The sequence below is a fragment of the Pinus tabuliformis genome, chromosome 7 (genome assembly GCF_031772625.1).
Source record: "Pinus tabuliformis cultivar Carrire ecotype Pingquan chromosome 7, CPIR1, whole genome shotgun sequence".
Classification (NCBI taxonomy): domain Eukaryota; kingdom Viridiplantae; phylum Streptophyta; class Pinopsida; order Pinales; family Pinaceae; genus Pinus; species Pinus tabuliformis.
In genome coordinates, this window is record NC_142293.1 from 1,405,538,728 (window position 1) to 1,405,610,816 (window position 72,089).

Below are 72,089 nucleotides of genomic sequence, written 5' to 3' on the forward strand. Positions count from 1 at the left end.
AAGTTAGCATCACCCTAGCTAGTTTATTCCCATTTTATTTATAAGCATATTTCAGTATTTTACAATAATGAAATGAATATTATTTCTGCTACATCTTTGTACGTATGATTATATCCATAATTTATTAACATTTATATATTCAGATAATAACATAAAACTTAAAATCTAGATATCATTTTTATTCCATTTCAATTTAACGTTGATTAAAAATTATAAAATTTCTTAATTAAAATATATTTTAATTAATTTTTAAACATAATATTAAAAAAATATTTAAAAATACCCAATTGCTTTAAAAATTCAACCGAGTTCTTTGAATCCAACCAGTATTCTATTAACACCTGAAATGAACCACATAAATTAACACAATAATAATCTTCTGTTTAGCCTGTGCATTTCATCCCGTAGACAAACAACTCCGTTGAAAATTGCCCGCCTTCAAATTGACAGCTTACCAGCTCATTTAACAACGTAAATTCTATCGTTAAAACTCGTGACCATTAAAATGCGCATAGGATTATTATAATCAATAAATGGCATTGTCGCGAAGAACGTGCACACCAGACAAGTCAAAAGACGTGAGAGGTTCAACCTCCAAGAGTGTAACGAGGCTTCTACTCGAAAATCATGAAATTTGTTAGGCGTAATGAAATTTGTTAGGCGTATTTAATTATTTTAGGTAGATTTATTTTAAATAGAGATTTAATGTGAGTGGAGAGGGATTCAATTTATTCACGCTTGTTTTGTATTGTTATTTATTTATTTTTAGATTTTCTAAAAAATATATTTTAAAGTAAAATTTCAACTTTGATGAGCGACATCCTCTCCACTCAATAAGTGCTTTTGACATAGACTCGTAGTCATTTGAAAGTTAAGAATATATTATACAAATATTATTCAACATTGATTTATTCAGGTTACTTGGATCCAGGGCAATGTTAGCTGAAGCTTAAATCTCCTTGTTTCTTTTGGTAATTAGGTTGAGCTTATATTTTGATTAGTTTGTTTGTTATGGGTTGGAAAAATGATTTATTCAGTACTTAGATGTTATATTCACCAGCATAGATCCATCTTAAATACCGATCTAAAATGAGCTGAGAGGGATCCAATTTCTTCAAGTGTAATTTTTTTTATGAGCCAACATCATTCAATTCAATTTTGATGACGGACACACAACGTTACACATCATACTAGGTTGTAGAATGGGTCTCTCTGCTCAACTAGTTCGATGTTTTATCATCATCATTATGATGCATTCGATTAAGTTTAGATGTATTTTAAATAATTTAATTTTTAAAAACGATTTCCATCCTCTTCCTCTTGTCCATAAAATTTGGAAAAAAATTCCTTACTTATGTATGTTATGCTTTTTCATTTGGCTATGGCTTCTTTTACCAGGATCTTGCTATTAGAACCACCATATTTTTTTGCCTAGTCACCACTCAAGAGCCCAATAGTTAAGGGAAACATTAACGTGTCATGTTGTTGTAATATTCCCCGCTAACCTCGCATGAAAATGTATGGAAAATTTACACAATTTACCCACACGTAGCTATCCAATTTACCATTCGAGCTTCTTCATTAACCATTAGATAGAATTTTCATCATTAAATAGAGTAACTTTAGTAATGGAATAGTAAATTACATAACCATTATTAACATAAAAATTTTATGTAACCTTACATTAATTCCATGATTCTTTTAACTAAGTAAGTTGATCATATTCTTAATAATATAAACATCACATCATGTAAGGAATCAACATCATCAAACCGACACAATAAGCCATCACATCATTGACCACCACTATACTTTGGAAACCCTGTAGGTTGAAAACCAGCAAATGTTTAATTTTATTATTAAACGTTTTATTGTAGCGGCTACAACCACCCTCCAAAATTTTGGCTTGCACCCAAATTCAGAGTCTCCTTTGAAAGTTTCACTTGATGGTTGCATACACTCAGATTCACTCCCTAAGCTCGTTTGAGACTTCGCACCCACCTTGCTTGTTCATTCCACCAAAGATTCTCCATGTGGATGTCAGTTTCTTATTTGTGACCATGTTCTAGTCATGCTCAAGATCTTCGCTTCGTGTGTACATGTTATGTTCACTATGAAAACATATGTCGCACTCACACACGGAGTCACATTCACTATCACGCAAACGTCGTCACGGTCGATCAACGATAAAACACGAGTGTCGCGCTTGTTGCTTGCACCATCAATCACTCATGTTGAACATGTGTGTCTGGTTGGTTTGAGTCATCTCGTAGTCAAGTCATGAGGGTGTTTGTTTGTAAGATCACATTTGCATCTTTCACTCATTCACACACTTAGTCATTTTGTTGAAGTTCTGATGACTAGACTCCCCTCTGACAGTCAGACCATCAACCTGTTATCAACTCGATCGACTGTCACCAGGAACAGTGCAGAAGCACCAAGCAAGTCTTTTCAAGTTGCGTTGCTTGCAAGCAATTCATTCAACCTTCATGTTGGCCACCTAAAGAGTCGGACCCGACAGCCACCCTGGGACTGAATCCCCTCAAAAATTGCGCAGAGGTTACTGACCTTTCCCATTCTGTTGACTGAAGAAATTGCACAGACAGACCGGACAGACACCCAGTGCACGTCCCTGTCTCTCCCAGAAAATTTTGTAGTTTTTCCAATCAGTCCTCTCGGCATTCGACTAGTTACTCATCCAGAAAATTGCACAGTTTTCATGAGCATGACTTCTGCTGCCCAGCAGTCTGCTCAACTCAGAAATTGTGCAGAGATGATCAGCGGCCCGGCCACCCAGCCTCAATACAGTTTCTCTTGCCAGCAACTCCAAACAGCAGACTTTCAGTTCCCTCCAGGAATTGCATAGTTGTTGCTACCAAGCTCCCGACAGACTGATTCCCTATTCCCGTTGGGAATTGCACAGTTTTTGCTGCCAGTGACTAAGCAGCCAGCTGGAAGTTCCCTCCAGGAATTGCGCAGTTTTGGTTGCCAGGCTCTTGGCTAGTTCCTCAAAAAAACTACGCAATTTCTGCCTACTGATCCTCCATGCAACCCGACCTGTTCCTCCAAAAAATTGCGCAAATTTTGTTGTCAAGCCATTGTTGCCCGCTCATTTCGAAAAATGTGCAGATTCTTTCTGCCTTGCCTTCCTGCAGCCCAGACTGTCCCTCCCAAAATTTGCGCAGTTTTTCCTTCTAGCCGAGCCATGCCGCGCGGACAGTCACCGTTGACTCGGATTTCCCATCTTCATCATGCAGTGACTCTTGCGCAATTTTCATCAAAAGTGCTCGGAGCCATCATCCCACCTCCCAACCTTGTTGTCTCTCCTGATCACCTGCATCCAAAACGATCATGTGTCATGGTAGACTATGATGTTTTTGGATTTGATGTCATCTCATCATAAGTGACTGCAGCTACAGGTACACCAATAAACATGACGCGACGTTGAATGGAATGAACGAAGGGAGCACATGCAGAAGGACAAGTTTACTAACGGACGAATGAACGATGCATGTGAAGAGATGTTCTCGTGAACAGATGATCATGCAAAGATGTTTTCACAGACAGACAGACGAGCAAACATGTAATATGTGCTCACTGATGGACGAATGGACAAATTTGCACCTTTCGTGAATAGATGACCATGTCAAGCCTTCCAACATACAAGCAAGGAGCCATGTGCAAAAGAAACATCAAGCAAACCAATGACCATCAAAGAATCTGCACACTTTGCCATGCGGAGGTGAAGTTGTGACACACCATGAAGACATCCATCACCTAGCTGCACTAAAACTCGACATGCACTCCAGCGGCAACATGAATGTACCATCACCGTCATGTCGAGTCATGTCATGAGTCATGTTGTCCACATCTCCATTGTGGGCCATGTTGTCAAATCAATGTAATGTAACGTGGAAGTACAAGAGACCCACTTTTTGAACAGAGTCATGTAAAGTCGAAAAGTCATGGAAGTCAAATAGTCATGAGGGTAGTCGAACAGCCACAAGGTTCAGTTTCACCCTTGGCTATAAATACCCCCTCATTTATACATGCAAGGGACTTTTTCACCTCAGCTCCTCCCACATAGCTAAGAGAGTCTAATATCTTTTCTTTGAGGAGTAAGCAGTGGCTCCAACGCCCCTCACACGGGGTTAGTGATGTATGGTGTAACGATGTGTCTTGGAACTTTTTCTTAATTCAGAAGCCTGCTAATAGGCCGGCATGTTTTCACACATGTATTGTATCCGTTGTAAAACTAATACTTAACACTTATAATGCATGTTTCTTGAACTTGTGTTTAACACTTGAACTAATTCACTTGTTGTAATACACATATGTTAATCAAAATGTGTTGTATATGTTGTTAACGTTGTCTCGCCCATGTAGACTACTCTCCCAGACATCAAACAAACCTTTCACATAAAACTTGCTATAGCAACCGTTGCACTCATGCGAACTAATCTGTTGAGCGTTATACGTGTTATCTTCCCATATGTGTTGTGATTGACGCATCCATCTGGACTGTTTTGTCAGAAGTTGCGCATATCTTGTTTTGTTGTGTGTTCCTAGCAGAGTTGGGACTTCTCCTAACCAACTTGGGGCTCACTCTCACCCTCTCTCCCTCTACAGTGAAAAAACCATTGACAAAAGTAACACTTACACTCACCAGGCACGCGAACCTCACTTCTCGAAGACAAATAAGACCACTCTGTTGTGCTGACAAGCAAAAGTTGAGGCAAATCCTTAAGATAATGGCAACCGGGCCATCATATCGGATGGGACGCCCACACCAAACGGTGTGAGGTCTAGTTGGGACTTCATACCGGGGTGATCCCCAAAATGTTGGCAGGTCCAGCACCGTCAACATTTATGGCACTAGAAGGAGGGAAGCCAGTTGTGTATGGCTGAATGTCCTCTCACACTCAATCAACCATCTGGTCAAGGCAGTAAATTGCACTCCCTCTCACCTAGGTGCGACTCTGCATTCGGTTACTCCTTGCCTCCCAGGATTGAACATGAAATTCCATATCACCACCTTTCCTCCGTCCGTCCCATCACTCGCTAGTTTGCAAAAGTAGTCGGACTGATCCCAAGCATACAGCATCTTCCATACGCATCAAGAAAGACAAAAGCCACTCCTACAGGGGTTGTTGTATCATCAATGGAAGAAGAAGTCCTTGCCACACTTGAAGGTCTGGCAGAAGCTATTGAAGACGGAGAGGAACCTCCGGTCTTCTGGCAATGAGAACAAGACACCCTTGTGATCTTGGGATCAGACTCTGATACAGGAGGCAGAGGGGGAGGCAACGGAGGAGGCAAAGGTGGAGATGAACCAATGGACTCAGAGCCGAAACCGTCAAATTATGAAAGAGAGGAGGAGTACAAAAAAGAAGAAGAGATGGCTGACCCAAATCTGGAATGGATGAATAAGGGACCATTGGCTCTCCCGGCTATTTTGCATAAGATGCCAAAGTGAACAGAGAGAATGAACATCAAGTTCAACCCTAACAGAACGGTGAAGGAAGAAGATCATTTGGACAACTTCTACCTGTAGCTGCAGACCCTTGAGGTACAACATGACGACGTAGCTTGTAGATTGTTCCCATGTACCTTGGACGGTTGCGTAGCTGCATGGTATCACAGCCTTCCACCAAACTCCATACAGAACTAGGGTGCATTCAAACACATGTTCCTTGAAAATTTTGTTGATGACAAGACCCTAGTTATGTTATTGAAAGAATTGGGTAGCTTGAAGATGGATGGGAAAGAAAAGGTAAAAGACTTCAACTAGAGGTTAACACGTATATTGAACAAGTTTGCGGTGGACACCAAACCTCATGACTCCATCATTGTTGATTTCTACATGTCTACATTGCCGACCTGCATTGCACAGTTTGTCAAGCGAGCTGCTAAACCAACACTCTTGGAAAGCTACCAAGAGGCTATTGTTGTCAAAAAAGACCTGCACACAATTAGAGTCATCAAGGATGATGAACCAACAAAGGATTCCAGATATGCAAGCAAGAAGTCCCAAGCGATGGCGAGCAAGGGTAGAAACAAGGAAGAAAATGATATTGAAACCCTCACTCGCCTCGTCAAGAACTTAACAACGGAAGTGTCCGAGCTTAAACAACAGAAAATGGACGCATTTGCAAGCAGCCATCTACCTAGATAAAGACAGGGAAGCAACTCATCAGGAAGCAACTAGTTCGCTCAACAAACTGCGTAGAGCTTTGTGTTCAATGTCGATCAGTGTGCAGATCCTGAGTTCTATTCATTCCATGATGAACAACACCTCGAGAACTTTTGTTCAGACTGGAAGTGACTCACAAACTCGGTATAGTGTCATACACTCGATGCAGAGAACAGTATGCAAGAGCAGCTGGATGACAGAGATAATGACGAAGGTATTTCACCTGATGAAGCATCAAGTTATGGGCATGTGGTGAACACATATCAGTGCTTGCAAGAAATGTTGAAGAAAAACAACGAGAAGCGACCCCTAAGACAAAATGATCGTTACAATATTAGGAGTAAAGGGGCTCCCCTTACGCTTGGGGATGTACAAGAAAATATAAGACTACTAATGAGGAAGGTTGATCCATCGGCTGCCCCAAAGCAAAAAACAAAAAGCAAGTCAGGGAAGACAGCAAGGGGAAAGAGTACCTCCATGAGCAGTAAACCGCAGAACACTCCGTTGGAAAACGCGAACATCTATCTTGCCCCAGACACCTCGGTGAGTATTCCACCTCTGGACTACAGCGTTGTCGATGACATAAATAAAACTCGAGCGAACATCATTTTCTTCAAGTTAGCTAAGATCCAGAGTCAGCAAGACATCCTGCTGCATGCATTGGGACATGTAGCAATGGACAACGCAACCTCTACTAGCAAGGAAGCAAGCACACCTCCCGGATCACTTTTGATTGTGTTCAACACAGTTTAGATGGAAGAAGAAAACTCAGGTTGCCCTCCATTCTTGCTATCATTTGAAATTTTTAACTGCAATATTTATAACTACTTGGTTGATTTTGTTGCGGCATCCAACATCATGCTGCTCTCCATTGCGAAAAAGATCAATGCACAATGGAATGAGACATCTGCATGGATCATCCATCTTGATTGAACATCAGTACCGGCCATTGGTGAATTATGAGACGTGATCATCCGACTATCTCATGACGGTCGAGTCCACCAATGCATCAACATAGTTGTTGTGGACATACCGGAAGCATACGGTCTACTACTCAGCAGAGACTGGTCCAGCAAGCTGGACAGATATTTTGCTACAAACTGGTCGCACATGTGGCTTCCGTACAAGGGAAAATGCAACCAAATCTGGGTAGTGTCCGAGAGGTATATGAAGCACAATGTCACTCCCCTTAATGGCGAGAATGAACCGTTGGCCTTTGCAGAACTCATGTTTAGCAACTGCCTCCTGGAAATAATGTTGGGGTGTTATCCTGCATGGCCAGCTCCAACCCCACTAGACACACAATTGGGACTCCTTCCTTGCCCAACTGATGGTAATGAAACATGTACAGTGCATTGTACCAATAGTAGCAGTAGCAGCAGCAATACTATCATGCCAAACGGGCTGTGTACAAACAAGACGTGGGCCATGGATTTTGACGAATCAAAGACACATGATGGCTCAAGGACCGGGTGTTCAGTCGCCCAAAATAACAGAAAATGCATGATTTTAAGATGCTTGAAGTTCGACTGCACAAACAACGTTGCTTAATATGAAGCACTCGTGTTGAGCTTACAAAGGACCATCAACCTCAATGCGGTCACACTCAAACTGATACTACACCCCGCGAACAGTGTTGAGGAATTCAAGGACATAACAATTGATGAAGGTAAGCATGAGCAACCCCTGAAAATTGCAGCTAAGGGCAAGAAAGGAATACCCACCCCCAAGGGTGTGATTCCCCTCAACAAGCTCAATGATTCGCAGAACTTATGTCGAGGACCAAGAAACAGTAGAACCCACAGGTCCACCACTACAAATGAACAAAGCAACCTAGGAACCAATCACGATCTAAAGATATCCAGTCTTGGTACAAAGGACACACCGCAGCAACGACACGTCTTTGACCGCTTGATCAAAAAGTACCGGGATGTATCTACATGGACAGATGATGACCTAAGTACACACTATACACGAGCAATCCAACATGGGATTCCAGATATAGGAGGAGTCAAACTATTGCAACAAAGGTCAGGTAAAACACATATGTTGTTTGAACTCCTTATACAGAAAAAATTGACTAAGATTTTAGATGATTGGATTACTTGCAAAGTTCGTCATCATACTGGGTTTCTAATTTAAATCCCGTAAGTAATAAATCTGGGGAAATCTACTTATGCATTGATTTTAGGAACTTGAACCACTCCAGGAATTAAAAAAACTACCCCATGCCATCATCTGAGCCTATGTTGGATGCAGTATCTGAAGCAGTGGTGTCATCTTCACTTAAAGGTCTTTTGGAATACCATGAGGTTCTGGTAGCGGAGCCCGACGGACTCACATTGGTCCATGAGAAACTTGGCACACACACATGTCATCTGTAATCACTTGATGGGAGGGTTGAAAACCTTCCTGTCAATGGCCAAGATCTCAAGCATTACTTCCAGTAGGTTGGGCCATGCCCCATGCCATGTACATAGTCTGCTTGTTGCTTGTTGTTTTCATCTTGTTTGCTTTTCTTACTATATTGGTTTTCACTTTGTTTATTCTTCTTGCTATTTTTGTTTACATTCATTTTGTTTGCTTGATATATTACTATTTTTGTTTCCAGAAATAATTGTTTCCAACTACTACGTTCTGGATTTTGAATAGAGTATGTGGCTGAAATATGAAGAGACTTGTGACACTGTAGCACTTGGCCAATCTTGTGTTCGTCTTCTCTGTGCTTGGTTACAACCTTCGACCGATGAAGTCCTGACGGAAAATACGAGCCATCTGCAAGGGAATTTTTGTTCCAACCACGATCATATGTCCACACTGGGAAGCCCCATTCCTACACTCAACCTTCTGCTCTGTGTGTTCAAGCTCATCCAACTAGTAGAAACAGAGAAGGGGAAAATCTAAACGAGAAAACCTATGTCAGAGGTCTTACATGCTTCTCTGAAGGAACAACCTCTTCTGCTCTCAATAAGTCGGGATCCCTCTTCTGCCCCAAAAATAAATAAGTGCCTATGCACAGTCCTCTTGAAAAATACGAAGGCGAAATAAGATAAATGCTTCCTGCGTAGAGAGGTGAAGCATGCAACTCCACCGGGGTACTAACCAGGCTCACTGGCAGTGGAGAAATGTGTGTGTTCCTGTGTGACTCCACCGGGGTACTGTCTAGGCCTACTGGCAGTAGAGCAACACCAGAGATGAAAACTTATCCTCTAAAAATCTTCAACTCGCGAGCTAAAGTACCCTTCTCGGATTCGAAACAATGTGATCTAACTGAACTTTTGATTGTGTTTGACTGAGTTGGAAAAAGGTGAACCATGTATGTCCATAGGGTAAGTGGGGAAGCCGAAGTAACCCACACAACGATTCAATACTCCCCGAAAGACCAAGGCCCTGTGCTATTAATGAACCAAAACAAAGAAGTTGGAGTTCTACCAGTTTGTCGCCAAGCATTGTAGCGGCTACAATCACCCTCCAAAATTTTGGCCTGCACCCAAATTCAGAGCCTCCCTTGAGAGTTTCACTTGATGGTTGCATACACTTGAGTTCACTCCCTGAGCTCGTGTGAGCCTTCGCACCCACCTTTCTTGTTCATTCCACCCAATTTTGTACATGTTGATGTCAGTGTCTTACTTGTGACCATGTTTTGGTCATGCTCAAGGTCTTCGCTTCATGTGTACATGTTATGTTCGCTATGAAAACATTTTTCGCACTGGCATACAGAGTCAAATTCATTGTCACACAAGCATCGTCATGGTCGATCAACGACCAATCATGAGTGTCGCGCTTGTCGCTTGCACCATCGGTCAGTCATGTTGAACATGTGTGTCTAGTTGGTTTGATTCGTCTCATCGTCAAGTCATGAGGGTGTGTGTTTGTAAGATCAAATTTTGATGAGATCAAAACTATTGAAATGGGTTGTAATACTTATCTCAAAATTTCAATAAAAATAATTTAGTATACGACTCCAAACAGTTTCCAATACATAAATATGCGTATATAAGTGTGTTATATTTTTATTTGGTTGATTTTATCTACATCAATTTTGGTGGCATCATGTGCACTTAAAAGTAGGAACCTAAATGATGAGTCTTTATAAATCAACTGTAATTACAATGCCAAAAGAAATAATATAAAATAATTGTATCTCTTATGTATTTTAGATATAGTACAATATCAATTTCATTGTTACTTGACGATTCAAATTATTTGTGTATTATACATATGGGTTATTTTATATATGGGTTAACTTCTTTCTTTCATTTATTAGGGTATATTTTTAGCATAGCATCTAACACTAGTGAACAAGTAGGTATGTATTCAGGGCTTTTTCATCCATGGTATTATTGTTTTGTGGATTAGTTAGTGATTATACAGTTCATTAGTTTGATTAGTTAGTGATTACACATATGAAGATTTGGTATGCACAAAGCCTTGACTTATTAATGTATTCAATAGTCAGGGTCTTTTTTCGTAGGGCCAAGGTTTGAGTAGTGGAGAAATAAGGTAATTTAGTATTTTTAGTTAGGATTTCAACAATGTAGTGGTGGTGCCAGGAACTAGTGACAACAATTGAATGGTTATGGTGCTTCTTCTTGAAATCCAATAGTTTGCTAGTGCATGACAGTTCCTACCAACACATGATCGAATGAACAGTCCAAAATAATTTTCCTTATGAGCTTGATGTCACTAATGAGATGACAATTGGCTAGATATAAAGTAGGGAATATACTATGAGCATGTGGGATTTCATTGTTGAAAATTTCATGAATATTACTATATTTTCAGAGATTTCCCTCTAATTTGCATGGATCTACCAAAGGTACTATTGGGGCTCCAGAGTCACACTACGTTTTGCTGTAACAAAGAGCCAGGGAACATATAAATTTGATCTAATTTGATGTTGGTGTTATAATCAACCACCCTTGAAAAAATTTCCTGCAATACCTTTTAGAAACTAAGAAGGGGACCTATAAGTCTGAGCTACAGAAAAGAAGGTTCAAGGTTCAAGGGTTCGAATTCCAAAGGTTGACGGCACAAGATTGGTGGGTGGGAGCCAATGGGTGAACACCAGTGTGGCACTACAACACACAACACAATAGGTGTTAGAGGAGTTATGCAGTAACCGATCTGACGGTGGTCATGTCAATTTATCTGATGACCCACGTGTCTTCAAACTGTTGACATGCTCAATGGATAGTCGGGTAGGGCAGTGTGGATGGGGCCATGTGGCAACCTCTCATGCCCTTTGCACCACTCCAACTTTTTCAAATTCCAACCCACACATTATGCGAAAGGGTGCAATGTGGCCCACCATGTGGGTTGCCTACGCACCACCACACGTCAGTCCCACCGTCGATCCTACATGCCACGTCCACCCTACCATGCACCCCCGCCACACAGGCACCTCAACATGTCATCACTCTATGTTGCATGACTCACATCATGTTGACATCATCATGAATTCATCTAAAAATGTTCCCAGTGAAGCCTTGCCATATGCCCAAGTCAATTTTTTTATATAAAAGATCTATGGGTCTGTTGTTTTGTCATTTTACACAGCTAACCTTCTAACTTGGCTCATGCACAACCATGGAGCTAATTAGACGAATTCAACTCATTTAAAGCCTATCTTTTTCTATATAAACCAGTGAAGTGCTTCCTTTTGTGAATTCCACCCATGAAGACCTCATTTCGCATGAATTTTCAACATTTTGAGTTAACCCAAGTGCTAGCCACACCCTCATGTAAAAAGCATGTCATTGCATTAAGAAACCCTCTTCTCAGCAAGAGAACCTCTTAATTCGACCAATTAACATCCTAAGGGTACTCAATAGAATGATTCATCACAACTTTAGTGAAATTCTAGCTATATTTTCCCAAGGAACCTAAAAGTCGACCTTCTCATGCATGTTGGTTAGTTTCATTGTGGTCAAAATTTAAATTTTAAAAGAATCTCCCTCCAATCTTTGATAAATCCCCTTCTGTGACATTGCATGTCCTTGTTGGCTCTTTAATCCTTGAGGATATTCACTTTTTTTCTTTTCCTCTTCTTTAGTTATCCAACTACTCTCAACCAGTTTCTCTTTTTCAATGGCTTCCTCATGAACTAAAAGATCCAATAATGTCCAGGTGAAAGGGAAAACCAAATAACAATTCTTTTATGACAGAGATGCTAATGTTCATGATCTGATGTTGGCCACCTTTAATATGAAGACAACTATTCAAATATTATAGAACACTAGTGAAGTAATAGGAGACCATAGTAATATGCATGCATCAAACCTGGTCTTCGCCATTCTTCCACAAGTATTCCACTTTCCATAGATGGTGACCTGGTGTGTGAGCAGTTACATGCCAAACAAAAGGGTTATCGTCTCATCCCAGGAAGGCATGGAAATAATTAGAATGACATGGGAGGCTATTGAAAAGCACAGGGGCCTCACTCAATGAACCTCTGGCATATCACGTGAATTCATCATATACTAAACAATACCCTTAATTTGACTACATATTGTAAAATAACTCTAAAAATCACATTATTTAACCTCCTACCAATACAAAGCTAATACACCTTTCCAATTTAGAAATCCCCTACTTTCACTAGATATTGTAGGAATCCATTTTTTCATTGACATTTTTTATACCCCTTTATATTTTTTCATTAACTTTGAGCTCCATTTCTTATACGTGTCAATATAAAAACCCTTTAACCCCTATTATATGATCAATATATTATGTCATATTTTCCTCAATCTATATCCCCCAATATGAATGCATGTGCTATGATATTGGTCCCTCCAGTGAAGCCCCTATGTTGTAGACATGTTGTCATTTCTTGACAAGACATAGTTGCGAAGGATAAATAAGGAACAAATTGAAGAGGAATGGATCAATCTTGGACTTGAGGTCCAACAATGGATGATTCCCAGTTTTGACAAAGAAGGAGTGGTTCCTCCCTCTAGTCACCTTCCTTACCAAGTCACAACCTTTGATTCCAAGTCAAAGACATATTTATCCATGGTTTCCCAAGTTCTTGGTTTGGATACTTATGTTTATATAACTGAGACAATTCTAGGTCTCTTGGTATCCTTCTGTCATTCGAACACCAAGGCTTGCACCAAATTTGATTTCTCTCAATTCCTTTCAAATGAAATTCACTCTCATATGATAGAGTTTGGATAGGAAAACTCCTTTCGCTACCAAGCCTATCTAGTCCACATGTTCATCCATCAACAATACTCTTACCTAGAGCACCTGAAACCTAGAATGGTAGATGAGAACAATGCCTTACTACCAGTTTGTAAATGGCTACCAATGGTCCAAAAGCGAGAAAAAAAAGTTTATTTTCTTACATTTTCCTTTTATGTCAATTTTGTACACCATTCTACACAGTCAACCAATGCTTAGAGCCCTTCCTTTCCTCAGGGAAAAATTGTAATTCATCCAAGATACTAGAGTTGATTATTGATACATTTTAAAGGGCTACAAAGTCATCATAATCTATTAGTTTGAGGGTCAACGATGCTAGTTGTTGCCATTCTTGACTCCTCTTATCTTTGCATTGGAGTACATCCAATAGATATTTATTAGTGACAATGTACATTTCTCCTCAAGGAAAGTAATAGTCATATTCCATCTTCCTCACAAGGTGGTACCATTCTTTTTAAATTCAATGAATTGTTTGGATCTCATGGAGAAGATATTGGAGGACTTATACTTCCCAGAATGTAGAGCCTAGAAGTATGATCCACTCAGTATCATTAATGGATTGAGAAAATACATTGATCAAGAAATCTGCAAACATGATATGATTCCCATACTAGAAAATTTTGCTAAAAAATCTAATTGGGAAGAAGTCAAAGACAACCTACATCCATTTGAGGCACTTCATAACCAATGGAGGTTTATGAAGGACATGAGCACAACTAAAATAAAGTAGGAAAGGTAAAGGAGCAAGAGATGAGGATGATGAAGATGATGAGGAGATAAATCCACATGCTCTAGTACTATACAATAGTTAGTTGGATACTCCATAGAAATAGGCATTAACTATGGAGACGTTTTCCACTTCCATGTCAAGATCAGAGGAAATAAAGTCATAAGAGGTTTCCAAGCTTGAACGTGTGTAAATAGTGGAAAATTTCCTAGAAATATCCAAGCAAGCTTCTAAGGTGAGGAAGAGAGACATAAGAATAACGGAGAATCAACCACTTCCTCCCATGCAGCTTAACAGCACATTGGATTATGAAAAGGGAATTTTCAAGCTAGAAGTGTTACAATACAAAGTCAATACAGTAAGGTCCATGTCGGAGTACCAAGTGCATCAAATTTCTTTGCATGTGGATAATATTTCATACATTGTTCTCATGGATTTGAACATGCAAGTGAACCACATGGTTCACAGACAAATGCACCCGATAAATGCTACGACTAAAAAAATGTAGTATCTTTACACTAAGGCCAACAACGAATTGAGGTATGAGGGTGGTATGCAGAACTAGGATATGAGGATTAAGGCCTTAGAGGACAATATCATGCACATGGCCATGTTCCGTAGGGATTTTAAGAAATATAAGGAAGTATTGCAGAAAAGGACAGGGATATAGTCTCAATGAAGAAACAACTGAAGATTCGAGATGCATTTCCTATTTAAACAGTTCAGTTGGTAGCAGTAGAAAAGGAAATCCAAGATATGAAAGTTAAGCTTCGTGAGGCACTCACAAAGGAAAAGGAGTAAAATGACTAAATTATGTGACTAGAGGAGCACATCCAAGGCATGGAAGAGAAGAAAAATGATACATTCCAATCTCAGTAGATGTCGGATGTCCTCATTAGGCAGGTGGAATTCTTGAAAGTGTTAGGGGATGCAAGGAGGCTATAAGCCCTACTCTTAAGTCAATAGCAAGAACTAAAAGCTAAAGAATAAGTGCTTGAGAGAACTAAGATAGATATGTACTGAGCTGAGGAAAACAATGAGAAAACAAAAGTTGAATTAAATGTCGTGAGGAGGAAACACCCAATGAAATCCTCTTTCAAGTCCACTCAAATAGTTATTTGGGACAAGATCATAAAGTAATTAGATAAGTTGTAACAACCCTTCTTAAAAATACATGTAAAAATATATAAGGCCACGGTGATGGGACACATATTCCAAGATGAATGTTGGGCAAGACATCCTAGGGGGTGTTCATTTGGTTGTTTATGGCTAAGGAAATTGGCAAAGGCAGTGGCTAAGGCTTTGGAAAGGAAAAATGGAATTTTTGGCACATTTATTTATGAAAATAATGGAAATTAGGAGAAAAGGAAGGTGAAAGGTCACAAGTTGCATGTGAGGAGGAAAATAAAGGGAAATAATGGAAAAGGAAGAAAATAAAGGCCTCATTAATAAAAAGGCTTCTGAGTATTGGTTGGCAAGCTCTTAGTGAGTGTAAGCTCTTGGCTCAGACTTGGTCAGTTTAGTTTTGGAGCTCTCTCATTATATTTTCTCTCTCTCTCATACTCTTGGAGACTTAGAGTTTGATTGGAGCACTCTTGGAGGGTATGGAATACTTGGATTCTTGGAGCAAGAAGGAAAAGAAAGAGAAGGAAAGTGCAAGAGGACATCAAGATCAACAACCACATTAGATTTTCTTGCAAGTACCGATTTGCATGTATGTTTCCTTCACTAGTTTTGGCATGCATGGCATATGCATGTGGATTATTGATTGTGATCTGTCATTGGCATGGAGGATGGTCGGAATTGAAAGTGGATTTCCTAGCCTTTCCATTTCCTAGATAGCCATGGTGATTGTGGGTTTATTTTCATTGTTGTGTTTTTTGTTGGTTCTCATGTTTCCTTAGCTTGGGTTGAGTCACTAGTCTTGGTAGCCTTGGTTGGAACAAATGCTCTGGAAGCCCTAGAAGTCTAGGATGGAGACCAATCTGATGGTGGTTTTTTGATGTCCGACCATGAGGTGGAATCACTATTTGATGGGTTGAGGTGGATGGACTTTGGAAGCCCTCGATGAGTTTTGATTGATGTTTTCTATGAGATCCCACATTCATGCTTGGAATATGGCACAAGGGTCAATGGATGAAGAGAGATTTTGCTCAGCCATTCTACGGTCGGGTGGAACGTGGAAGTCCCATCTCGGGTTTGGATTTTGCATCATTAGTGAAAGGTTATTTCTCCTTGTATTTCTATGAGTATTATACTGGATTATATGTGGTTTATATGGCTGTACTTTCATGAATATTTTTGCTACTATTATGTTGGTTATGTATGTGTTTTAAGACAACATCTATGTATGGATTTCACCATGTTTTTACTTGTAATTGAATGAACAATGTATCTATGGTATAATGGATGGAATGGTAGTTAATGTGTTGAGGCATCAATGCTTCATGGGAAATATCAAATAAGTATGAGACCCCTATGCTCAGATCTGTTATTTACACCTGAAGTTTACATATTCATGATATGTTTGACGAAATGTCTGTCATGGCTAGTAGGGATCCAATCAAGATCTTAAACATGTATTTGATTTAGTACTTTAATTTCCATGTTATTTTATTGTTCTGAAGAGATGGTTCAATTATGGGCAGTGACTTCGACTCTGGGCTTGAAAAAGTGGCTCAAATCCTAGGGATGTTGGCATAGCATTGACTAAATGAGTCTCTGGACATTAGCAAGAAAGCTTGTGGGAGCGAATCTGGGTTTCTAGACATTCTCATGCCTATAACATGAGAGCGATTGAGGCTCAAGTTGTCCAAAAGCTCAGTGGGACCCAAGGGAAAGTTGTCTAAAGTGTTGGATTGGTTCCCAAGTGTCCTGAAGCTGATGTTAAATGTTTGTATGGTGTGTTTCCGTCGGTCCCACTTCCTTAATGTGACTTAGGAGGTCGAATCATATCATAGTGGCCTCTTGTCGCATACTTACCACGGCTTGTCGGTTGCTTAGGTAGATGTGGGAGGAGGGTGTTACAGAGTGGTATCAGGGTGTGGTTTCACTCTCCTTGTGTTGTGTGTTGATCATGCTTTCATGTTGGTTGCATATGTGTCCCTTATGCATGTAGTCCATGTGCTTGTTGCATTTGCATGGTGTTGATCATGGTTATAGTGATGTTTCCGTGAAGGTTGAATATGTTGTCATGGATTATGTCTTTATGTGTGCATGGTTGATTATGCATTATTATACACATCAGTGTTCAAATGTTATCAAGTGTGCGTGATGTTTTTGTTGTTTTCATGCATGAGGTCATGGTTTGTGTAGTTGATATCGTCATGCATTGATGACTGGACTCTAGATAGAATGATATGTATATGGTTTTGTACTCATGTGTTATATGTCTATATGCAGTCATTATGCATGTATGGTCTTGGTTATAGTTATGCATGTATAGTAGGTCAAACGTGCCTTGTTAAGTCATGGTATGAAATTTAGGTCATCATAGTGCTATTGGTTGTTATGATGCTAATATGTTGGTTGAGATAGAGTAGGAGATGCATATCATCAAAATGAGGTTGCACCGTTAGACTTTGGGGTAAGAGAAGATCACCATACAGGTATTGCATGTTTGGCATGCAGGTAAGTAAGTTAAGGGTTTTGATATGCATTAGGTTTATATACATTAGGTTTATGTACATGTATTTTGATGTTATGGTTACATACATGATATATTATAGTTGATTAGTATAGTCATAAGCACATGTGTCGAATAGTCAAGAATGATAGTAACATGTGGTTGTATGCATTGGTATTATTGTTTTATGTTAGATAACTTGATGATTATGTTATAGGTTAACTTGTTGTTGTTATATGATAGTTAGCTTGATTATTAGGGTCATTGAATTTAAGATCTTGATGTTGTATGTATCATACTAAGTTGGATTGGTCTATACAAATGGTTAGGGTTATGACATTCAGGTATGATTTTGCTTATGGCGTATATTTTGTGCTTGATTGTTTGATTATTTCATCTATTTGGTGTTCGAGTGTTTCGTGTCGATTACGTCATCTAGTTGATTTATTTAACATGGTATGTTTACAAGTTGGTTGAATGTTTGATGAATTGCATAATATGAGTATGTGTTCAAATGATCTTGTTTCAAGATAATTTTACTAACACATATGTGTTGAGACAGTTGATATGTACTTGAGTGTAGTTGACAGTTGTAGCATTATGTCTAATGGCTATGAGTTGACTAGGGATTATGACACGATTGTTAGTCTTGGCAAGGGTTGATTTCAAATTAGATATGATTGTCTTGATATTTGGAACATGGGGTTGACGTGTGTGAGAAGTCACAAGAAACATGTCTGATATTAGGGTGACAAGGTAATAATTGATGTGCTTATATAACTAACAGTTGGGTGATGTGACAGTACATAGTAAACCTCGATTGCAGGAAGGTAAAAAGGTAAAGGAAAGGAATTGGGCGAGAATTCCTTTGACTGTGTTTGGAAACCCTAATTCCAAATGAATGAGTACTTTGCATGCAATAAATGTTCTTAACCTTGACTTTGTATGACATTAAGAGGATATATGCTATATTCATGATCATGTACTTAAGAGTTATATTAGCTAGTCTCTAGTTACAGGTGGATCTGTCAAGGGAATTGGAGCCCCTTGAGAGATGACATGGACGTGTTTAGTACAAGGAAATGTGTTTGGCACAATAAGGTAAGGTAGCTAGTGTGTTGTTATGTTTCTTTATGCACTGAAAATTTTGTGTTTATGGAAACATGATGCAAGGGATCGCATAGCAGATTGATTGCCATGAAATCTCGAAGAAGGCTCAAGTTGAGTTTTCCTTGTGAACCATGGGGATTAAGTCATGGTGTCTGTTGTTAGTCTTGTGCTTTTGGTCTTTTGCGGTTTTTGTTCTTGATTTGTGATTTTGAGTGTGTCTATTGCATAGCTATGACACGTTGTTCAGTGTCGCATTATTATTGATTTTCATGGTCTTCTTCTTTTCTGTTTCTTGTCTTGCCTTTTATGTTTTGAGTCTTGGGAATTTGTTTGGGAAAGAGGAAAGTTAATGGAGCTCAAGCAGAGCTGTGTGGTACCCGAAAGGTAATGTAAGATTCAGATGAAGCTTGGCTCATGAGTAAGTGCGACAGAAGGTAAGACTATGATAGGTGGCTAGACTGGTTGGGTCCATTGGTGTAAATGGACATTGGAAGGATAGTCATGGGAAAGATAACAAGAAAGGTGAAGTAAATGGATACGAGGCGTCAGATACCTTGGCTATGTTGGGAACTGTTGTTCTCAAAATTCCGCATATGTTGCATGCATAAGGGAGTTCTCTTAACCTTGACCTTATGATATTTGGTAATTATGTTGTAATCATGATTGTGTTGATGTTTATATATATATATACATGTATGTATGTACGTATGTCATGTCTGACAGCATCATCATGGATCATGATTGTTCCATGCTAATATTTATATGTATATGTATGTATGTATGTATGTATGTCACTCCCTGACAGGGTCATAAGGGATCACTCTTGTGGAGGAATGATTGCTTACATAAGTGAATGATGTGAAAAGGTTTAGGGTCCTACGAGGAATCAATTGGGAGGAGTAGCCTGACAGATTTATGAGGTCGGTATCATGTGGTTATGAGTTGATATTATGTGATTATATTATGTGCATTCTATGGATAGGTAACTTGAGGGATACACCAGTGAAATGAAAGCAGTGTGGTATGCGACAAGCTGGGACAAGCATGGGTAAGACACTAGAAGAAAAGTTTCTTGGTAAATATAGTGTGTTTTTGGAGGTGTGGTACTATTGTTGTGCATATGTTGTACATGTTGCATATGTGATGTTGTGTGCATGCAGTGTTGTGTATATATAGTGTGTGTACATGTTTTTTATGCAATGTTATGTATAGGATGGTAAAGATAGTGTTGTGTGAATATTGCATATGTAGTGCTGGGTATAGATGGTGCTATGTGCAGGTTGTATATGAAGTGTTGTGTACAGATGATGTTATGTACATGTTGGATATGCAGTGCTATGTACATATGGCATTATGTGCATGTTGTAGATATGGTGCTATGTACATATGGTGTTGTGTGCATGATTGTACAAGTGGTGATGTGAGCATGTGGTGTCGTATACATGTGGTACAAGCGGCGCTATGTGCAGGTGGTGTTGTGTACATGTCGTGCATGTGGCGCTGTGTACATGTGGCATCATGTACATGTCGTGCACGTGGTACTGTGTACATGTGGTATTGTGTACACATTGTATAGGTGGTACGATGTACATGTGGAATTGTGTACACGTTGTGTAGGTGGTGTCATGTACATGTGATGTTGAGCACACATTGTGCATGTGGTGCTTTGTACAGGTGGTATTGTGTGCATTTGGTACATATGGTACTTGTGTATGTGTGGTATTGTGTGCATGTCGTGCATATTATGTTGTGTACATGCGGTACTATGTATGTGCATTGTGTAGTCATGGTATCGTGACGTGTATTCCTTGTGTTGTACTTTGTATAGTACATGTATTTTGTTGTGTTGTAGGCCAGGTGTAGGTACATGTATTGTGTGGCGTTGTATATCAAGTATAGATGTATGAGTTGTGTTGCATATCAGGTGTATGTGTATGCATTTGTGGTGTTGCGCGTTGTGTGCATATGCATATCCTGTGATGTACATTGTGTACATATATGTGTTGTGTTGTGTTGTACACCAGCTACAGGGGTATGTATTGTGTTGTGTTGTACACCAGCTACATGTGTATGTATTGTGTTGTGTTGTACACTGGGTGTAGGTGTATGTGTTGTATGTTAGGTGTAGATGCATGTATTCCATGGTGTGGTATGCCATGTGTGGTTGTATGTGTGGGATGTACACTATGTGTAGGTGAACATGGTTGAGGAGAAGGCATTGAGTGTTTTCGGGTGTGGCAAAGAAAGAATAAAAGTAGAAGTAAGGATCGATGAAGGTAAAGTATCAGTGTTGTATTTCAGTTTTATTATGCATGTGATTTATGATTCTGGTTTATGATGATTTCATGTGATCAATGATTATGGTTTATGATGGTTCCATGTGATTTGTGATTTTGATCTATGATGGTTGTGTTTTGAGCTAACCTGATGTGATATATTTATACATGATGATTTGGTCAAAGATGATAGTTTGACTTGTTGTGACAGGAAGTAAACAAGATTGTGAGTGTACCTTATTGACGAGCCACCAATGAGGTATGATTTGAAGTTATTTCAATTTATTTTGAATCTAATGGAAATTATGTGCTTGGAACAGGAATGCATGAACATGCCCGATTGAGTGGTTGAAATCGAATGCAAGAATTAGCAACAGCAAAAGGAATTGGAACAGACAACAGTGTGTTGGTAGATCACTTCAAGAGCAGGGCCATTGTGGGACACTGGTACCCAATAATGTTCATTGATTTCCATGAGAATGTGTATAACCGATATGATGGTTTTAAGGCAAGGATATGCCTTGGTTTTTGTATCTTCTAATGCGAGGAAGGGATGGACTGCCTGGAATGGGTGTGTCAGTGGAACTTGGAAGGTGAGTGATTGCATGGAAGGGCTTCACTGGATTTCCCGAGGGACTGTGTAGCAGAGAATGGAAGGCTCGGGGATATTTTTTTTTCTCATTAGCATTTCTAGATGGAATCAATGCACATTGGGAGTGCACCCTGGAACAATGAGTTGGTAATTGTTCACTGAGAGGACAAGTGGCGTTAGATTGTAGCGTTGGACATTGGATGCAGATTTGACTTTGCAGTGGAGTCTGGACTTCCTAGGAAGGAGGCGAATCTTGGTATTACTTGAGGGTGGAGGTGTGAGCCTTTGGATTCCCTTGTCGAGAAAATGTGCATATGTGTATAACTATGTACTATTGTAAATACTGTATCGAGCTGGATTTATAAAGCTCCATAGACAATATGATTATTTGTTGGTTGAAGAAAATGTGTATGTTTGTATATGTGGTTATTATTGTAAACAACTTAATGAGTTGTTTTATAAAGCTCCAGTAAACGGTATGTTTGTCATGTTTTAGCAGATGGTCGTTCTAAATACTGCAATGATTTGTCTTATAAAGCTCCATGGGTAATATGTTTTATTTTCAGCAGTCTTGTTGGTTATAGGTGTCATTGAACACCAAGGACAGTGTTCCCCCAAGCAGGAGGGTTTTGTAACAACCCTGGTTAAAAATCCATGTAAAAATATATAAGACCGCAGTGATGGGACATATATTCCAAGTTGAATGTTGGGCAAGGCATCCTAGGGGGTGTTCATTTGGTTGTTTATCGATAAGGAAATTGGAAAAGACAATGTTAAGGCTTTGGAAAGGCAAAATGGCATTTTTGGCACATTTATTTATGAAAATAATGGAAATTAGGAGAAAAGGAAGGTGAAAGGTCACAGGTTGCATGTGAGGAGGAAAATGAAGGAATATAATGGAAAATGAAGAAAATAAAGGCCTCATTAATAAAAAGGATTCTAAGGATCAGTTGGTAAGCTCTTAGTGAGTGTAAACTCTTGGCTCAGACTTGCTCAGTTCAGTTTTGGAGCTCTCTCATTAGTACCTCTCTCTCCCATACTCTTGGATACTTAGATTTCTCTTGGAGTACTCTTGGAGGGTGTGGCATACTTGGATTCTTAGAGAAATAAGGAAAAGAAAGAGCATGAAAGCGCAACATGACATCAAGATCAGTAGCTACATCATATTTTCTTGCAGATACCAAGTTGCATGTATGTTTCCTTCACTATTTATGGCATGCATGGGATATGCATGTGGATTCTTGCTTGTGAGTTGTCATTAGCATGGAGGATGGTTGGGATTGAAAGTGGATTTCCTAACCTTTCCATTTCCTGTATAACCATGGTGATTGTGGGTTTATTTTCATTGTTGTGTTTTTTGTTGGTTCTCATGTTTCCTTAGCTTGGGTTGAGTTACTAGTCCTGGAAGCCTTGGTTGGAACAAATTCTCTAGAAACCCTGGAAGGCTAGGATTGAGACCAATCTGATGCTGGTTGTGTAATGTCCGACCATGAGGTGGAATAATTATTTGATGGGTTGAGGTAGATGGTCTCTGGAAGCCCTAGATGAGTTTTGATTGATGTGTTCTATGAGATCCCACATTCATGCTTGGAATATGGCATGGGGGTGAATGGCTAAAGAGATATTTGGCTCAACCATTTTATGGTCGAGTGGAATGTGAAAGTCCCATCCCAAGTTTGGATGTTGCATCATTAATGAAAGGTTATTTCTCCTTGTATTTGTATGAGTATTATACTGGATTACATGTGGTTTATATGGTTGTACTTTCAGGAGTATTTCTACTGCTATTATGTTGGTTATGTACGTGTTTTATGACAACATCTATGTATGCCTTTCACCATGTTTTTACTTGTAATTGAATGAACAATGTATCTATGGTCTAATGAATGGAATGGTAGTTAATGTGTTGAGGCATCAATGCTTCATGGCGAATCTCAGATAAGTATGAGACCACTATTCTTAGATCTGTTATTTACACTTGTAGTTTACATATTCGTGATATGTTTGACGAAATTTTTGTCATGGCTAATAGGGGTCTAGTCAAGGTCTTAAATAAGTATTTTCTTTAGTACTATCATTTCCATGTTATTTACTGTTCTTAAGAGATGGTTCAATTCTGGGTAGTGACTTGGGCTCTAGGCCCGAAAAAGTGGCTCAAATCCCATGGACACTGGCATAGCATTGACTAAATGAGTCTTTGGATGCTGACAAACAAGCCTGTGACACCGAATATGGGTTTTTGGACATTGTCATGCCTATAGCATGAGAGCGACTGAGGCTCAAGTTGTCCAAAAGCTCAGTGGGACCCAAGGGCAAGATGTCTAAAGTGTTGGATCGGTTCCTAGGGGTCCTAAAGATGATGTTGAATGTTTGTATGGTGTGTTTCCGTCGGTTCCACTTCCTTAATGTGACTTAGGAAGTCGAATCATATCATAGTGGGCTCTCATTGCATGTTTACCCCCGCTATCCGGTTGCTTGGTTAGATGTGGGAGGAGGGTGTTACATAAGCAGTGGGGTCACCTAGAGTTGGTTCAAGAAAATATAGAAGTGGTCAAAGTGGACAATAAGGAAATGATTGCACTAAAGAGCATTATCATAGAATCTGCGGCAAAGGTTGGAGTTATCATAAATTTCTTATATCATATGCGTAAAGGGGAGGCAGTCAAAGAAAATCTAAACATATCACAATTAGTAGCTATGGATAACTAAATGAAGAGGAAATAGAAGTCAATAACACTAGTAGGAAAGAAAGTAGAAGCACTCGCTAATGAAGTACAAAGTTTTAATGAATGATGTGAAGTGTTATATAAGAGAAATTTCCCACCATTCTTTGACAAGCATGGAGATTTGTATTCTAATGAATCCCTTATGAAAATCCTAAATGATATCAAGGAAGACCAGAAAGGCATGGGGGAAGAGGACCACCCATTATGGGGGAATGACATTGTAAATTTGTATGAAGTCTATTTTGACATTTTATTCATGTTGAAGAGTATATTCAAGGAGCAAGGTAAAGTGTACTTTGAACTAGTCACAAGTTTGGAAGGAACATTTTTTTATGCACAATCATGCAATATCCCCTTGGGAAAGGAATAGAAAGGAATGTTGGATTTGTATAAATTGGTCATTCAAAGAGGATATGCACCAGTGTCATAGGTGGCATTAGCATAGGAAGGTTCTAGTTCAAGACCTCCACCACAATAGTATGCATGACCTTAACCATCCACATGACCAACATTGTTGGCAACGAAAACAAGGTAAAGCCTAATTGAGTCAATTCCTGAGAAAGAGAGAGATGAATACCCAGTGTATAAGCAAGAGAGAGAAGGAAAATCCACTACAACCAAATCAAGTGGGACCCACCCTACAACTGGCATATTTTTTTGGAAACTTCTAGAGGAATTTTGCTAGAATATATTTGTCATTTTGTAAATATTCCTAATGGCTTTCATGATACCACTAGTGGTTTAAGGCTAGGGTCTTAGGGCTTGAGTGCTTATATATAGGCCTCATTTTGATGTAATTAATGGAGAAATTTTCTAGTGTAGGGGAAGCTCTATCAAATTTTCTCTAAAAATTGTTGGGAGTTATAAAGTTGTCTAAGAAAAAAATTCTAAAGTGACTTTTCAGATGTCAGTTCTTCTCATGCATGTAAATCTATGAAACCACCTTGTATTTTGGTATTTGGACCATATTAATACAATTTCAAGGATTTTTCATGGCAAATTTTGTTGTAAACCTAGTTTGTTATGAAGCTAAAATTTGATTGTTAATTAAAATAAATTCTAAATTTTTATAATTGTTTGCTCTAATCTTTGTAGAATTTATCAAAATTGTTGAAGAGTATCTAGCCCATTTTGACAATTTTTACATGGATTTTTCAAGAAATTGCAAAATTCAAAATATTATGTTTCCCTGTAGTTGAATTATTAATTGCTAAGGAATTCTTAATTTCACTTTTGAATTTGTTAAGGTGTGTTCTCTATTTTCCCCTTCTCCAAACCCTTTTCGTTTCTTTATTTTAACCTTAAATCTCACCAATGCTCCAACTAAAAACTAGTGGAAATATTGCTTAGAAAAATTGTTTTTTTAATGGTTGATAGATTTCTTTTACCTAGATTCTCACAAAAGAAAATAAAAAATTAAAAGACAGAAATTAAAAATGGTCTCGAATGAAATTTTCTCATTGTAATTTCTACCTTCTTAAAAATAAATTATGATGAATGTTAGAATGCATGCGATGCTATGATTTTAAATGTGCAATAAATGTTAGCTAATTATGAGTAATTTCACTACATCTCTACAGAGATAAAGATATATCAATAGACATCAAGAATTTGAATTAAATGGCTAAAAATAGTTCTTCATATTTCTTTATTTTCTTGTGACAACTTTTTGAGAAAAATAGAGTTCATACAACTTAAATCTAAAACAGACATAAAAACTATTAACATTATTTAAAATGAAATCCACAATCATTTAAGAAATGAGCATTAACCTTTAATTTAATTTGTTGCAACTTTTTCATCATCTTTTTTCTTATTATAGCTTGAAACCAAAAGAAACATACCCATAAACAATCAAACTTAAAGAACATTGTGATATCTTTAACAAAATTTCAATAAAATTAATTTGTACCTGTATAAATCCAACATTAATCTGATAGTGAAAATCGTGTGTTAAACATTATAGCCTATAGAGATCAAATATAATAGAAGCTCATTATACCAATAGTTTTATTTCCAATCTTTTAAGATTATCAATGGCCTAAATGGAGATGAGCCTCGCCCAGTCAAAAGAGGAATTAAAAACATTAAAGGAAATAGAAAATTAGAGAGGAAATTAATAAGAAAATAGCTTACATATGCCGTGATGGGAATTAAACCCATTCAGGTGAAAAAAAACAATAAGAAATACTCCAAGATTTTATGTCACTCAAGTATGTGTGAATTAAAATATATATATATGAATGAGTTACATTACATTTATATAAGAAAAAATAGTATTTTAAAATTAAAAATATATCTTATTTTATTTTTATATATAATATTTAAGAAATTCACCGAATTCACGCCATAATGATCTTCTATTTAGCTGAAAATGTCATCTGCCGAACAAACAACTCCGGTGAAAACTGTCCACGTTAGAATAATTAAACTTAGAATAAGTAGATTTTATATTTTTTTTGTTTTAATTTAATTATTGCATTGTATTTATTATTTTCAAATAGGGATGTTAGAATTTTAATTTAATCTCTACAAAATATTGTATAATATTTTTTATTAGTAGTTACAAATGAAAAAGTTGAAATTTATTTCAAAAGTAGTTATGCATTTTCTGCTCTTAAAATGAAATTAATTAATTAAAAAAATGTCATGAACAAGTTTGATATGAAATGAACTATATTTTTTTTAGCATGTTGTATTGATAAGCCATAATATTTGTCCATGTTATTGTAACAAAACCTATTTTAAAATTAAAAATCTCCATAATAAAATGGGGATAAATCTCTATAGTTAAGAATCTTGTTACATATTTCTTTAAATGTATAGATGTTTAATTTATACCTTAATTTTTTGATAATAGTATTAATAATAAAAAGAGAAGTGTAAATTATAGACAAAATATTTTTTTCACCTAAATCATACAATAAAATTTCAACAGAAATGTTATTTTCTGTTGCCTAAAATATGTTTTTGAATGCATAAATGGATTCAACACCCTGAAAAAAACCCTTGGAGCATTCCAAACGTATAGATTAAACAACTTAAACTCAAGTTTTTAAAAATCTCTTACTCATTTTGATTAAAATTAACCAGAAAAAATATATTGCTAAAGACCATTTCATCTATAAAAAAAAATATAGTGATAAAAGTTATTTCATCTATAAATTAAACTATACCATAATAAAATTACAATTTACCCATTTATTTAATCTTTATCATGAAATAAATCCTTAGAATCCTTAGGCTAGAAATATCATTCTCTAAACCATTGTAAGGACTATTTTTATCTATATTCTTTTTCTTATAGAAGTTAGAATTGGTAGGTCTTTTTATTATAAATGTCAGTAATTTCTATCCAACTATATTGGTTGTAAGAGTCGTTTTTTTAAATCCTAGCATGGGGAGAGATGTTCTTCTTAATGTAACACGCTATACCCCCAATGCCTCTACGGGAGGATCACTTATTCCAGGTAGACCATAATGTAAAGCCATCTATGTTAGGGACTTTAGATTCTTCGTACTCCCAAGTTTCAACGAGCAAAATAATATCAACATCATTCGAGATCCAACTTAGCTTGGGGCCTTTGTTCCATGGAAAGCCCCAACAGTTCGAAGAAAGAATCCGTAGCATGTTGAATTGCTATTTATTATTATCTTTTTGGTTTCTATCTCGAATAATGGCTTTTCTATTTCTGATTATTGCCCATTTTCCTTCCTTCCTAACTTCCTTTACCTTTTGACCCTCTTTTCTCAATTTTGCTTGATCTTCTGGAATCTCGTTCCTTTTAGACTTGAGGTTTTAACAAGTATGTCATACTTATGGTCAGTAGAGCTCACCTTTATTCGGATCAGCCTTCCTTTATTCTCAATTAATTTCCCCAACCTTGTTGCTTTTGTGAGACACGTTGTTTCAATTTGTAATCTGTTATATAATTCTGTCTGGAATATGGCTAAAGTATCATCGTCTACCTCCTCTTTCAAACTGAAGATTATAAGGTTCAAGGCCCTTTTGTTACGCTCATGGTCTAATTCTATCAATTTTTCATTTCATCTTTAATTGGTTTGATATCTAATTTACCTACCACACTATTTAGGGTGCGGCGGCTATTAACTTTTTCTTCTAGCTCTTTAATCATGTCTTTCATTTTAAGACTCTCTAAAGTATCAGCATCTACTTGCTGGAATGTTTGGTTCATATCTTAGTTTTGTTTTTCTATAACCTGCAACTTAGTCTCCATTGCCTCCATCTTATTTTCCAATAGTTCTATTTTATTTTCTATTTGTTTTTGGATCTTGTCTTCAAAAGATGTGAATTTTTTTTCCAGCATAGCTATTAACTCTCTTTGTAGTTTGACTTCTCTTTCTTCTCTACGTTTCTCTAAAGACTCTTTATATACTCATAGAGGCTCTAACTGTGCTAGGTCTACCTTTGGTAATTTTTGGTAATTGTAGTGAATTATTCATACTTGAAAATATATGATCAGGTATGTATTAAAAAAACAGGGAAAGTTATGCAGATATGCTGGTAGCTAGCTCTTGGAATAATCTTTTTAGCTAAGGGTTTGTCAAGAAGCTGGGAGCATTTATTTTGAAGAAGCAATATGTCCCATAAACTATATATTTAACCTCGTAAACATTAAAATAATTTCTTCTTATTATTAAAATTTATCAATTTATATATATATATATATATATATATATATATATATATATATATATATATATATATATATATATTATTAAAAAAATAAATATATATATATAATTTAAAAAATTGTTTTTTTTTTTAAATTCAACTAAGTTCAAAGGATTCTATTGAAACCTGAAACCTTATAGCAAACAAATTCACACGATAACAATCTTCTATTTAGCAAGAAACGTCTATTTCATCGACAAGACAAACAACTCCCTTGAAAACTACCCACCTCCAAATTATCTAACACCTTGCTAGCTCAACTAATTCAAAACAGAGTGGTCTAAAGAGTCCACAATTTTGTTTAGAAAATATGAAAAATTTTAGCAGGATTTTGGGTGTTTTAGGGTTTTTAATTTATTAAAAAAAAAAACTAAATATTAATAATAATATTTTTTGAAAAAAAATTATACTATATATTTTTTATTAGATTTCAATTAAAAAAATTGTTATTATAGTAAAATTGTAGCTATATTAGACAATGCTATTCAAAAAGACGCGAGGGGTTCAATATGCAAAGAAACTTGTCCTATAATGTGTTTTGTGATCAACATTTTAATTATTATTAATGTGTTATATTGGCCGAGGAATTGTCAGGACACTTAAAACTGGCTGGAATCAAGAAAAAAGAATAAAAAGTTCTTGTAGAGACAGTGTTTGAACATGTATTTGATAATAGAAATTGATTTAGCACTATCAAAAACTTTTAAGGCCCCTAAAATTATGAAGTTTGACATTTTTAACTTAGATTTACAAAAATCTCTCCTTGATTTTTTCAAAATATAACCGAAATTTCCATAACTTCCAAAACAAAAAACATAATTATGATATAAAAGAAGCTCAAATCACTATATCTTAATTAATAGGCAGCATTTTGTTACAATTCAGATAATTTATTAAATATTAATTTACATTATCTTTTCCCAATTTAAAACAAGGATGGCTGCGAAGCAGCTAGTCCCTGCACATAGTTCTATCTAGCCGCCTTTGAATTCGTATAGCAGCACTATATGCCGACAGTTTCCGAACTAGATCAGGAGATTCAGAGTTGATGTTTGAACGCAAATAAGCAGCTTGGCTTTCAACCAGGTTTTCTTCCCGGAAATCTCAAGCCTAACATTTCTTTAGGCTTCTTTAAGAAGTGCTAGCAAGAGCTAAGAGCAAAATGCAGCTTCTGTATACCAGAAGTTTTAAACAGGAAAGAAAAGACAATCTGAGGATAAAAAGGCATGTTTGCAAGGCAGAAGAAATGTATTCCTGCAAATAGGCTCGTTTCAATTTAATTTAAACTTGCTAACATTTGACAATTAGAAATCATAATAAGACAATTCATTACCCTGGACAGCTACAGGAAACTAATTTCACTATTTACAAGATTTCTCCCCAGTAAGAAACTCTTCATGCTATAGCAGGAGATATAGTGGAGTAAGTTACTCCCCGCAGATTTGAAGTAGTTCTCAGAAAGAGAGAGTAGACTAGTTCACCAGTTTCAGTAATACATAAATCACACAATTGCAATATATATAGTCACATGAACAAGTTTCAGTAATACATAAACACGATTCAAGATACACCAGTTTATGTTGCTAGCCCAAAATGACACAACTGCAATAGAAATAGTGACATGAGAATACAAGACAAGCACGAATGCTAACAATTAGGACATTAGTGCCGCAGTCGAGCAGAGACGATAGAAGCATAAAAAATGCGAGTTGCAGCACCATGGCGGACCCAAATACATATTTGAAGCATCCATCGTACACGTGTAATAGATAAGGAAGCGGGGAAATAAGACATGTGAAGAATACAAGACAAGCACGAATGCTAACAATTAGGACATTAGTGCCGCAGTCGAGCAAAGACGATAGAAGCATAAAAATGCGAGTTGCAGCACGATGGCGGACCCGAATGCATATTTGAAGCATCCGTCGTACACCTCTAACAGAGAAGGAAGCGGGGAAATAAGACAATGCGTAAGATGATGCAAAAGAGATGTTATTGTTTTTTTGGTTTCTTTTTTCTTTGTCTTTCGACTTTTACGATGTCAATAATCAGAAGAGTCATGAGAATAGGTGCTAAGAGAAACAATGCTGTGAGTTCAGTAAGTTGGCTTATGCTAATGGATTCCATGTTATGTGAAGCGGGGAGGTGTATGTGAATATCCAAGTGCAGAAGAGGCCAATTTATACAAAAGTTCAACGTGTTTGTAAGGTGGTTTTAAGTGTGAATGGAGCTAAAATACTTGAGGCTCGGATGGAGCAGGGCATAATTTAATGGTCGGCATAAAACGAAAAGCTTACGTTAAGTGAGCAATCAGTGCAATTAAGTGGTCGATATGACATGGAGAGCAAATGGCATATGGAATGATGTATGTGGCGGCAGAAGTAAATGCGAAATTAGGTGATGTATCTGACGTCGGGCAATCTTGGTAGTAGATTGGGTCCGACAGGAAATCTATGTCAATATCTAGGTGCAGAAATCTTGAAGATCAGATTGGAGGAGGCCAGTATTTAATGATGGGCATAAAACAAAGACCTTACGTTAAGTGAGCGATCGGTGCAATTAGGTGATCGATCTGACATGGGGAGCAAATGGCATATGGAATGATGGATGTGGCGGCAGTAGTAAATGCGAAATTAGGTGCCCCTTTGAGTCTGTGAAGACAAGAGCCAAGATTACAAAACGAAGGCAGAGTACATCAGCTGAACTTAGGGATACAAACTGCCAGAAACCTAGTCTTTATACTCATTAAGCAACAGGTTTCATGTCCTTGTTGCTTACTCTATACTGGAAGCACAAATCAATTTAACTGCATGTGCAAAAACAATGTGAAGCTGGAAAAGACACAATGCTTGTGCAACAGCTTTCGACATGTAACTTCTTACCAAACAAATTGTCATCTTGACTCCACACAACACGGTTGACAGATACACCCGGTTCCTTAACAAGTGCTGCCTGCAGTCCCAGTGCAAAAGATTAAACTGATTGCATCATACATACAGTGCAAGTTGAACAAAAAATCCAAACTAAAACTCTCATATGGACAGCACAAATTATGTTTATAGCTGTATCTTCCTAATAAAGACATGATATGAGTTCTATTCGCATTCAGTAAGATTGATATGGATAGATGAGCATGATACAGAAGCTTAACCCTACAGAAACCTAGTCTTTATCATACCTGTATAGCTCGTATGTTAAGTATGCGTATGCTATTACTCTGGGAAAGAAAAGTAAAATTATTGATCAAATACCTCCAAGTGCTGTCGTACATCTCCACCACCATTATAGGTGTAAGTATGCACTATGTGCTTTGAATAGGCAACCCCTGTTGACATCAAGGGATAATAAAAGTAACACAAATCAATTTAACTGCATGTGCAAAAACAATGTGAAACTGGAAAAGACACAATGCTTGTGCAACAACTTTCAACATGTAACTTCTTACCAAACAAATTGCCAAGTGAACAAAAAATCCAAACTAAAACTCTCATATGGACAATACAAATTATGTTTATAGCTGTATCTTCCCAATAAATACATGATATGGGTTCTATTCGCATTCAGTAAGCTTGATACGGATAGATGAGCATGATACAGAAGCTTAACCCTACAGAAACCTAGTCTTTATCATACATGTATAGCTCGTATGTTAAGTATGCATATGCTATTATTCTGGGAAAGAAAAGTAAAATTATTGATCAAATACCTCCAAGTGCTGTCGTACATCTCCACCACCATTATAGGTGTAAGTATGCACTATGTGCTTTGAATAGGCAACCCCTGTTGACATCAAGGGATAATAAAAGTAACACAAATCAATTTAACTGCATGTGCAAAAACAATGTAAAGCTGGAAAAGACACAATGCTTGTGCAACAGCTTTCAACATGTAACTTCTTATCAAACAAATTGCCATCTAGACTCCACACAACACGGTTGTCATACCTGTAGAGATTTGTGTATTCAATGGGTTTAGTTCAATATGCTTATACCTAGTATACTCATTAAGCAACAGGTTTCATGTCCTTGTTGCTTACTCTATACTGGAAGCTATTACTCTGGGAAAGAAAAGTAAAATTATTGATCAAATACCTCCAAGTGCTGTCGTACATGTCCACCACCATTATAGGTGTAAGTATGCACTATGTGCTTTGAATAGGCAACCCCTGTTGACATCAAGGGATAATAAAAGTAACACAAATCAATTTAACTGCATGTGCAAAAACAATGTGAAGCTGGAAAAGACACAATGCTTGTGCAACAGCTTTCAACATGTAACTTCTTACCAAACAAATTGCCATCTGGACTCCAGAAAACACGGTCATACCTGTATAGTTCGCATTCAGTAAGCTTGATATGGATAGATGAGCATGATACAGAAGCTTAACCCTACAGAAACCTAGTCTTTATCATACCTGTATAGCTCGTATGTTAAGTATGCGTATGCTATTACTCTGGGAAAGAAAAGTAAAATTATTGATCAAATACCTCCAAGTGCTGTCGTACATCTCCACCACCATTATAGGTGTAAGTATGCACTATGTGCTTTGAATAGGCAACCCCTGTTGACATCAAGGGATAATAAAAGTAACACAAATCAATTTAACTGAATGTGCAAAAACAATGTAAAGTTGGAAAAGACACAATGCTTGTGCAACAGCTTTCAACATGTAACTTCTTACCAAACAAATTTCCATCTGGACTCCACACAACACGGTTGTCATACCTGTAGAGATTGGTGTATTCAATGGGTTTAGTTCAATATGCTTATACCTAGTATACTCATTAAGCAACAGGTTTCATGTCCTTGTTGCTTACTCTATACTGGAAGCTATTACTCTGGGAAAGAAAAGTCAAATTATTGATCAAATACCTCCAAGTGTTGTCGTACATCTCCACCACCATTATAGGTGTAAGTATGCACTATGTGCTTTGAATAGGCAACCCCTGTTGACATCAAGGGATAATAAAAGTAACACAAATCAACTTAACTGCATGTGCAAAAACAATGTGAAGCTGGAAAAGACATAATGCTTGTGCAACAGCTTTCAACATGTAACTTCTTACCAAACAAATTGCCATCTGGACTCCAGACAACACGGTTGACAGATACACCCGGTTGCTTTCGCATTCAGTAAGCTTGATACGGATAGATAAGCATGATACAGAAGCTTAACCCTACTACAGCTAGCCACATGTCACTATGAATGCCATTGATTAACTTATACAACATACAGGATAAGGTCACAGTAATGTAAATGAATATGATAGCTTAACCAAGTGACTTGATTCACGTAATTAGATATCGTTACATGAGAAGAGATGATACAGGAGCTATATCCATTGATTTAATTAGACAATAATCGTGACAAGATAGGATAGCACTGGTTATAAGCTCATATTGGACATTCATTACTTATGATGCATTATGATTATGGATTCCTTATAGGTGATAGGTAGAAACAGGCAGCAAGCAGCACATACCTTAATGACACAGAGCTATATAGCTATGAACAGCGAGGTATAACAAGAGATTTTCTAGCTTACCTCACCTCCGTGGGCTATGGCTGGTTCAAGATACTAGTATGTTTCAACCAAACTCATTGCTCATATAAAACACGTATTCTCCATATAGAGATGATATCATGACATAACAGCTACTATTCCACCTTAAACGTAGCTGGCAGAAAAACCTGTGAACCTTTCTGGCAATATCAAAAGCACTACCCGAATCAGTTCATTTGCCATGGATGGTGTAATATGCACTGCCCTTTGTGAAAATAGAGGGAGCGGAAAATTATGATTAAACCTCGGGGTACATAATATTTTTACTAAATCATAAAAAGGGGATTTCACTTCACGCAATGGTTCAGTCATACGAGAATGATATCTGCTTTATATCAAAATTAGTAAGTATAAAGACAGCGATCCAAAATATGGAATCTTCAAGAGGATTACTATCACCTTGAAATATAGATGTAAGTAGTTTTTGAAATTTCGAAAACTTTCTGAAAATCTTTGATCCCTTAAAAACATTATGTGCTTCATAGAGTGCAGGCGTTATCAGCATGTTAACCCTCCGGTGATACTTTGTAAAAGCCCTCACAGGGTGATACTTTGTAAAAGCCCTCACAGGTTCCGGCTTCTGTAGCTGACGTGAGGCAGAATATGATTAAAATCTGCCCTGAAGTTAACTCTGAACAAGCTTACACTCTTGAATTTTGGTTAATCTATACATACATTGTTCTGTCAAGCTCAGGTTTTGAAGATTGGATTGTATGAATTGCTGTACATTGAATTGGACTATTCATTTTTCTCACTACAGTGTTACAATTATTGACACAGTGTACCAGAAAATACATAGAGCAAAGGAACTACAACAATATGTGAGCTGTTTGTATCAAGAAGACAAGAATTAATTGGCCAATGCTTTCATGGCATACCTTTATGTTCAGTACTGCTGCCCATGATAGGCATTAACCAGTGTTTGGATTGGGTCAAAACTGTGTAATGAGCGGGTTGATCAACAGACCCGCTTGACCAACATAGTCCCTCTCATGTGTGTTGAGCAGATGTAATAAATAGGCGTTGAATACGAATAAGAGAGGGGTGTTACCATTAGTATTTGATACTGTACTTCAATGATTGAACTAAAGGATACATAAGAGGTATATGACAGAAAATGCAGCTGGTATTAAGTACCCAACCTTGAACCTTAAGCTCAAAACTCTTTGCTAATCTAATTGAAATTCATAGCCTTCATTCAGCCCTCTCCAAAGTATTTGATAGAAAGCAGTCAGCATAGTCATTCAGATCAAACAGTAGTAAAAAAAATGTTTCAAGTGGATATTAAGTCAATTCAACTGATACAAGAGTTCAAAATATTAGTAGCCCGCTTCATTTTCATTGAGTTGCCAATAGTTACAACAACATTTTCCAGTTGCAGGATCAGATCAATCTCTATTTTTACCTAGCTTTACATGCTATTTCTCAAGGGCGGAATGACCTTTTGTGCTTTTCAGGCATGCAGATATAAATTAGAACATCACCTGTAATTTTTTTCTCCTTTTCCAAAAAAGCCTTGTCTTCCTCAACAAAAAGAGGATATACTCCTGCCGTTAAACAATAAGGAGCTTTGTTTCTTTTCATTCCAGTAGAAAATAAATGCCCAAAGGAAGAGTAACTACAGGTATAACAGTAGCATGAAGATGGTAATCCGAACCATCAAAACATTCATCAGAGTTGTTTATTTTCAGCCCAACAGAAACTAAAATGCCCAGAAGAAGAGTTCTTATGTTCAAATAATAATAAAGACAGATATAACAATACCATGAAGATGGTATTCCAAGCTTCCAGCAGATATGAACTCGTAGACCAGAGAAAGTCACATCCTACAGAGGATAAAATGTGTCAATCTGTACGCACAATGACATCCGAACTATCCAACAGGAAGCTGCTGTGTACATGGAAATCTCGCAAACTGTATGTAACGTCGGCAACGTCTTCGAGATACTTTTCATACGTGAGTCCTGTTAAGGATGGACACAGTTCGAGCAGTAAACTGTCCTTTAGGATGCATTTGTATTGAACATTTGCGTCGGTTTGGATTGTGCAATTTAATTGCAAACTGCGTCGATATGTAGTTAGCTGTTTGCATGTGGAACAGTTAAGTTGGTCCATGATAACTGTTCCAAACGTATCGGCGGGCAGAGAGCAATTGTTACAGATTATAACAAAGGGTTCTGTATGTATGTTTGCTATAGTGAGCATTCCTTTAACCTGGTCCATGTTTCAGTACAAGCCTAGCGTTAGATATTGTAATAAAAATACTAAGAGGATGTTAAATGAACGTGCGTAATTTAGGAGAACAGGAAATAAAGATTTATAATATATATTCTGTGGAGTATGAGAGGACCTTTGTTGTTGAGGCAGGTAGTTTTCTCAGGTCTGCAAGTACCCTGTCTGAAGTAACGGCTGTAATGAATGTAGATTTGCAAGTGCGTAACGACCCACGTTCTTTGCCTCGGGCAAGATTTCGAAACAGCACCATTGGTGCTTCTTGTTTCAAAATTTGTTGTTGGATTGATTTGAAAATTGGCTTAAATGTACTAAAAAGATGCACCTGCGTTGCAAAATGTACTAGTGTTAAATGTAATTGCTTTTAAGTAAATGGTTACTTAAAATGTATAGATGATTTAAATGTTAAAAAGAATAAATGGTTGAATTTGTATATACCGTGGCTTTGTCTTTTTGAGCTGGGCCGTCCTTGATAGTTAGGACATATTGACCAGCTATTTCTTTCGCTGTTGTTACAAGGCCGGCAACTGTGCCGATTGCAAACGCAGCTGTTGTGCTGGTGAGCTGGTTAATAGTCGTCGTGGGAACAAATCTGTATTCCGTACAGATAGGTGGAATTGGTTCCAAGATGGTCTTCCCATGCAAAACAAGTATACACGGACAGTCTCCATGGTCGTAAACTGTCTTGGCAGAGACCTTGAAATCTGTAATACAGATTCCCTGGCCCACTACAAGTTTTGCTTCAGTAGCAGGAATCAGTCTGTGTGGCACATTTAGCGTAATTGTCATATGCCCTCTGCTGTCCACTAGGTCAGCACGTAACAATTCAATTCCGTGGGCTTCGTCGACCAGTGTTTTGTATATCACTAGAACCTGGCCGTGAAAAGTTGTTCCCATTTTCAGCCCTTTTAACTCCTGTATTGTGATTGTTCTGCATAATTGATGCTTGGCTGCTATCTCAGATGTACTTTCCTGTTTCTGCCTGTAAAACAATATTAAAGAATCTGAATTAACATTATATTTGTACTACAAAACTTGATGTACTTTCCTGTTTCTGCCTGTAGAACAATATTGAAGAATCTGAATTAACATTGTGTTTGTACTACAAAACTTGTAAGAATAGATTTGAAGGTTTTTTAGTTACTTTTTAGCAGTTTCTGAGACGTCACAAGTCTCTGAGAGGGAGCATGTCTCTGGAGCAGGTACTTCTTCGTGCTGTCTTTTCATATTAATTATCTGTTTACCAGTCTCTGATCTGAAAGGCAGCAAGGCTCTGGAGGAGTTACTTCTTCGTGCTGTGTTTTCTTATTAGTTATCTGTACAACATGAGTACAAGCTATTAGGTCTACAAGCAAAACTTGTTCCATGTAATAATAAATATGTATTCTATTAGGTCTACAAGAAAAATGTGTTCCATGTAATAATAAATCTGTGCATAACGTTATTCTATGTGTCGTTACATACCTAGATCAGTAAACACAGAGTGTTGCAAGGGAGCTACAAGAAATAGACTTTCAGTATGGCCATTGGAGATTGATATTGCTCGGATAACACAGCATTTGTTTGAACAGGGAAATATGAAGTTTCCTTGAATATGAAGTTTAGCAAATTGGTTATTGATTTGTTCCAAGGGTCATTAGAGCTGTAATAGCGCATAGAATATGCTGTGATCAGACCAATAAGCCCATGTTACATTTATCTCACACTGTTTCATAGGCAAAGTTGTCCAGATATGGTCTATTACTGTGTTTCGGCGCGGAGATAGTTTGCTTGTTATTTCATGTAAGTTTTCCATTTCCATAAATTGTACAAAGAGTTTGCTACGAGCTGTTTCTTGTTGTATGTCAATGTTCAAATCACCAACAACTAAAAAAACACAGTCAGTATATGTAGTTTGCGACTTTGCTTCCTGAATTATTTGCATTATTGTGGATACTTGTTCAAATGGTGCTGCATAAATGTTCATTAAACAAATTGGTCGTCGGAAGTACATGTCAATTAGGCTAAGCTCTGTTTTGTTCTTGCAAAATGTCTTTCTTGCTCTAATAGGTATTTTTTTGTTTATGCAAGTAAGAACTCCATGTGTAGAATGTGCAGCCGCAAAATTGAATGATAAGAATTCTTTGACTACTGGTGGAGTGTACAAATGAGTTTCTTGAAAACATAGAATCATGTTGTCCATTAAGTCATTGTGATGAATCACGTCACTAAGATGTGCACGTAGACTACGTGTGTTCAGGCTTGCAATCGATAAAACATCCTTGTTAACAGATTTCTTCTTTGCGAATTCTAGTTTCCATGCACCAGTTGTTTCTAGCCGTGCCATCTCATTGATTATTTTGTTTTTGACATGGAAGTTTTGTTGTGTCAATTTGTTAATCAAGTATAGTGAGTCAATAGTTCGAACACGTGATAATGCAGTGTAGACTAGACCATGTTTTGTGACACCAGTTGGGTCAAATGCAAGTTGATCCAATGTCAACCCTTGTGTCCGGTGTATTGTCCGGGCACAGGCTAATTGGATTGGAAATTGTTTTCGAATTGTAATTTGTAATTTGTTCCGAGACATTGCTAGCGATTTTGCTATTCGAAAGATTGGTGTCCAATTTGGCATTATGTTTATGTCGTATAGTTGTTTGAAGTTGCTTCTTTGTTGTTTCCCAATTTCTGGGTCTGAAAAATCTATCCAGACAATGTCAGGCCTGTTGTTATTAGATGAATAGGATTTGAAAATCCCTTCAGCACCATTTACTAATCCATCGTTTGTATTGTAATTTCCTGCATATAGTTCAACTAACATGTTCTGTTTAACTGTAATTGTTGATGGCAGTGAGATTGTTTTATCAAAAGCAAAATAACTCGACCCAGGAAGCTCGTAGTTGTCAATTGCAACGAGCATTATTTGTTCCCCCTTTGTTAGGGAAAGCATTTTCACATTGTGAATATGGACATCTTTGTTGCGATAGAAAATGTGTGGGAAAACTGGGCTTGAAGGTGGGACCCTATAGCAGTTGTTGTTTACATAAGCAATATCTTCATCTGTTTGCATGTTTAATCTCATCCTATTTAGTACATCAATGAACAATGGGTCTTTTTGGCGCATGGCTGTGTGCAGTTGATAACATTTTATTTTCTCTGGCCAGAAGTCATATGGAATTGTGTTTTTGTTGATTTTTGGGTTTTCAAAGATCAGGGAGTCTCTGACTGGGTTTGCCTGGTAAAGATCGCCGGAGAATATCGTGTCAACATTGCCAAAGTATGAAGTTGGTGTGTGTAAGATTTGTCGCAGGCGCTTATCAATTTGATATAGTGTTGTTGCACCAACGAGCGATGCCTCATCTATGAGGAGGACACACAATTGTTGGAAATGCTTTGATAATGTGTCCAATTTTTCATTGTTTAGTGAGGGGCAATCTGCTTTGTTAAAGGGCAAATAGAATGCAGAATGCAATGTGACACCACCAGCATTGAAGGCAGCTTTGCCCGTGTATGCAGCGATTATTCCTATTAGTTGTGATGGGTTATAAGGCAATGCCACATTGTGTATGCGTACTAAGGATTGGAAGATTGCCTTGGCTGTGTGTGTCTTGCCTGTTCCTGCACCTCCTGTTAATAACAGGTAGATTAGCTCGTCTGGTCTGTACAATTTCCTTGTTATAACATCAGTAACTATGCTTGCTTGTTCAGTGTTTAATTGTCGCATTAATTCATAGTACTCTACGTCTTCAAGTATACGTGGTTGTTTCACGATTTCATATGGCCTTGTAGATGGTAAAGCAAACTTTTTGCTATCTTGCAAATGTCCCAAGTCATTTTGGAAGTCGTAGTTTTCATATTTGTCATCTATCGATTTGTTAAATGTTATAGTTTCTGTTTCATTTGATTTCAAACTATTTATGTCAAATATTTCTCCAGTTTCTGTTTCTACTGTGTGCATTGCGTCATCTATGTCACCCCATGTAGTTGTTGTAGCAAATTTGAACTTTTGTTCATTTTGCTTGACTATTTCTTCGACCGCAACATATGCAGCTTGCCAACTTGTGTGATGTTGCTTAATTGCAGTTTCACTTCCTCGATAAGGATAGTATAACATCAATTGCTCTCTACAGTGATTTTCAATGTCCTTGTATTTGTTATATCTAACAGATCGAATGACATATGGTCTACTTGATTTTCTGCGTTCTTGTCCTTTCTTTGTATAGCTAGATGCAAATTCTGCTAAGCAGACATGTTCAATAGCAGTAGGTCGGAGAGCATAGTAGTCAGTAATTGATGGGCACATTATGTCTTCTGAGTCATCTGCTTCCTTCTGCAGATCTTTTTGTCTTTTAAGAACAAATGCACGATCATCGACAGGAGATGTGTTAATAAATACACATTTCCGTGAACTGGAGTTTAGTGGGAGCGATAACACAATATGCACTGCTTGTTGTGCAGACATTTGTTGCAAGTTGACCAAAGCTTTCCCTAAAGAACTAATGGTATCTAGGATATCAGATTTTGTTTTCACATGATTGTCGCGTATGTTTTTAAATGTTCTTGTGAGTGTTTTATCTTCTTTTGTCATATAAGAACTGCAATACATTGCAGCTGCATATGAATCAAGTACAAATTGGGAATCAGTGTTTGCAATCCAAATTCCTGGAATATGTTTAGCGAAGTTGTTTGTCCAGGTGTCAACTGGGTTCCTTTGCAATAAGAGTGTTGTTCGATTTAGTGTACATTGGATAGCATGTATGTATTCATTGTGTGCTAGTCCAAGGTTGGCTAAAAAGCTATCAAATGTATCATTCTCACTGTATCTTGTATTGTTTATTGCTTCGAAGATTAGCTTTGCATGTGCTTTTGTTTTATCACTATCGAATTCAAGAGGCTCAAGTATTTTTGTTACTTTCATTGGCGGTACTGGGAAATTAAATCTGCAATTAGAATTTGCATGCTTCCTACAACTTTTTGTGTGACAATGGTGTTGTAGAACTCTAAGTTCACTTGCAAGTAACAGTGAATTAGTTGACAAGTAATTGTCAACGAATTCTTCGACTTCAATATTTGTATTTTGACCATAGATTGGTGCAGATTTTATCCATAGTAAGCCATGTTCATGTTCACTGCCCCGGTTTTGGAATTCAGTTACATAGAAGTGGTCAGTGAGCTCTCCATAATACTTGTGATCATGAGATATCAATTGATGTAATGCATCCCTCCTAGATCTATAGTAACGTACACAAGTAACAGGGTCGTTTCTTATTAATGAGCTAGGTTCATTTTCATCAAGTTCACCTGTGTTTGGTCTTCTAGTGTTTTGTTTTATGTGTCTCAATGCATGCATTAAAGGATCCCAAAGATGCTCCGCACTGCTAAAAAAAACAAAGAAAGTGGGCGGCCCTAATTGTCGTATCATTGCATAGAGTTTGTTCCGTATTTGTTGGTGGTAGTCAGGTGAGGTACAAATTGTTTTTAGGTCCATGTACCCAATGTCAGAATTTAAAATACGATCTAGGTTTGGTTTTGACTTAACGTCTTTTGCAACTAGTTTTCTACCTTTCAACTGCCCTTTTCTAATTCTAATCCACATTGTATTCAACACCTGATTTATGATAATGCGAATTGCTTTATAGAATAGGTTTGTAGTATGATAAGCAAAATCGTGGCTTTTATGCAGCACTTCCCAGTGGCAAATCTTTTGATATGTAAAGTTTTTGGAGATGTCAGCTGGGCGTTTGTTGGCATAGAAAAGCGATGGGAAACTCATTTCTTCTGAGTACTTATCTTTGAATATTCCTAATGGCATGTATCCAGCAGCAGGTGCAATGTTAATTTGTTTATTAACAAGGTCATGGACGGTGTGTGCATCAATGAATCCATGGACCAATGTTTTTGTCGTTGGTTCATCGTTGTCTTCGTTATCGTCTTCGCTATCTTCAGCGTCACTTGAACTTTCATAAGCTTCTTGGTTTTGTAGGAATGCCTCTTTCCAATTGTCATTTATGGTAGCGTTCTCGAGCTTGTAAAGCATCCTTTTGCATAATTGTTTTAATGCTTTCATCACTTTATGAACTCGAACTCGACCAAATGCATAAGCACTTTTGAATCTTAAACTCTTTTTGAGAACAACGGCAACCGTGTTAGTGTCTTTTATAGTTCTAGGCAATGCAGATTGGATTCTGGAAATGTTAGTGGGGACATTGATGACTCCTCCAGTTAAGCCCAGTTGCGACTTCTTATGTCGATGGCCCATTTCTTTTATTTGCAAGAAGGGCAATCTTAATGCGACTAGTCTTTCCTCTAGTTCAGTGAGGTCTCTCAGTGTTCTAGTGCCATTGTTTATTCTTATGTGTTCAGGGACTGCATATTTAGCAATTGTTTCATGTTCAATTGCTTTTTTGCAATGTTTACAAATGTAGCAATTTTCAACACGAGATTTAACATTCTCAAAACTAGTTGATTGTTTCCTAATCTTATTTTGTTTTGCTTGACATTCTTGTTTCACAAAGCAGATGTCTCTTTTGAAAAAAGTTGTTTCACATGATGAACAATTGAAAATAGGTGTGTCACTTACTTGTCTTTGATATATTTGATCAAACTCTGATAATTCTGGTAATTTGTTCATTGATCTTGATTGAATCGAGAGGTCGGATTCTCCTGATTTCTTTGATTGTGCTGAACGATCCTTTGATGTTGTTGCAAATCGATTGTAGTCCATGTTTTCTATGACTATTTCTTGTTTCATTGTTGCTGTGTTGAATGCAAGTCTTATTTTCTCCGTTTTCGATTTTGTCCGGATAATGCCTTTAAGCAAATGCAAAGATAAGCTTTTTGTCTCTTTGCCTAATGAGCAAGGGATTACAATTCCCGTTTGTGCGTTGTTTCCAATTTGTTTTTTCAAGTTTCTAAGTGATCGGAATCTCAGTGTCTTGAATTTTACTTGGTTCGTTGATCGCGCTGATAGATCCGTTGATCTTCCTGCAGATGGGCAGTAGTCCATGTTTTCTATGACTATTTCTTGTTTCATTATTGTTGTGTTGAAGACAAGTCTTATTTTCTGTGTTTTCAATTTTTCCCGAATGATGCCTTTAAGCAAACGCAAAGATAGACTTTTTGATTGTTTGTCTGATCGACAACAAGTTACAATTTCTGTTTGTCTGTTGGTTCTAATATGTTCTTTCAAGTTTCTAAGTGATCGGAACCTCCGTGTGTCACTAACATCTTTTGTGTGTGGTGTGTCACAAATATCTTCTGTGTTGTTTAGAATTACTTGTTGTTCCATTGTACTTCTGTTATATTGTATGCCTATGTTTTGCCTTTTCGGATTTTCCTGAGCAATGTCCTTAAGCACATGCTTGTTTAAGTGACAAGGTGATTTGAATTTAGCTTCAATTGGTTGACATTTTGTCTCAGGTTGTGGTTCAATATTGTTCTTTGAGGTATCGGCTTGTTGTTGGAAGGTACAACCAATTGTAGGCTGCCTATGAACCAAAGGCTCGAAGTGCCCATTCAAAGGATCATCGTCATGGAACAGTATGTCACGAGTATTTGTTGTAATACCTGAATTGAAGTGCAAATACAGTCTCATCTTTGTTTTGGACCAAACCCTAATTGGAATTTTCAACCAGTTTGACAGCCAATGGATGCAGAAAATATCTCCCCATAGACCTCTAAATGCTGGGGGTATATTGTTTGAGGCAGATTTAGCCATTTTGTCTAAATAGATTTCATGGTTTCTAATGTTATGCATTTCTTTCAGTGAGGCTTCATGCAGTTCATGTTCATAAGACCAAATTGCCTCACTATCTTGTTTTTTGAGACAGTTTCTAAAATATTCTATTGTTCCTTTCCTTAGCTCCACTGATGTGTATCGGAAATCTAGCAAAAGTTCTAAACTATCGAATAAACAGTCTCCAATTTGATATGAGAAATTGTCGACACGAAATAAGTCATGCCTTTGCAATACCAATTGCAACTTGTGTTTATCAGACATAGGTGTGTCACAAACATCTTCTGTGTTGTCTAGAACTACTTGTTGTTCCATTGTACTTCTGTTGTATTGAATGCCTATGTTTTGCCTTTTCTGATTCTTCTGAGCAATGTCCTTAAGCACATGCTTGTTTAAGTGACAAGGTGCGTGTAATTTAGCTTTGATTGATTGACATTTTGTCTCAGGCTGTGGTTCGATATTGTTCTTTGACGTATCGGCTTGTTGTTGGAAGGTAAAACCAATTGTAGGCTGCCTATGAACCAAAGGCTCGAAGTGCCCATTCAAAGGGTCCTCGTCATGGAACAGTATGTCACAAGTATTTGTTGTAATACTTGAATTGAAGTGCAAATACACTCGCATCTTTGTTTTGGACCAAAGCCTAATTGGAACTTTCAACCAGTTTGACAGCCAATGGACGCAGAAAATATCTCCCCACAGACCTCTAGATGCTAGGGGTATATTGTTTGAGGCAGATCTAGCCATTTTGTCTAAATAGACTTCACGGTTGCTAATGTTATGCATTTCTTTAAGTGAGGCTTCATGCAGTTCATGTTCATAAGACAAAATTGCCTCACTATCTTGTTTTTTGAGACAGGCTCTAAAATATTCTATTGTTCCTTTCCTTAGCTCCACTGATGTGTATCAGAAATCTAGCAAAAGTTCTAAACTATCGAATAGGCAGTCTCCAATTAGATATGAGAAATTGTCCACACGAAATAAGTGATGCTTTTGCAATACTAATTGCAACTTGTGTTTATCAGACATAGAAGACATGATGACCACTAAGTGTTTGATGCAATATTATGTTTACTGATGTAATGCAGTTACAACCAGAGAATCATAATAACAAGTTGAACAATGAAAATGATTATAGAACACGAAGTGATTGTGTGCACCTTTGGGACCGCAAATGTCTGCTAAGCTGCGGAGACTCCTTATGTCAGGTAGCATCCACTGCGCAGGTCTGATACTGAAGTTCGAAATATGACTGCCAAGATAAAGAAGAACGTAAACCCATTGATGTAATGCAATTACAACCGCAGAATCATAATAGCAAGTTGAACAATGAAGTGATTGTGTGCACCTTTGCGACCAAGTTCAAAATATGACTGCCAAGTAGGATCAGTCAGTGTAAATCCATTGATCAATCTATATCAACCCAATGCCCTTGTTTTTGCTAATTATGCAAGTACATGCAATGTCACATAACTTGGAAAGGCAAATCAAACAAACTAAAAGCAATGTAATGTCAGTAGTACCAGTCCCTACTGTAGGTTAGGATCAGTCAGTGTAAATCCATTGATCAATCTATATCAACCCAATGCCCTTGTTTTTGCTAATTATGCAAGTAAATGCAATGTCACAAAACTTGGAAAGGCAAATCAAACAAACTAAAAGCAATGTAATGTCAGTAGCACCATCAAATTCGACACTGGTGAGTGACTCCGTCCCTTATGGTCGAGCCCCTATCGGTGATGGCGGCCTAGGAGAAGACAGAAATCCTTATATGGCACTGGACAGAGAGCTAGTTTCCTTTCTAAACACATCAAATAAGAAGCTTGAGAACAGAGCCCAAAGAAGACTTCCACAAGGACTTATGTTGGTGAAGCGAGTGGGCTATAACTCACTCATTTACAGATCACTGGTGGAACACAAAGCCACAATGGTGTCATAAAATCCGACTGCATTTTTGACTGCTCTGTTCTTTAACTCTTGGTTGGTTCCTATGTTTCTGTCTAAATTGTGTCTGTGTTGTGTGTCTGTACCCTGTAGCATTTCATGGAGAAGAGCCTAGATGTTTCATCATTTGCATTTGCATTAAAATGCCTCGTCGTCTTTTGTAGTATATTTGATTGTATTTGAAGTGGAAGTGCTTCCTGTTGTCGATGTATAAGTCTGTGACTCTATGCCTACTGCCTTACCAGTTAACAACTTCTTTAATCCCTTTTCCCATTAGTAAATTCATAAATATCTGCCTTGGTAAAAGTAAACTGTAATGAACTACTACACATATTTTAGAACATTATAGCCTCCAGAAATAAGTATATAAAAGAATTCAGACTATAAAGCATAGTCTGCTGTTGGAGTAAAAACAAGGAGACAATCAGTGAAAATTATTGGCCACTCAAACAAAACCATCATATACACAAGTTAAATCTGAAGGAGTAAATAAAACTGACAGGAAGGGAGTATACCTCTGCTGTCTTTTCAGTCTCTTGAATAAGAGAAGTCCATGCATTAAAATCTGCTGAGTTTGCCCTTACTATGCTCCATAACCTTTCTTCTTCAGTAATAAGAAAATTATGCATGCTCTTGTTCTATGTTTGAAGACAATATTACGCATATCCTTCCTATGTAAGCTAACATCAGCCTACCTAAAACTCTATGTCCTCTCTAATTTGACATCTATTATCTACAAGACAAAAGCAACATCATACAACAAGGCAAAATCCATCCCAAGGGGCGAGATAGCCTGTTAGGCCGAACGCCCAAGAGCAGAGATCCTAGTCTTCAGTGTTTAAGAGAGCTAAGTACAATTGGATAGTCACATGCAAAGGTGTTTCACCAGAAAAAACAGAGTGCTAATTGCCATATTGGACCGCAGGTTGCACAATGTATAGACCTTAGAGCCAAGAGAGAGATTAAAAAGAAAAAGAAAAAATGTTCTACAGGGGCAGATGTAGGGAAGCAAGAGAAAAAAATTGAGCTCTACAAGGACAGTTGAAGACAGGCCTTGGAGCAAACCGGTAGGCCTTGGAGCCCCCTATGAACACTTGCTTTAGTCTTAGCCTTCTTGGTCCAACAGAGAAACTCGCCTTAAGAGAGTCTCCATTGAAGGTTAGGAAAACAGAAGGTAAGGTATAGAAGGTAAAGAAGGGTTTGTTAACTACGGTACTCTCTGAGTTCGCCTAGCTGAATTAGCTATGGCATGCATTGCCCAAAAAGAATGTGGTAATGGATTAAATAATAATAATCCATGAAACAAGATTTGGTTGTCATTTTGCCAAACAGTGAGGGGGCCTTTTACATCCTTCTTTGTGTTCTATCTTTGGCTCATGGATGCCTAGTGTTACAACTTGACACAATCAAATAAACAAATATTTATTTCTAAATGTACAATATATTTCAGTTTACTTACTGCATTTTGAGGTTGAACACTCTTGAAGATATGTAAATTTTTCACGATGAAAATTATAACATGTAATTTTTTTAATGGTTAATCAACAACAATTGAAAAACAAAGGCATGCAGTCAGTCCCTGGCAAGAAACAGAGCTTCAAAAGGAAAAAGTTGGATGTTACATGGCATATAATGCACTAAGGACAATAAGGGGGAAGAGTATCACAACTAAAATCCCAAACGATCTTGTAAATGTACATGTATTACTTAAGCTGATGAGCCAGTGCAAAATAAGCTGGTGAGCCAAGTTCCATTGAGGCCTGGGTGCCTATGTGTATAAAATGTGTTAGGCTAATGGGACAGAGTATTTATGAATTTTAAAGGCCAAAGTCCCTATGTTATCAAGCCAGAGACAGCGTGGTAAAACAAGCCGGAACGAATAACAGTTATATGTAAATATTGTCCTTTACATGTTAATTAAATATTGTCTGATTTGGACTAAATAGTCATTTCCTCAGAAAATAAGGTAGCATGTCAGGTAGCATTCTAGACCTAAGTCTAGTTTGGACTAGATAGTCACTTCCTCGAAAAATATAGTATCAGGAAAATTCACTAGGGGGCAGACATGATTTCAAAGCAATCTCATCGTTGGTAGGAAAAGAGCAACATAGGTCACAGCCTGGTGGCAGACCCTTGTCACGATATCATCTTATACAGATAAGGAAATTTCCAGATTAACTAGTATAGTGATCTACCAAAAAATGGAAAGCATAGAATCTGTTAGCCAGTAGGTTCTTCTCCCTTGGTTATTAGTAAAAGTTATAACTAGTTTACTTATAAGGTTATGATATTCATAAGAGTAAACAGTAGACAGTAAAGTGAATGTACAGGTAAATTTACAACCAAACTTGCATTCCCATCTGCTAGTGAGGATAATTTTCTTTAGACCTGCTACTATGAAAGAAGTTGTAAATACTTAACGAAAACATGGTTTATTTCCAAAAATAATTTAATAACTGAAAACACGGTTTTATCCCCACAAAAATTATATTAATAAAAGTCTACCAGAAATTATAAAGCGAGAATGTCTAGGAAACCTAGAGATGGTTCCAGAATTTAATTCCAAGCTAAACCCAGGTCACAAAAATCCCTTAATCATTTCGTAGGATTTTAGCATGACCTTTAATATCATCAATAGCCAAAATCGAGAAATGCTACTCATATAATTGAAAATCGTAGAATATGACAGCATGAGAAATAGAGAAATAATATCATAACAAAGTAAAAAAGCCACCGAAACCAGAAGGTTCAAGGTGCGGTGAAAACTTCCCAGGTGGAATTTTTGGCCTTTACAGGACTAGTTAGAGTCTATAGATTCACCAAATAACTTATCTATCAGAAACCACAGAAGGAAACAATAAGTCGAAAAGGCGAATGATATTTCTCGTGATTTAGGGATACAACCCTTTTCACATAATAAACAATGTAAATGTACTGAGATTAACACCATGGCTGTAAAATGAGACAAAAAGAAGAGGGCTAAAAGTCCACAACTGGAAAAAGCAATGGGGGATAATAACACCGCAGAGCATATGCTAGACGTAGGCAAAGCCTTAATGACAAAACTATTTCACATAGTCGTTAACCCTCGTAAAGATAGGAGAGTTGCTGCTGCTCATGGAGAGCCACAGGCATTCAAGGAGGATGAGTACAGATACATGCTGAATCTACACTGTAGGCCGAGAGATACATGCTGTCTAATCAGCAAAGAAATCCAACAATTAAGAATCTACAAGCAGGCTAGACGGATGCAGAGATTAGGGACCAGAATCTACATTAAAAAAGAAACGCATGCAGTTACATAACCAGGAAGCTCAGGAATGAGAACAGAAAGAGTACCTGAAATAAACCAGTGTAGTGGACCCGAAGCGAAATAACAAGCCGCGAAGTAACCACGAAATCATGTATAAGCTTATTATATAACAAGAAAATTACCTTACACGTAGCGGGCGCTACATGCCGCGCAATAGATGTTGAGGATATCGCCTGAATCACCTTAACCCCCATCAAATCAGCCTAGGTGATGGCCCAATAGATGGTGAGGATATGGCCTGAATTACCTTAACCCCCATCAAATCAGCTTAGCTGATGGCCCAATGAAAATACCTTCGAAATTTCTTATAATGCCAAGCTAGAGCTACTCCCACGTAAGACGAAGTTAAGCAGATCATCCTCCAGAGGAAAGGCCTTCTATCCGTCCCCTCTAAGTCTTCCTTCTCAACCCGGCCTCTAAGGATAAGCGAGGCTGCATGGGACATTACAAGCCCCTCTCTCTCTGAATGTCTCATCTTCCTCAAAAGCAGCAAGCAGCTCCACTAATCGGCTTTCATTTCACTTGTGTTCTTTCGGTTCACTGTGCGCTGTAGGTGGCCCTATCTGTGTATGCGCTTCTTCCTTCAGAAAATAGGGTCCGACAGAGAAGCCATACCCCTGAGCAAACAAGCTCAAGAAGCCCGTCCGCACTGTATTCCCATGAATAAGGGTTTGTAAAAGGATCCCCCCACCCTTCTTCAGAAAATAGCGCTCCTCGCCCCTCTTATGGTCCGTCGCTTACTTTCAGTTGCGCTCCGGCCCGGCCCTATCCTCCCCTGGTTCGGGGCATCTCAATCTAGAACTATAGGATCTGAACCTGCTCCCTGGAATATTGTGATCATACCTGTATAGAGATTCGTTTCATTCTGTGCATGCTCCTACCTTTACCATTGCACCTGCCTCTGCTCCCATTACCTCTGGTTCTATAAAAACAAGATCAACGCTCGGCTCATGGTAATTTCCAATGTTTCCATCCGTTCGAGATGTAGTTGTAGTAGCCAGTTCCATTATAGCCCAAAACGGAGCGGTGTTGAATATTACCCAACCAGTAGGGAAGCGGTAGGGTCAAACCCCATTAGCTAAAGCTCATAACAGCATCTCCTTCCCTTCCTTGGTTCGTCGCTTACTTTCAGTTGCGCTCCGGCCCGGCCCTATCCTCCCCTGGTTCGGGGCATCTCAATCTGGAACTATAGGATCTGAACCTGCTCCCTGGAATATTGTGATTATACCTGTATAGAGATTCGTTTCATTCTGTGCATGCTCCTACCTTTACCATTGCACCTGCCTCTGCTCCCATTGCCTCTGGTTCTATAAAAACAAGATCAACGCCCGGCTCGTGGTAATTTCCAATGTTTCCATCCGTTCGAGATGTAGTTGTAGTAGCCAGTTCCATTATAGCCCAAAAAACCAGTAGGGAAGCGGTAGGGTCAAACCCCATTAGCTAAAGCTCATAACAGCATCTCCTTCCCTTCCTTGGTTCATAGTCGCAGTTATTCAGCCTTTCATTTGGTCGAAGTTTCATTGGGAGCTAGTGAGACCTCATTGGGCTCTTCTTTGCTCTTTCTTTCACACTTCAGCACCATTAGCTTTCGCTCTTTCTTTCCACCACCATACCCGTTCCGATTAGGTGGAAGAGTAACCTTCCGTCCCGTTGAGTGTTCATTAGCAGCCATGAGCTCCAGCGATTAACAACATTTGAACCATTAGCTTTCGCTCATCCGCTTTTGGCTATTCCTAAATGGTCCTGTTTATCAGTAGCAGGACCGGGACGAGCAGAACCAGAAGTTGTTGCTGCATCAGAAGCCATACCCGCAAACAAGCTCAAGAAGCCCGTCCGCACTGTCGATCCAGCACCAAAAGCCCGAGGCGGCAAGAACATAGGCGGTAGGCGGTGGTTCATGACACCTCCCGCCATGCACGGACACCTGCACACCTGCAGCACCAACACCCGTTAACATCAAACCTTAGCATACCCTGCAAACAAAACAAAACACCCGTTAGCATACCCTGCAAACAAATTAATGTTAACATTAATATGAAACCGTGACGGTTAACGATAATGAACAGGTCGCAAAACGCAAATTAGACTATGCTCCAGCCTCTTCCGCCTCGGGAAGAGGCCAAATAACATGGCAAAGCCTCAACCCGCAATAAACTTTGGTTATTTCTGCACATCCCCGCACAGCACCTTCCGAAACTTTATTATAAACGCCGAATAACACCGCAGGAAAACTGCAAACTAATGCTAACTCAAATCTGACTGATTACTATAGTCCCTGCCGGATGCCAGATGGCAGGGACTAATAAGGTTAAGCTGGAAACGAAAAACTTTAACCAGGTTGAAGACAACGATGTGTCAACTCGGTGGCATTTAATCTTGTGTGTAACGGTTCATCGGAGTTTTCGGCTACAAAATTATTCAACCGACCGATCCATTGGGTTTTATATTTTCTTGACTAGAGAAAAAAGACACTCAATATATACTGTTTTTTTTGCTTACGTTTTAAGTGATATTCATTACTTGATATTATTTTATGGGTAAAAGAAAATGCGGAAATATGCTATTTCCACTTCATCACATTTCATTATTTTTAATAAATAATGTATGTATTTAAATATATAAAGTTTTTATTTAAAAATGTTCTTAACATTTCCTTATGGGTTGATATTCACACTAAATGGAGTACCGGGTGGCACATTAATTTCTCTGCCCACGCTGTGAATTAATGAATTGTGTCATGGAAATATCTCACAACTGGTGATAGGAGATGATTTTTGAAACCTTAGGAAATACATTAGTTAGACGTGTCCCTTCATAACAATGTTCGTAGTGCATGGTGATGGGTGTTAGGGTGGTAGGTGGAATAGAGGCATTGGGTGTGCAGGTGGCTTTTTGCCTTTGCTATCCCTTAGCATGAGAGCGACTGAGGTTCAAATTGTCCAAAAGCTCAGTGGTTCCTATGGGCAAGCTGCCTAAAGTGTTGGATTGGTTGAAGTTGATGTTGAATGTTTGTATGGTGTGATTCCATCAATTCCACTTCCTTAATGTGACTTAGGAGGTTGAATCATATCATAGTGACCTCTCGCCCCATGCTTACCCTGGCTTGTTGGTTGCTTGGGTAGATGTGGGAGGAGGGTGTTACAGAGTGGTATCAAAGCGTGGTTGCACTCTCCTTTTGTTGTGTGTTGATCGTGCTTTAATGTTGGTTGCATATGTGTCCCTTATGCATGTAATCCATGTGCTTGTTTCATTTACATGGTGTTGATCATGGTTGTAATGATGTTGTCATGTGAAGGTTGAAGATGTTGTCATGGATTATGTCTTTATGTGTGCATGGTCGATTATGCATTGTTATGCACGTCAGTGTTCACATGTTATCAATTGCACGTGATGTGGTTGTTGTTGTTATGCATGAGGTCATGTTTTGTGTGGTTGATATGGTCACGCATTGATGACTGGACTCTAGCTAGAATGATGTGTATATGGTTTTGTACTTATGTGATATATGTCTATATGCAATCGTTATGCATGTATGGTCTTCGTTATAGTTATGCATATATAGTAGGTCAAGCATACCTTGTGGAGCCATGGTATGAAATTTAGGTTATCATGGTGCTATTGGTTGTTATGATGCTAATGTGTTGGTTGAGATAGAGCAGGAGATGCAGATCATCATAATGAGGTTACAACATTAGACTTTGGGGTAAGATAAGATTGTCATACAGGTATTGCATGTTGGGAACGCAGGTAAGCAAGTTAAGGATTGTTATATGCATTAGGTGTATGTACATGTATTTTGATGTTATGGTTACATACATGATGATGATAGTTGATTAGTATAGTCATAAGCACATGTGTCAAATAGTCAAGAATGATATTAACATGTGGTTGTATGCATTGCTATTATTGTTTTATGTTAGATAACTTGATGATTATGTTATATGTTGTTGATGAGTATGTTATAGGTTAACTTGTTGTTGTTATATGATAGTTAGCTTGATGATTATGGTTATTTCATTTAAGATTTTGATGTTGTATGTATCATACTAAGTTGGATTGGTCTATACAAATGGTTAGGGTTATGACATTCAGGTATGAGTTAATATGATGTGATATTATGTTGTGCTAATCTGGATTGGTTGTGCAGACAAGATAGCCTCCCTTAAGACACATTAAGGTATGGGCTAACTTGTGTCATATGTTTGGTACTTGATTATTTGATTATTTCATCTCTTTGGTGTTCGATTGTTTCATGTCTATTATATCATCTAGTTGATTTATTTAACATGATATGTTTTCAAGTTGGTTGAATGTTTGATGAATTACCTAATATGAGTATGTGTCCAAATGATCTTGTTTCAAGATGATTTACTAACACATATGTGTTGAGGCAGTTGATAGGTACTTGATTGTAGTTGATAGTTGTAGAATTATGTCTAATGACTATGAGTTGATTAGGGATTATGACATGATTGTTAGTCTTGGCAGGATTTGATTTCAAATTAGATATGATTATCTTGATATTTGGAACATGTGGTCGACATGTGTGAGAAGTTGCAGGAAATATGCATGGTATTAGCGTGACAAGGTAATATGTTATGTGTTTATATAACTAACAGTTGGGTGATATTACAGTACATAGTAAGCCTCGATTGCAGCAAAGTAAAAAGGTAAAGGAAAGGAATTGGGAATTCCTTTGGTTGTATTTGGAAACCCCAATTCCAAACGAATGAGTACTTTGCATTTAGGAAATCTTATTAACCTTGACTTTGTCTGACATTAAGAGGATATATGCTATATTCATGAACATGTACTAGACAAGTATATTAGCTAGTCTCTAGTTACAGGTGGATCTGTCAAGGGAATTGCAGCCCCTTGAGAGATGGCATGGACGTGTTCAGTACAAGGCAATGTGATTGGAACAATAAGGTAAGATAACTAGTGTGTTGTTATGTTTCTTTATGCATTGATAATTTTGTGTTTATGGCAATATGATGCCGGGGATCGCAAGGCAGAGAGATTGCCATGAAATCTCGAAGAAGGATCAGGTTGAGTTTTCCTTGGAAACCATGGGGATTGATTCATGGTGTCTGTCATTATTCTTGTGCTTTTGTTCTTTTGCAGTTGTTTCCCTTGATTTGTGATTTTGCATGTGTCTAGTGCATAGCTATGCCATGTCATTGCGGTGTTGCAGTGTCACATTGTTATTGATTTTCATGGTCTTCTTCCTATTTATTTCTTGTCTTTCCTTTTATGTTTTGAGTCTTGGGAAATGGTTTGGGAAAGAGGAAAGTTAATGGAGATTGGGCAGAGTTGTGTGGTATCTGAAAGGTAATGTAAGATTCAGATGAAGCTTGGTGCATGAGTGAGTGCAGAGGAAGGTAATACTATGACAGTCAGTTGGATTGGTTGGGTCCATTGGTGTAAATGGACAGTGGCAGGATAGTCATGAGAAAGATAACAGGAAAGGTGAAGTAAATGGATATGAGGCATCAGATACCTTGGCTATGTTGGGAACTATTGTTCTCAATGTTGCGCATATGTTGCATGCATAAAGGGCGTTCTCTTAACCTTGACCTTATAATATTTGGTAATTATGTTGTAATCGTGATTGTGTTGATATTTATATATGTATGTATGTATGTATGTCGTGTCTGACAGCGTCATCATGGATCATGATTGTTCAATGCTAATATTTATATGTATATATATGTATGTATATATGTATGTCACTATCTAACAGGGTCATAAGGGATCACTCTTATGGAGGAATGATTGCTTATGCAGGTGAATGACGTGAAGAGGTTTTGGGTCTTACGATGAATCAATTGGGAGGAGCAGCCTCACAGATTTATAACATTGGTATCATGTGGTTATGAGTTGATATTATGTGATTATATTATGTGTGTTCTATGGATAGGTAACTTGAGGGATACATCAACGAAATGAAAGCAGTGTGATCTGTGACAAGCTGGGACAAGCATGGATAAGACACTAGAAGAAAGTTTCTTGGTAAATATAGTGTGGCTTTGGATGTGTGGTACTATTGTTGTGCATATGTTGTATATGTTGTACATGTTGCATATGTGATGTTGTGCACATGCGGTGTTGTGTATATATAGTGTGTGTACATGTTTTTTATGCAATGTTATGTACATGATGGTAAAGGTAGTGTTTTGTAAGTATTGCATATGTAGTGTTGGGTATAGATGATGCTATGTACAGGTTGTATATGTAGTGTTGTGTATAGATAATGCTATGTACATGTTGGATATGCAGTGCTATGTACATATGGAATTGTGTGCACGTTGTAGATATGGTGTTATGTACATATGGTGTTGTGTGCATGATTTTATAAGTGGTGCTATGAGCATGTGGTGCCATGTACATGTGATACAAGTGGCACGATGTATGGGTGGTGTTGTGTACATGTTGTGAATGTGGCGTTGTGTACATATTATGCTGTGTACATGTCGTGCACATGGTAATATGTACATGTGGTATTGTCTACACATTGTACAGGTGGTATGATGTACATGTGGCATTGTGTACATGTTGTGCAGGTGGTGTCATGTACATGTGATGTTGAGAACACATTGTGCAAGTGGTGCTTTGTACAGGTGGTATTGTGTACATCTGGTACATATGGTACTGGTGTATGTGTGGTATTGTGTGCATGTCGTGCATATTATGTTGTGTACATGCGGTACTATGTATGTGCATTGTGTAGTCATGGTATCGTGACATGTGTATCCCTTGTGTTGTACTTTGTGTGGTACATGTATTTTGTTGTGTTGTATGCCAGGTGTAGGTACATGTATTGCGTGGTGTTGTACATCGAGTATAGATGTATGATTTGTTTTTTATATTGGGTGCATGTGTATGAATTTGTGGTGTTGCGTGTTGTGTGCGGATGCATATCTTATGATGTACATTTTGTACATATACGTATTGCGTTTTGTTGTACACCAGGTGCAGGCGTATGTATTGTATTGTGTTGTACACTGGGTGTTGGTGTACGTGTTACATGTTAGGTGTAGATGCATGTATTCCATGGTGTGGTATGCCATGTGTGGGATGTACACTATGTGTAGGTGCACATGGTTGAGGAGAAGGCACTGAGTGTTGTCGGGTGTGGCAATCAATCCGATGTGTGTATAGAAAGAATAAAGGCAGAAGTAAGGATCGATGAAGGTAAAGTATCAGTATTGTATTTCGGTTTTATTATCCATGTGATTTATGATTCTGGTTTATGATGATTACATGTGATCTATGATTATGGTTTATGATGGTTACATGTGATTTATGATTTTGATCTATGATAGTTGTGTTTTGAGCTAACCTGATGTGATATATTTATACATGATGATTTGGTCAAAGATGTTAGTTTGTCTTGTTGTGATAAGGAGTAAACAAGATTGCAAGTGTACCTTATTGAAGAACCACCAATGAGGTATGATTTGAAGTTATTTCAATTTATTTTGAATCTAATGGAAATTATGTGCTAGGAATAGGAATGCATGAACATGCCCGATTGAGTGGTTGAAATCGACTGCAAAAATTAGCAACAAAAAAAGGAACTGAAACAGACAGGAGTATGCTGGTAAAGTACTTCAGGAGAAAGGCCATTGTGGGACAATGGTACCTAATAATGTCCATTGATTTCCATGAGCATGCTATGATTGGTATGATTGTTTTAAGGTAGGGATATGCCTTGGTTTTTGTATCTTCTGATGTGAGGAAGGGATGAATTGCCCGGAATGGGTGTGTCAGTGGAACTTGGAAGGTGAGTGACTACACGGAAGGGGTTGATTGGATTTCCTGAGGGACTATGTAGCAGAGAAGGAAAAGCTAGGGGATATATTTGTTTTCATCATTAGCATTTCCAAATGGAATCAGATGCACATTAGGAGTGCGCCTTGGAACAATGAGTCAGTAACTGTTCACTAAGAGGACAAGTGATTCTGGATTGTAGTATTGGAAATTGGATGCATATTTGACTTTACAATGGATTTGGACTTCTTGGGAAGGAGGTGAATTCTAGTACTACTTGAGGGTGGAGGTGTGAGCCTCTGGATTCCCTTGTTGAGAAAATGTGCATATGTGTATATGTGTTTATTATTGTAAATAATGTATCAAGCTGGATTTATAAAACTCCATAGATAGTATGATTATTTGTTGGTTGAAGCAAATGTGTATGTGTGTAGATGTGGTTATTATTTTAAATACCGTAATGATTTGTGTTATAAAGCTCCAGTAAATGGTATGTTTGTCATGTTTTAGCAGATAGTCATTGTAAATACTACAACGAGTTGTGTTATAAAGCTCCATGGGCAGTAGGTTTTGTTTTCAGCAGCCTTGTTGGTTATAGATTTCATTGAACACCGATGACGATGTTCCCCCAAGCAGGAGGGTTCTGTAACAACCCTGGTTAAAAATCTATGTAAAAAGATATAAGACTGTGGTGATGGGACACGTATTCCAAGTTGAATGTTGGGCAATACATCCTAGGGGGTGTCCATTTGGTTGTTTATGGCTAAAGAAATTGGAAAATGTAATGCTAAGGCTTTGGAAAGGCAAAATGGCATTTTTTGCACATTTATTTATGAAAATAATGGAAATTAGGAGAAAAGGAAGGTGAAAGGTCATAGGTTGCATGTAAGGAGGAGAATGAAGGAGGAAAATGAAGAAACTAGAGGCCTCATTAATAAAAAGGCTTCTAAGGATCAGTTGGTAAGCTCTTAGTGTGTGTAATCTCTTGGCTCAGACTTGGTCAGTTCAGTTTTGGAGCTCTCTAATTATTCTCTCTCTCTCTCCCATACTTTTGGAGACTTAGAGTCTCTTGGAGCACTCTTGGAGGGCGTGGCATACTTGGATGTTTAGAGCAAGAAGGAAAGTGCAACATGACATTGGGATTAACAGCTACATCATATTTGCTTGCAAGCATCGAGTTGCATGTATGTTCCTTCACTAGTTTTGGCATGCATGGCATATGCATGTCCATTATTGGTTGTGATCTGTCATTGGCATGGAGGATGGTTGGGATTGAAAGTGGATTGCCTAGCCCTTCCATTTTCTCGATAACCATGGTGATTATGAGCTTATTTTCATTATTGTGTATTTGGTTGGTTCTCATGTTTCCTTAGCTTGGGTTTAGTTACTAGTCCTAGAAGCCTTGGTTGAAACAAACACTCTAGAAACCCTGGAAGGCTAGGATGGAGACCAATCTAGTGATGGTTGTGTGATGTCCGACCATGAGGTGGAATCACTAGTGGATGGGTTGAGGTAGATGGCCTTTGGAAACCCTAGATGAGTTTTTATTGATGTGTTCTATTAGATCCCACATTCATGCTTGGAATATGGCATGGGGGTGAATAGATAAAGCGATATTTGGCTCAACCATTCTACGGTCAAGTAGAACATGGAAGTCCCATCCCAGAGTTGGATTTTGCATCATTAATGAAAGGTTATTTCTCCTTGTATTTTTATGAGTATTATATTAGATTATATGTGGTTTGTATGGTTGTACTTTCATGAGTATTTATGTTGCTATTATGTTGGTTATGTACGTGTTTTATGACAGCATCTATGTATGGATTTCACCATTTTTTTTACTTGTAATTAAATGAAAAATGCATCTATGGTCTAATGGATGGAATGGCAGTTAATGTGTTGAGGCATCAATGCTTCATGGTGAATCTTAGATAAGTATGAGACCCTTATGATCATATATGTTATTTACTCCTATAGTTTACATATTTGTGATATGCTTGATGAAATTCTTGTCATTGCTGGTAGGAGTCTAGTCAAGTCTTAAACAAGTATTTGCTTTAGTACTGTCATTTCCATGTTATTTTATTGTTCTTAAGAGATGGTTCAATTCTGGGTAGTGACTTGGGCTCTAGGCCTGAAAAAGTGGCTCAAATCCCAGGGACATCGGCATAGCATTGACTAATTGAGTCTCTGGAAGCTGGCAGACAAGCCTGTGATAACGACTCTAGGTTTCTCAACATTGTCATGCCTATGGCACAAGAGAAACAAAGGCTCAAGTTGTCCAAAAGCTCAGTGGGACCCAAGGGCAAGTTGTCTAAAGTATTGGATTGGTTCTCAGGGGTCCTAAAGCTGGTGTTGAATGTTTGTATGTTGTGTTTCCATCGCTTCCACTTCCTTAATGTGACTTAAGAAGTCGAATCATATCATAGTTTCCTCTCATCGCATGTTTACCCCCATTGGCCGGTTGCCTGGGTAGATGTGGGAGGAGGGTGTTACATAAGTAGAGGGGTCACTTAGAGCTGGTTCAAGAAAATATAGAAGTGGTCAAAGTGGATAATAAGGAAATGATTGCACTAAAGAGCATTATCAGAGAATCTGCGGCAAAGGTTGGAGTTATCACAAATTTCTTATATCATATGCCTAAAGGGGAGGCAGTCAAAGAAAATTTCAACAAATCACAATTAGTAGCTAGGGATAACTAAATGAAGAGGAAATAGAATTTAATAACACTCTTAGGAAAAAAAGTAGAAGCACTAACTAATGAAGTACACATTTTTAATGAAAGATGTGATGTGTTATATAAGAGAAAGTTCCCACCATTCTATCACAGTGTTGGAGATTTGTATTCTAATGAATCTTTTATGAAAATCCTAAATGATATGAAGGAAGACCAGAAAGGCGTTGGGGAAGAGAACCGCCCATTACACGGGAATGACATTGTCAATTTGTATGAAGACTATTTTGACATTTTATTCACGTTGAGGAGTATATTCAAGGAACAAGGTAAAGTATACTATGAACTAGTCACAACTTTGGAAGGAAAATTTTTTTATGCACAATCATGCAATATCCTCTTGGGAAAGGAATTGAAAGGAATGTTGGATTTGCATAAATTGGCTATTCAAAGAGGATATGCACTAGTGTCATAAGTGGCATCAGAGGAAGGTTCTAGTTTAAGACCTCCACCACAACATTATGCACAACCTTAACCATCCAAATGACCAACACTACTATCAACCCAAACAAGGTAACACCCAATTGAGTCAATTCCTCTGAAAGAGAGAGACGAATACATAGTGTATAAGCAAGAGAAAGAAGAAAAATCCACTACAACCAAATCAAGTGAGACCCACCCTACAACTGGCATATTTTTTTGGAAACTTCTAGAGGAAGTTTGCTAGAATATATTTGTCATTTTCCATGGCTGGAGGCTCCACCAGATTCTATGGCTATCCTAGCGGGAGTGCTTCATTCTTTGAGAAAAGTTGCAACTTATGTAGTTCATAGCTTCAACTACTCACCTGTCATTTCAATCACAATTTTCCGATAATCATTGAGTAGCATTCAAATGTACCCTTTTCCCAAGGGATTTGAACATCATCTATCCTCAAGAGAATGATAGCTAATCGAATATCACCATGCATTCTACAAGTCAAGATAACTCTAGTTTATACAAAAATCTCTCTATTTTATTTTATTCTAAAAATTTTATATTTTATATTTTTGGATGTTGGCCTTATTAAATTTGTTCACAAGTATTTTGAAATTTTCAATGATAATCTCACAAAAAATTATATTATTAAATTTTAATAACAAAAATTAAAAAATATAGAATAATTAAATTTAAAATAATTAAATTTTATATTTAGTTATGTTTTAATTTAATTATGGTAGAGTAGTGATTATTTTAAAATAAAAATTTAAAATTTTAATTTAATCTTCACAAAGTATTTTATAATATTTTTATTAGTAGCCACAAATGAAAGATTGAGATTTATTTTAAAAGTAATTATGTTATTTTGTTTTTTTAACGAAATTGATTAATTAAAAAATTGTCATGAATAAGTTTGATATGAAATTAATTATAGTATTTTTAGCATGTGGTATTAATAAGCCATAATATTTTTCTATGATATTGTAATAAAGCCTATTTTAAGATTAAATATCTTTATAGTGGGAATAAGTCTCCATAGTTAAGAATCTTGTTACATATTTCTTTAAATGTACAGATGTTTAATTTATATGTTATTTTTTTAATAAATAGTTGTTTCACAATCTGGCAATAAAATTTCAAACAAAAATGTTATTTCTTTGTTGCCTAAAATACATTTTTGAGCATAAATGGATTCAACACCCTCCAACAACACTTCTACAAATTAAACTTAAACTCAAGTTTTTAGAAATATGATTTTGGTTAAAATTAATGAGAATGATAAAGTTCGTTTCATCTATAAATTAGACCAGGCCATAATAAAATTATAATTTACTCACTTATTTAATCTTTACAATCTTTATATCATGAAATAAACACCTCTTAGAATTTAACTATATATATATATATATATATATATATATATATATATATATATATATATATATATATATATATATATATATATATATATATATATATATATATAGATACAGATATATATGGAGTTGTCTTTAGTGTGATTTTTTGGATTTTTCTAGTGGAATTTGGCAGAAAAATTGAGGTGAAATCTTGATTTTTGTTATTTAAACTAATTTTTGACTCTGTATATGGATTCAGTACCCTAAAAACTCTTAGGATACTTGGATTGTGCAAAGATTACCCATAAAACTTGTGATTTTAGTAAATTGCTACCAGATTTTAAAAAAATTATACTGGAAAAACTTCCAAAAAATTACACTAAAAACAAATCATATATATATATATATATATAGATAATTTAAAATGTTTTTTTTTTTTTAAATTCAATTAAATTGTTAGATTTTCAAAAAATTGTTAGATTTTCAAAAAATATTCTATTGAAAACCTGAAACCTAAAATACAAGAAATAAATTCACACAATAATAATCTTCTATTTTAGCTGAAAACATATGTTCCATCCACTAGACAAACAACTCCCTTGATACCTGCCCACCTCCAAATTATTTGAGACCTTGCTAGTACATTTAACAATGTAAATTCAACCGAAGAAACTCATGCCTATTAAAAAAGCCCAGAGAATTATTATATTCAGCGTTCTTGTATTAGAGATTCCTTAGAATGGTGGAGCTCTCTGAAACTTGTCTGGCGAATTGTACCTCTCTTTCTTTTCTGGGAAATCTGGAAATGGAGGAATAGAAGTATATTTCAAAATAGTAGGGAAGGTTTCTTTATAATTATTGAAAAAATAATTACAAATCTTTATTTTTATTCTGCATAACCATTATGCTTTAAAGAGGAATCCAAAATGAAAAATGACTTACAATTCTCTTATCCTATGGGTTTTTTCGATGGGGCAGCAAAATGAAACAAATGTGCATGTGGCTTTTGGATTGCAATAAATGCTGACTTGACATATAGGATGCATTGGAAATGTGGTGTTGGTACCAATACTAAAGCTGAAGCAATAGCTCTCTAGAGTCTCTTATGAACAGCTTCCTTGGAAACCTCGAGCTACACATATACAGTGACTCCAAAATCATGATCGACCAAGTCTTGAGGACAACATCAATCAACAATCCTAGACTACAATGATGGATGGAAAGAATTGAACTTTTATGGAAAGCTCAAGACAGATACACAATCCAACACATTGAAATATGTTTTAACAAAGATGCAGACAGATTATCTAAAAAAGGATTACAAGGAAGCAGTGATGATTGGTATCTAGAGATTACATGGGAGCAAATCATATTCAACATGGAGAGCTTCCCAAATCCGAGTTAACCATTTCTATTCAAGCCTCAAAGTTTTTTTTTTTTTTTTTTGTATAAAATACTGTTATATAGGTTGATAATGTACTAATTCCCCATGACTTCTCATGGGAAGAATGAACACTTAGCAAAGCTCCCTAAAAGGACTGACATACTATTAGTAAAATTGTTGTCTTAATTGTTCAGGGATACATAAATGTTCTTGTTTTTTTTGAAGTTATATGCCTGACCATTGGGCAAAAATAGTGTCCTCTATGAGGGGCTTTCCAAAGCTTCCTCGTTAGATGGTGTCATTACAAAACAAAAGTCTTGTTTCATACCTATGCTGACCATGCTGTATTTTTTTGTGTGGAAAACTTTTTTCTTCTCTGGATTGGTTTTTCACATGCTATAGGCCATTCAGTGGCTACAGGTCTTCTCCAAGGAGGGGACTATTACTTTTCAAAAAGGATGGTTGTTCAATAATACAGCTACAATTGATGTTTTTGTATACTCCATAGACTATTGTTGTTGTTATATGCTACTTTCTCTCATATCAATACATAACTGTATCATGCATATTATGTAATCTATGTTACTTAGATGTAGGAAGGGGACTATTACTCTTCAAAAAGGATGGTTGTTCAATAATACAGCTACAATTGATGTTTTTGTATACTCCATAGACTTTTGTTGTTGTTATATGCTACTTTCTGTCATATCAATACATAACTATATCATGCATATTATGTAATCTATGTTGCTTAGATGTAAGGAGGGGACTATTACTCTTCAAAAAGGATGGTTGTTCAATAATACAGCTACAATTGATGTCTTTGTATACTCCATAGACTTTTGTTGTTGTTATATGCTACTTTCTGTCATATCAATATAGAACTATATCATGCATATTATGTAATCTATGTTGCTTAGATGTTTTTGACTCTAGTTTCTTCAGAGTCATAGTAAACTATTGATATCATGGGAGTTGTATTTAGTTTTCTTTTCTCGCAAACAGTGGCATCTGGAAATATGATACATCTATATTTTCTACCAATATAATATATATATCAGGCTTTTTTCGTACTAAAAAAAAAAACAGAGAATTATTATATTTTATAAATGACAGTGTACTAGTGCTCCATAAATTGCATTCAGAGAATTCAAAAAAAGTAGTCTAACGACATTACAATTTTGTTTAGAAAATAGTGAAAATTTGAAGTAAGATTTTGGGGTCTTAATGTTTTGGATAGTTTTCAATTTATTTTTACTATTAAAAAAATATCTACACATTTTAATAATAATAAAAAAAAAAATTGATAATTTTGTTTAGAAAATAAGAAAATTTTAATCCATATTTTAAATATTGCAATGTTTTGAATGGTTTTCAATTTATTTTAAATATTAAAAAGATAATTCAAATATAAACGATAAAAATTATTGGAAATTTTATTACCAAATTATAAAAAAAACACTATCATCTTAATGAATTTGTAGAAAATGTAGACAACGCCATTCAAAAGATGTGCATGTTCAATTTCCAAGAGTGTTTCCTGATCGATATCTTAATTATTATCAGTTATTTTTTCTCCATTTTGGGGGAGCTCAAATAATTTATTAATTATTAATTAACATTATCTTTTCCCGACGCCATAATGAAAAACTTAACCAAATTGAAGATGTGTGATTCAAATTAGTGACATCTATTCTTATGTGTGTAACATTTCATCATCGGAGTTTTCGTCTACAAAATTATTCAACCGATCGATCCATCAGGTTTTATATTTTCTTGACTCGAGAAAAAAAGCACTCAATATATACGGTTTTTTTCTTACTTATTAAGTGATATACATTACTTATATTATTTTATGGGTGAAAGAAAATGCGGAAGGATGCTATTCCCACCTCATCACATTTCATTATTTTTAATACATCATATATGCAATTAAAAATACATAAAGTTTTTATTTTAAAATGTTGTTAACATTTGCATGATGGGTGACATTCAAGTTGAATGGAGGATGGGGTGCGATATTAATTTCTCAACTCTGATCTTTAGAGTTTTGGTGTTTGGAATCGATTTGCAGTAGTCTCATGCGTGCCCACGCATTTTGTGAATTAATGAACTGTGTCATGGAAGTATCTCAGGACCAGCGATCGAAGATGATTTTGGAAACTTTAGGAATTACATTAGCTAGACGCGTCCCTTCCGAACACACTCTCACAGTACATGGTGATGGATGTTAGGGTGGTAGGAGGAATAGAGGCATTGGGTGCGTCTTTGCCATCCTTGGTCTTCAAATTTGTTATAAGGAGGAGTGGAATTTCACTTGGCTTGGGAGCTATTGTGTTTGCTCTTGCGGGGATTTAGAGCATCATAACTTGGGAACTGAGCTTGTGGACATTTGCATAGCCACTCGACGACACTTTTAATGTTCGAAGGGAGACACAACACTTGGCCAAACAACGAAGGTATCTTTGTTGGAGCTTTCATATTTTTCAAATTCTTGGGTAATTTTTCTCCTCCTGGTTGTCAATTTGTTTCACAGGTGATTTGTTAAAGGGTATGTAGGTTGTGAAGGTAGTACCATGGTTCTCAATTGTTACACTTGTATTTGTAGAGGGTATTGTGAAGAGAGGGCTAGACCTCTTTCATGTATGGTGGTTGAAGTATGTGGGTAAGATTCTTGGAATTTGTAGCTCGTGTGCAACAACTATCACGATTTCTCTCTATTTGTTGATAAATTGAGTCTTTTCATCTAGGCAAGGTTTTGTTCTCATGAAACTTTGGTCAGTTTGGGTTGCCATCTACTGGAGTCTTCCTTCCTCTATTGGGTTTTGTAGCTCTTTGAGGACCAAAGGTGGGGAGAGTGGGATTAAAAGTCTATTTCCTTTCAGCCTGGGCATGGGTGGTAGCCATTTCAGAGCTGGAAATCCAATCAAGGGAATACAAGTTCAAAACAAGCTCTCTCCTTCTTTCCTGCATTGTTATCTGTGCACCAGCAACGAGTGGAAAATTTGGAGGACTCAGAACACGAGGTGTTGGGAGCTACTTCGGTATAGTCAAAGCGATACACTAGGGGCTATGTAATGACAATGTGGTCGTGCTTGCTAGGTTAGTGGACCAAGGTTACCTATAACAAAGCATCGAGTGGAGCTAAGGGACTTAAGCAAAGAATTAGATCAACAAGTTTTCCATTCTCTGGGAACAATAGAATTTCCCCCTTCTTTCAACCCCCTATAAAACCATCTTCAATAGGTTACTTAACTTTTAGAACAACTTGCACGAGAATACCATGCCGAGCAGAATAAAATTATAAGATTTATGGATGATCTTCAAGACATAAAATTATAAGCTTTATGGATGAGCTTCAACACAATCAGTGACACATGGTGGACTCTATGGTAGCTTTGTGTCGAGGCCACGAAAGAATTAATTAGTGATTGGATTGTTTGGAAAGATGAATGGAGCACATAGAGGTACATATTCATGAGGATGTCCATCCCCCACTTCCACCAAGCATCAACCCACATAATCTTGATCTAGGAAACCTCTTAGATCAAGGATGAAAATTGGATGTATCTTGGTTCTTAGGACTTTTGGGTACTTTTAGTCTATTTGTGTGTAGTCTGTTAGTTTATTTTTGTTGTTGACTATGTTCTTCTGCTATTATCTTCTGGCCAATAAATCCAATAGAAATGAGGCCAAATGTCATTTGGTTAAAAGCTATTCATACTGTATCAATGATATAAACTAATAGAAAAATTAGTTTCACAAAAAAAATACAAAAATACAAAAATTGTTAACAATAAATATGTAGATTCTAGTCGATTCCATTATTACAGTAAATATTGCGTAACATATGTAATGCATATTACGTCAATACATTAGTGGCATGAATAATAATAATAATAATAATAATAAATCAATATGTATTTCTTTAAATTATCTTCTTGATCATAAACGCCTTTAATATGTACTATAATTAATTTTTATACATATCACTTATATATATTTTTATATGATATTATCCATTTCTTTATGTATGTGAAATTAATAAATATTAAAGTATTTCATGTATTATTTGTAGATGTTTGTAACTCAATCACATAATTCTAAGTCTCTATGAATATAGAAGTTATCTAAAACAATAGCAATTATTTTAATTATTAAAGTAATTTTCATTGATTAAAAAAATGAGTTTAATTTAATGAAATGGAAAGGTGATTTGCATTAATGAATTAGATAAATCTCAATCGTTCATATCAAGTGATGTTGAGATATAATCTAAACTGTTAATCACTTTAGTGATTATGGTTATGGATTTAGTGATAACTCAAATGTACAAAAAGAAAGATAGGCTAAGGGACAAGACACACTAGGTAGCATAAGACATAGTAAGAGAGTTAAATGATTAATCGGATGAAGAAGGAATTGCATCCAAGTTTTCAAGAGATGGGGGAAGAATAGAAAAATGATTACCAATAGAAATATTATTTTACAACAAAGGCTAAGTAGCAAAATAGATTTGCAGCAGTGGTAGCCATATTTGTGAGTCCATATAGTCAATTTGGATATTGTGAGTCCATATAGCCAATTTGGATGCGGTAGATTTGCAATAGTAGTAGCGCCAATTATGAGTCCATATAGCTGATTTGGACAATCATATTTGTTGCATGAGGGTAGGAAGCAAGTGCATGAGTAAGTAGGTAACCACATGTGTCGCGTGAGGATTTAATGACAAGCGCACTTGTTATGAATCGTTGAACAAGGTTTGCATGTGTGCTGAGTCAATTAATTCTTCATAAAAGGACCAACTAACTACTACACATCAATTTATCAATCCGAGGTTTCATTTTTCTATTTCAAAGTTATCGGCACAGTTTATGCAAGAGAAATGCTAGTATGACTAGTTATTGTTATCCTATTGAAAAGCAAAGCTGCAATATCAAAGAAATCAACTCAAAATGCGATTTATAATTATAGTAAACCATTCAAAACATTGACTTCTAAATGCTTCTAAGGAAACAACAAAATATAACCTAATGGACATAAAGTTGTTTCTTAGCAAAATGAAACTACAAAATAGAAAAACAATATTATAGAATCATAACATCAAAAAGTGATTAAGCAAGATAACGATCTATGATAATATATGGGAAACAGAAAGAAATCACAATTCTTTTAACAGATTAACTACAACGAATCTATTTTGTAATGATCTTGATAAATCTGATTCAAAATAGAGCATTCTATTTAATAAACAAACAATGAGAAAGTAATAACAACTGTGTAAAGAGAAATAGTTGAAAATAGGAGAATGGAACACTAATTTAATGATACAAGTGAAGACAATGTTGCTTCTAGGATTGGGCCCAAATCACCAAAATCGAACTTCCTTATGAAAATAATCATCATAGTAGATTAACTTTAAGTAACAAACACTTCCATTCAATTACGGAGAGTTAATTACAATCAATGTCTTTGCAAGCCTAAGCTTATGTCAAAACAATTTTACAACTTGAACAACCCCTTTCGAGGCTTAATGCGAGTTTTTATATCATGTCGATAAAAGATAAGAACAAAGAATATATTTCTAATAACGAGTGATCCTGAGAATCTAAAGATTTTAATGCATCTAGAGGATCAAGTCAGAATCTCGCCTTTAACTAATTTTCTCCAAACGGAGTATAACAACCTAAGGCTATTTAATGTCCTACAATCATTCCAAGAAGAAACATCAAATGCCAATGTATCAACAGATTCCTATCCAAAACAAGGATCCTTTCATAAGTGAATAACACTTTATTGGTCAAATTTGTTCATGAAAATAATAAATGCATATAAAGCACTACTAGAATCTATACTACATAAGTTATCATAGCCTATTTACAAAAAAGACTTAGAAAATAATATGAAAACTAAGGAGTAAGGCAAGAAATATATGACAATTATGAGGCCCAACATCACCACCCAACTTACATTTTTACATGACCTCATGTAAACAAATGATTAATATGTAAGGAAGTCAAAGAGTAAGCTTCCTCTCCTCTATATCTGAATCCATTTCTACTTCGGAGTTCTTCAAAAGCTACATACTTACTTGCTTCTGATAAGTCATAATCAAATTTATAAAAAGACTGAGGGCACCAGATCACGACACATTTGTACATGCATCCTATCCAATTGATACCTCTTCCAATACGAAGTGAACATAGTCCTTTACTCTGGTCATGTCATACTGAAAATTGCAGTAGCCAAAGGGCTCTCTATTCTTGACTTCATTAGGTGATGTCTGCGATCTCACTTTAGCTTTACAAAGAGCCTCATCCCTGATATCTTCCAAATTCTCCATCCATGAATGCATGACATCATAATGGATTTGTGCAAATGCAAAAGCAACACCATTTTTTTCTATGAAGATACCATGACGAATTTGTGTGCAAAATGGGTTATTAGGCTCCCCTCTAACCCAAAGATCAAGATCATGTTCTCTCCTATGGAAGGTGTACATTTTTCCCATTTCACTTGGTGTTTAGAAAATGATACAAAACCCTGAAATTGAATGTCTCCAATAAATGAGACATGATTTTCTTCTACATGCTCTTTTGAAAAGAAATTACGCATATATAGTTCACAGAGAAAATATTGTGTATACTCATATTGTATATACTCATCATGTTTGTGAAAAGTAGAAATCAAATCCAGTACATTTCTAAACTCACATGGTTGTCCAAATTGTATAGCTTTAACTTTGACCAACATAAGTAAATACAAAGCATAATTTTGAATATAAAAATAAGAAATTCTCCAAAATTTTATATTTTAAGTATGTGAATATATATATGTATATATATATATATATATATATATATATATATATCAGTGCATTACATATATAAATAAAAAATAATATTTTAAAATTAAAAATATATATAATTTTATTTTTATTGAGCCGAGAGGCTCATTCTAGAGCATATGATGTGTAACATGTTCGTCCATCATCAAAGTTGAAAATTTGCTCAAATGGGCCAAAATAGTTTCTTTTTAAATCTAAAAATTAAAAAATGAAATAACTATACCTCACATTTAAATAATATGAGCTCATAACAAAAAATTACCACTTCCTAACAATGTGATTAATCTGAAAGACTTATATCTACAATATGAATCACAAAAGTCTTAGATCTAACAAAAAAAATTACCCTTGAAAAAATAAAGTACTTTTCAAGTCAAGTTAAATCTATATTTAAAATAAATAAATCGATACTTATATATAATATTTATAAAATTCGCCTTCCTTTAAAACCTAAAATCCACTGAATAAATTCACGCCATCATGATCTTCTATTTACCTGGAAATGTCATCCACTGGACAAACAACTCTAGTGAAAACTGTCCGTGTTCAAATTATCTTTGACAGCTTGCCACCTCGTTTAATAAATTCAATCGATGAAACTTGTGCCCATAAAAATGCGCAGAGCAGAACTCCAAGCTGAATATCTAAAGTGGGGCTTAAAGATTCTTGCATCTCACATTACAAAAATCTTCAACATCATCATACAACAAGGGCTCCCCACAAATTGGTGAACTAGTATGGAAATACCTCTTTTCAAGAGCAGTGACGTCAATAATCCCTCCAATTATAGGACCATCATGATAAACCCTTTGTTTGCAAAACTATTTGGAAGCATGCTAGAAAACAAAATTAGCAAGTGGGCAGAAGAAAGAGATAAGCGTGCTAAAGGGCAAGCAGGTTTTAGACCTAAACATTCCACAGTTGATCATTGCATAACTTTAAGGCACATCATTGAAAAAGTTTGGGAGAAAAAGGAAGAAGTATTTTGTTGCTTTGTTGATTTCAGAAAAGCGTTTGACTCGGTTCCCAGGGATAAACTTTGGCAGAGAATGGAGGAACTTGGGGTTCCTAAACATTTGAGAGCAGCTGTGCATAGGCTGTATGAAGATGTGAAAGTCAAAATTAGAACTTCAACAAGCGTTTTTGAAAGTTTTAGAAGCAATATTGGGGTCAAGCAAGGTTTCCCACTGTTCCTACCCTTTTTGGTTTATATATCGACAAGCTTGAGGAGTGGTTAAATTCGCAAGGGGGTGATGGTATCTATTTGTGCAAGTTTGTTATAAGGCTTCTTTTGAATGCAGATGACCTTATTCCGATTGCTAAATCGGCTCTTGGTTTGTAAGAGCACTTACTATCCCTTGAGCATTTTTGTATAAGTGTGGGGATGCAAGTCAATATCAGCAAAACGAAAGTAGTGGTCTTCTCTAAAAAAAGAAAGCATAACCAGCATAAGTTCCACTTTGAAGGCAACATTCTAGAAGAAGTTGTGGATTACAAATACCTCGGGATTGACTTCAACAAAAATCTAAGCTGGAATGGTTGTAGAAAGAAAAGAACTTTGGGGTCAAAATAGGTGTAGAGAGGCAGAGTTATGGGACTGGAAGACCACTCAAACTCTTTTTGGGCTTCTAGTGATTCTGGTGATTCTCTATGGT

The 72,089-nt window shown here is 36.8% G+C and overlaps 2 protein-coding genes across 2 annotated transcripts; both read right to left on the reverse strand.

Moving 5' to 3' along the window:
* Nucleotides 1-33,563: 33,563 nt before the first annotated feature.
* Nucleotides 33,564-34,101, reverse strand: LOC149252909 (protein TPR3-like). Its single transcript, XM_089456733.1, has 3 exons — nucleotides 34,027-34,101; nucleotides 33,836-33,879; nucleotides 33,564-33,715 (listed from the first exon to the last, which is right to left on the reverse strand). Exons 1-3 carry the CDS (start codon nucleotides 34,056-34,058, stop codon nucleotides 33,627-33,629), a joined length of 165 nt encoding a protein of 54 aa, XP_089312859.1. The 5' UTR covers nucleotides 34,059-34,101; the 3' UTR covers nucleotides 33,564-33,626.
* Nucleotides 34,102-36,455: 2,354 nt separating this feature from the next.
* LOC149252910 (uncharacterized) lies at nucleotides 36,456-47,217 on the reverse strand. The gene is made up of 6 exons (XM_089454309.1): nucleotides 47,121-47,217; nucleotides 45,822-45,913; nucleotides 38,095-38,266; nucleotides 37,389-37,932; nucleotides 37,069-37,275; nucleotides 36,456-36,932 (listed from the first exon to the last, which is right to left on the reverse strand). Exons 3-6 carry the CDS (start codon nucleotides 38,175-38,177, stop codon nucleotides 36,564-36,566), a joined length of 1,203 nt encoding a protein of 400 aa, XP_089310435.1. The 5' UTR covers nucleotides 38,178-38,266; nucleotides 45,822-45,913; nucleotides 47,121-47,217; the 3' UTR covers nucleotides 36,456-36,563.
* Nucleotides 47,218-72,089: the final 24,872 nt, after the last annotated feature.

Bases quoted from the DNA above. Each gene is read 5' to 3' on its own strand.
- LOC149252909 (XM_089456733.1), bottom strand. From the start codon at position 34,058: ATGGTGGTGGAGATGTACGACAACACTTGGAG. The intron at 33,880-34,026 runs GTATTTGATCAA...CAATCTCTACAG, and splicing joins ATGTACGACAACACTTGGAG to GTATGACAACCGTGTTGTGT. The intron at 33,716-33,835 runs GTAAGAAGTTAC...TGATGTCAACAG, and splicing joins TCCAGATGGAAATTTGTTTG to GGGTTGCCTATTCAAAGCAC.
- LOC149252910 (XM_089454309.1), bottom strand. From the start codon at position 38,177: ATGAAAAGACAGCACGAAGAAGTACCTGCTCCAGAGACATGCTCCCTC. The intron at 37,933-38,094 runs GTAACTAAAAAA...ATTGTTTTACAG, and splicing joins GTCTCAGAAACTGCTAAAAA to GCAGAAACAGGAAAGTACAT. The intron at 36,933-37,068 runs GTCCTCTCATAC...AACATGGACCAG, and splicing joins TACCTGCCTCAACAACAAAG to GTTAAAGGAATGCTCACTAT.